Consider the following 72,089-nt stretch of genomic DNA (forward strand, 5'->3'; position numbering starts at 1 on the left):
ATTTCTGTTACTTTATAAATAAAAACTATTTTATAATCCCAAGGAAAGCAGCCGACTGGAGGGTGCTGTGGTGTAATTTGTGACATCCTTTAGTAAGCTGCAGCACACAGGCATTACACATTCTCTCCTGCTAATACACAAACAGACTGCTGTTCAAATGCTATTGTAAAGCAGACTAAGTCTTTCTGAGGACCCATGGAGATGGTCCCATCACATGGTGCCTTGAAAATGTTTAAATATTTACATAGCTGTTTGAGGGCAAACATCTGCAAATGATAGAGCACATATTTAGCAGTGTCATAAACAACTGGAGCCGCTTTTATAACCATTCCTCCAAAATCTCTTTCAAGTGCCTGCTTGAATATTCATCCGTGAACCTCACCACTTCAAGTTGCTCCAGAAATCCCCCTTCTTATGCAGCGCAGTGTGCTCATCTGATTATATAACTGCATACAAGTGTAATCAACTGCACTTTTGAAAGTTAATGCCAAAGATGGAAGAGGCTGCACACAGCTCTGATATGCATGACGGGATTCAGAGCTGCTCCTTTCAGACGTGGACACAAAGCGGCCGAGGAACTAAAACGAGAAAGCTTTTGTCATAATTTGTCTTTTAGCGTGGGCCACCAACTCAAAATATTTTGAAGGGCGATGATGACCAGTCCTGTCACTTGCAGCTCTCTTTTGTTGGCTTGTTTCTTAATATCTTCCTGAAGGTGTGGATCGTAGCCGATCTCAGAGTCTGTCAAACTGTCAGACATCAAAAGAAGCACATCAGCAGATAAGCACCACTATGACAGTTTAGAACAAAGCAGGGAAATGCGATCACAGAGCTGAACAATGAAAACTCAAACACACTTGAACTTAGTTTGCTGCCAACTTGCTATTTCATAATGTTTAGATTTATGATTATATGTAGTAATTAGGTTTTAATTATGTATATGTTTGTACATAATCACAATTAATTGAAACGCTTTACTTGATCAATTTTATATGACAATATGCAGCTTTTGAACAAAAACAGACGAGAAATGTTTTCATTTATAAAGTGTTAATTTAGATATCCCAGAAGTGCAACTTCTGTGCACAAAAACACATCAACAATAAGAAAAGCAGAACTCTTAAAACTTTAGGGTCTGCAGAATTACTCCAAGGAAACAAAGATGTAGGGGTCCGTTTCAAGAAACAGGTTAAAGAAATTCAGAGTTCAAATCTGCACTCAGAGTTGACCAACTCAGAGTTCACAAACTCAGAGTTATCAGTTTCAGAAAAGCTGTAAAAAGTTTGTTAAATCAACTCTGAGTAGTTGAACTCAGTCATGTGTGAACGTTGTGAGCATAAAAAGCCCTGAGCAATCGAGCAAAGACATTAGGATTCACCGTGGCAACAGGAGCAAACACCAATAGGGCTTCATACTTCATGGTGACAGAAAATGATGTGCTCCTACAAGCATATGCCAGAGTTGATGCGTACGTCTATAATTTAATCATTTCAACTCAGGATACGTACTAAATAATGTCAGTAATGTGATTTTGTCACTTGTTGAGTAAAGAATGGTCCGCACCACAAATCAAAAAGTCTGGTTTCTTTCAATTTTATTAGTTAAACTTACAAATTAAAACTCAATTTGCATTTAGTAAACTAAAATATTACTTTAAACTAGTCATTAAAACATTAACAAATACTATTAAAATGTATATCTCTCACTCTTGGTAGTCATTGCAACTACATGGATCTTTGCAGCAATGCGACAAAGCTGATGCTAAGTTCCCACCATCCAGGTGAAGCACGGTCAAGAACATGCCCAATGTGCATTCTTGAAGGAGTGTTTAGCTCATTGTGTTCACAATGGACTTTCGCTACACAATACTAACACATGAGCCCCACCTACAGTTGGTGGAAAATGTCAAAGCGGTGTAAATCTTGTACATTTTGCTCCAGGCTTTTTTCTTTCACACATCTATCTCAGTACACGAAAGACTTGGAGTCGTATAATTCCAGTATCTCTCCTTTGTGATCAGTTTTCATACGATTGTCACTTCCGTGAATTCTGACATGCATCACTACCTAATCTGAGTCCCTGATTGGTCAAACCTGTTTAGCTTTCAGCGTGCGCTCAATGGCCGCCCGTTTGGTACGTAGAGCCCAAAAATGGGCTTAAAAATGTGTGTAGCAACACGTGAACCAAAGAATCTTGAATGCAGAAGCTAGAAACGTGCATACACGCTTATATAGACTTTTCATTGAAATTGCCAACGGCGCGTGAACGCAGCTTTAGAGCCTGAGACCCCTCTTCGGTGCTGTGGAGCCACTTTTGCTGTGACAGAGACTTTCTCCTCCTTTGTGGTTTTAATTTTTCTCTAAATAAAGCATAATGATTACTATCCCTAATCAGCCTGACAGTTAGGGTAATACATGTGTGCTGATGTGGCACATCTTTGCTGTGTGAGGGCTTTTGTTCCTGAGGAGCAACGTTTTTCTATGCTGTCAGCTCACTTTCAGTTATAATTACTGACCAATCCACCTTTTACCTCTGAGCACACTCCTCCTTTATTTCTTTTCTTTTTCACTATTTTTAAGCCTGCAAAGCCTTCCTGACCCAGTTGGATTTGGTCCCGACCCTCTCAGAAACCATTATCTGCTCCATATGGTCTTTTCCTATAACTCATCTGCTGCCTGGTTTGAGCCTGTTCTGTTGTTCCTAAAGTCCAGATTCTTCAGAATTATTCTACTATATATTTGCAGATATTTTTAATTCAGATTTATCAGAAAAAGATCTATCCTTGCATTTGACGGGATCTCTGCTGTGGCTGTTAACATCTTGTTTCCTTGTTTTTGTAGCTCAGAAAACTTGAACATCAAAGTCTAGTGGCTTGTTAACTCAACAAACCCAATCAGTGTTTCTTTTCACAGAGAAGATCACCATTAAGCTTCAACATCTGTTGAATCAATTTTCAGTTTTATATGTAAGTATGTTTCTTTTTTCAATTTCTCCAAGCATTGGATGGTCTTAGTTTGTGGTTAAGTCGCCAGAGAAGTCCACTTCTGAGAAGATTGTCAATCTCTGTGACTGTAGAATGACACACTCCAAACTGTCTGGAGGCGGCTTTATTGCCTTCTCCAGACTGATGTCCAACAACAATTGCTTCTCTGAGATAAGTGCTGATGTCTTTGCTGCCTTGCTTTGGAATAATAAAAACACTCCACACCAGAAAGCTGTAGTACTTAGCTGTAGTTTTTTTTTTTTTTTTTTTTTTTAGAAAGAGCACAATAATAAATTGCTCTTATAAAAATGTCCTAAATGTTCCTCCACATGTCAATTAGCAAATAAGCCAATAACTTTGAGACTGTTCAGTAGGGCTGGGTCACGCTAATAACTTCCAGAATCTATTTTTTTAGATTCTTTTGATCCACTAAATTCAATTCCATTTTAAGTTTACACGGTTTACTCTACACATTTAGAAATTCACTATTAACCTCTATATGTTTTGATGATTTTTGTATTAATTTGACACAGGTACAGATACTCTAAAATGTATTAGTGAAATTATAATGAGATTGTTAATACCATACAGTTTTGCAAACAGTAAAAACTCCAACAATTGTTCTCCTGGAGGGCGTTTCAGTTTGGCCACTTAGTGGCGATCGCGCTATAGCATTAAACCTTATTCCTGAAAAAGAAGAAAGTATGAGCAAAAAACTGCGTTTTAGACCAAAAATGGTTTCTTTGAAAAATATTTCCTTAAAAGAGTTTGGAAAATTCACATCTGTGAGAATGTAAAGATGTTCAATGTTTTTTTAAGTCAACTAATATTAGCATTAGCTGTCCTATGGGAAATCCCATTATATGTTAGCATCTAGCTAACAGACTTTAGCATTATGCATAAGATCGATCACTACTTTACGGATCGATTATTGATCTACTAAGCTTAGATCGATTCAGATCGATTAATCGATTTTATCTACGCAGCCCTATTAGGATGTGGAAGTCTGTGTATTTATGTCAAGAATCAAATCAGTAAAGAGTATTTGGCTGTTTGATTCCTTTATCCTCTAAGTTTGCCAAAATAAAGAAATAAAAAGTTTTCAATCCCAAGTTGAAAACCAATGTCACTGACTGAAAAGTTGTCGTCATTTTTATTTATTTAAGGCCTTAATATGAAGAACAGTGGTGGTAGTAATATGCTGTTGCTGAGACTTGTGTGTATATATATATATATATATATGTAAAACACAACTCTGAGGACCCACTGCGATGAAAACTGTTTTAGATGGGTTTTTGACTCATTTTTCTGATGATGGAGCACATTTATAAAGAAAATTAATCTTAAAATTCAATTTATTTTTTATTTATGTATCATAGTGAAGCAAATAGTAAGCAAACAAAAAATTGCACTGAAAAAAGCCTTTCCGTGATTGTCTGTTTTCCTCTTCTGAGCTATTTGGCTCAAAACTGTGAGGCTGGATTGCTCCAATATTACCTCCCATTTATGTTGTAGCACTAACATTAGATTGAAGGTGTGAGGGGCAGTTATTGGGAAAGAGTCTAAACAAAGGGATGATGGGAAGTGGAGGCGGGCTTACTCTCTCCCAAAAGTCTCACCCAAAACCCAGAACCAAATTTCTGATGAACTCCTGCCGCACTGCAGAAACCGCAGAAGTTTCTTAATTGTGGCTGAAAATGTCATAATCATAATTTAAAAACTACTGGGTTTTTTTTTCAATAGATCAAAAAATGATCATATAGAAATTTTTGGAAAGATTAGTCAAAAAGAAAAACTTTCTAAACAGAAATTCTACTTCAAATCCTTCAAAGTACAGTACATTTCAGGACAGTACTGTGAAGTATACAAACTAAATTAAACAGCATTAAAGGTTTAAGAACCAAATGTAGGTGAACGTCTACTTTCGGGGAAAAATAATAGAAAATTGTCTAAAAGTCACTCATAATTCTTATGTTTTCAAAGAAATAGTCTTGAGGATTTCATCAAACTTAATCCAGAAAAACTAATCCTTTTACGTTGATGAAAGATTCTTTGTGTCTTTATCTAAGCCTTGTATTACATAAGTGTATGAGCCCATGCCTACAAGTTGATTTGTGGACCTAAATGTCATTTGTGCTTCCTAAAAGCCTAAAATTTTCAGATCCTACATTGTTTTGCTTTTAGCTCATCTATGCTTTCATTTTTCCTGTACAAACAAATACTCCTACTGGAGACCAAAACAGTCTTTTGTTGTGTCTTTCGTTTAAATCTTTCTTCCTTGCTTTGAATTTAAAGTGCATTTATTTTCCGGGCCTGTTAGGTTCTTGTTAGGTTTACCTCAAAAATTTCTTTCAAACTTACAATTACTACAGAACTCGGCGGCACGAGTTCTGACGAGGACCAGGGGGCGGGAACACATTACACCAGTTTTAAAATCGCTGCATTGGCTCCCTGTGCGTTTCAGGATTGATTTTAAGATTCTTTTAATGGTTTATAAATGTTTTTATGGTCTTGGGCCTTCTTATTTAAGTGATCTTCTTTTAAAGTATGAACCCTCGCGGACCCTGAGGTCCTCCGGTACCGGCCTGTTAGTTGTTCCTAAGGTGAGGACTAAAACACATGGTGAGGCTTCGTTCTCTCATTACGGTCCTCGCCTCTGGAACAGCCTGCCGGAGAGTCTCAGGGCCGCAGAGACCGTAGAGGTTTTTAAGAAGAGGCTCAAGACTCACCTTTTTAATGCTGCTTTTAGTTAATCTTATCTGCTCATTTATTAAAGTAGTTTTTAATCATTTGTTTATTTTATTTATTCATTCATTTATCTCTCTTCTTTATGGATTTTATTTAACATTTTATGCATTTAATTTCAATTTCAATGTTATTTATTTTACATACATTTTATGTATTTAATTTTATTATATTATTGTCATTTTTACCCCCAGTGTTTCCTGTGGGTTCTATCATATCAGGACTTGTCTTCTTGGTCTGGGGTCGTTGCCGTGGTTCTCGCCCTTGCTGGGGCGGCTGGAGTCCTGCACTGCAGCCTCACAGCTGTGGAGTGGACTCCGTGGCTGTCCCGGTCTGGGTGGGCGCCGTGGCGATGTTCCTTTGACCGAGCTGACTCCTGGTATGATAGAATCCTCCATACCATCTCCTCACAGCAGAGCCAAGCCTCAAGTTTGTTTTACAAGTTTGTTTTTTGTTTTCATTGTGTGTGGGGTCATGGGTGTATATGTTTTGGGGAGGGTGTGTGTGTGTGTGAAGGGTGGGTTGGGCTTTTACTGTGTATGTTTTGTTTTTAATTGTACAGCGCTTTGAGCTGCACCAAGTATGAAAGGCGCTTTTATAAATAAAGTTTGATTTGATTTGATTTGATTTGTGTGCCACACACAGCATCTGCATGATTAGATACATGCAGGTCTATTAATAAAGAGTGCTCGTGCATAAATATGTCCCTTTTTCTCAGAGCAGCTCATGCGTTTGCATCACTTGCTGAGACTTTAAGAAAAAAAAAATACAACTGTGAAGCTTCAGTGTCTTTTTTATTTAGTTTTCCTTCAGTGAGAAGTCTTCGGCGGCATGTGAGTCATCTCCTCAAACGCCTGTGTCACCAGTGAAAGGATGAGCGTTGACCCCGGTGTGTAATTAATTAGTGATCATTGTCCTATCTCCACTGCCCTCAGTGGGAGCTGAGCTTCTGCCCTTTGCGTTTGTTTTCACAGCAGGCTGTGCCACACAGTGCCGTTTGATGCGACTCGGAAACACGGGGACTTGTGTGTCACGGAGGCGTGGCAGAGGCTGACACATGATAGATTCTCCGATTACCTTTTCCTTCTCAGAATCAGGATGAGAGGAAAAAAGGAGCCTTAGCAATAAAATTGCTATTAGTCATGAGTGGAGAGCTTAAAAACAGATATTTAAAAAAATAAATGTTATACACAGGTGAGCTCTAAAAATGTCTGAAACTAAAAGAGTTTTAACCTCTTGATGTCTTACCATTTAATCTATGACTCCATTTAATTTAGAATCACCTTGAATTGGCAAAAACATTGAAGATTCTTTTTATATAATTGAAAATAAATTAAGGTTCAAAGAGGTTAAGGATTCTTGTCATTTTTCCAAAAAAATATTAATAGTTTTTATGCAAATCCTTGCTAATCAAATCATTTAGCTCAAGCAGACTTAAACAGACTGCACATCGTATAAATCTGCCCTAAAAGAAATGATGGCAAAATTAGCACTCAGTTTGTAGCTGCCTTGAATCGTTATCATGCTAATCCAACCATATGACACAATATAGAAAATAAAGACCAATAATGCATTGCTACTGATGTGCAAAACCTGAATTTTGAGTAAAAAGACTGTTGCTTCCAGAAAAAAATATTTATGATTTATTAAAATAAAAAAAAAAAGAAGTTATTTAATAGCAAATAAAGAGATTGTGTTTAAATCAATGTTTTTTTTTTTTTTTCTAAAAAAATCCTGGTAAGACAATTGTTCTTACCTCATTGGCAGAGTTTTGCTTATTTAAAGAACATATTTTCAAATTTGAAGATTTTTTTTTACTTATTTCTAGGGGGCTGTTTTTGCAGTTAATTTGTCCCACAAAAAACTAAAACATTTCCTGAAAAAGTTTATTAATTCATACAAAAATGTGTCTTTCCCCTTAAAATAGATTATTTGAGTGGATGAAAGAATTTCTAATGTGTCACTGTGACCACAAAACTCAAAGCAGATGCTGTGTGACCTGCCTACCATGAATAACTTTTTTTGCAATGACTAAAGAGGCTGTTTGACATTATGTTTTGGTTTTTTTTTTAGCCCATATTTAGCCAGTTTTTCAGCTTTGAGTTTTCTGTCGTCTTGACAGGACAACAGAATGTCAGCAAATCAAATTAACTGGACACTTAGGTTTAATCACAGCCAGAAAGGTTCTCTAATGATAACTTCTATTAATTATCTTATAAAACTCAATAGTTTCTTCTTAAATACAGAATACAATTTTCAATCAAAAGAATTACCAGATTTATAATGAAATAAATGAGGACTCACTTGGTTTTGTGACAAATCACCATAGGGCTACAAGAAGAACTGCCCTGGTTCCACTTTCCTCTGTTAACAAGAGATTCTCAGGCAGGAAATTAAAGTTCTATAAAAAATGTCTTTAGTTTGTTTAAAAAAAAAAAAAAAAAAAAAAATCAAACCGCTTGTGTACACATCACTTTTCCATACCCACATGTGCTGTAAGCTGGAAGATTGCAATGTATTGTAGGAATGCTTTCAGTCAGTTATAAGTAAATCTTTTTTTTTTTTTTAAATCATAATTGACAAGTTAGTCATTTTATCAATGCAGCTGGTGACTATTACAACCTCAAAAGGGAAAATAAAAGATGTGACATGCCTACAGAGTGAGGTGAAGCACACCCAGATGATCATAGAAACAGAAGCATGATACGAGACTTTATTTCTCCGTTGGGTGTCTGGTGAACTGAAACTGGAGTTCTGGGGCCAGAGGAAGAAGCGGTCTGGAACCTGAGCTCGTCTTGAGGTGAAGAGCGAGAGATGAACCCAGGAGCGGCAGAACGAAGATCCAGTTGGTGAATGAAGTTGATGGCGGCGTGGCAGAGTTCTGGGCGTGGAACCAGGCGATAGTAGTGGAGTGTAGGACCCAGGTCGGCACGTGTGAAGATGATCCTGAAGGCAAAGGAGTGTGAGCGAAGGCTTGAGACAAAACTTCATGAACAGAGGTACAAAACCAAAGTAGTTAACCAGAGAAGGTAACAAACTGAAAATGAAGGCTGGAGAAGGCCCGTCCTAAATAGTGGTCTGTAGTTGATGAGATGAATGCCGACAGCTGGGACCATTCGGAAGGAGCCGCAGGAGCGCAGGTACACCATGAGATAAATGACAGAAATAGAAAACAATTACGTTAGCTAATTTCTATAAGTCTCTGTCAGCATATGTGTTGAGTACATTTTTTGAGAGGAGTTGGGCGTTTGCTTTATATGTGTGAAAAATAAAACATATATATATATATATATATATATATATTTTAATAGTAAAATATTCTGACATGACAAAGTAAAAATATAAAAACTAAACAGGTAAATATTTTCTGTAATTTCACAGTGACATTGTAAATCACTAATGTCAAAATGTAGTATTACAATTAAAAGTACTTAATTCTGTATTTAAAAATATTTATCAGGTTAATTGGAACATATTTTATATGTTTAAATATTTACAGTAGAATAAGCTAACAAAAGTATGATTTACAGGTTATATAGTTTTTACAACATTTTGTAAGATTTTTTTTTTTTTTTACAACGATTAATAAAGTTTTTTTTTTCCAAGATGTGCCATATATTTTTAGGTATAGTTTGGCTGGGGATGCGACTTATACTCAGGTGATTTAAAAAAAAAAAAAATAGGCTCATCTGTTTATTATTTTTCCACTAACAACCACTAGAGAGCACTGTAAGTTTTTGCATCAGACTGAGCAACACAGATGAAGAAGTGCTGCTCAGTCTGAATTCCAAAAACAATCTAAGCTTCAAGATATTTTACTTCATTGAATCACGACAATATTATTCTTGATTTTATTTTTCCCTCCTCTGACTAATAAGTATAGCAGGTGGTCAAACTGGATCACAGAGACACGGAAGTACTGCTGAAAGCGCCATCATTCAGGTGCAGCTCCTGCAGTACATGGTGAATTTGAATGGTGTCATTGAGACATGGAGACCAGTTTACCAATGTTTCTGTAGAGCTCTTCAAAATGAAAAAAAACCTGATCTCTTAACTTTGTCTGTGTCTTCCATGCATGGTAAATTAGATAAACAGTCAATGCTTCTATGTAGGGATGAACCTAAACACTTTGGACAGAAGCTCCTCCCACAAACGTCGGGAGCGTCTGGTTTATGAACACATTTTTGGACCAACCTTGAGCAGCAAATTCGGCGTAAGGGGGAGACAAAATTGATGCAAAAATCACTTTAGGTGTGAAAGCAGCATTTTGTTAGCCTAATTGTTCAAAACCATCAGACTTTTCTCCCAAAAGTGCGACTTATATATTAATTTTTTTCTTTTCTGCGACTTTTACTATCGACCTATAGTCCAAAAAAATGAGTAAATATGTTGTTAATGTGCCCATTTTTTTCTGAGAAGTAAAAAAACACCACTGCTTATCAAATGTACAAGACGGGGATTTGCAAGTTGTACCGGCTGAATGTTGACAAGTGAAAAACTTGGACTTAGCACGTGGACTTTGCAGTTTCAGTGATGAAAGCGGCGGACTCGCCCTCCTTTTTGAGTGCTTTGAGTCTGAGGACGGATGTGCAATAACAGCAGCAGTAAGATGCGAGATCTGAGCCTTCTCTTAACACCTCTTCTAACAGACCACACACCTTGTGATTACCTTTCATCTGGGGTGCTGCAGCACTCAGACTCTCCAATTACACCTGCTAATGCACGGGCCCTTTTCTTTGACTTGGCCTCACATCAAGTTCAGCGTGAAGCAAGAGCGCAAGAGGAGCAGAAAACAAATTATCAGAGGAATTTTTTTTTTTTGCTGCTTTGAACTATTGCATCGCAAGAACGACAAGAAAATGACATAAATCTCCTCAAGTTCAGACATTTGAAAAAATATCATTGTCATCATTGGGAATAAAAGTGGTACTGGATTGAATGAAAACTGAGAAAACAGAGCAGCTAAGTCTAAAACATCAACAGAGCGATCGCTAGAAATCTTGCAGGCCTCAGAATTTCCGAGCACAGAGCGCTGTCCAACAAAACATCAAGGAGGATGAGCTGCAACGCCGTTCAATTCACGGCTTAAAGCGCCACAAGTGTCAAGCTCTGTTCTCTGAATCCAAAGTGAGGAGCATCCAAATCATTTTGGAATTGCAATACAGGAAACAACAGAATTTTTTTTAAATATATATAATTTTTAAGTTACACATTTCTTTTCTTAGTACAGTTTAATAATGTATCTTCACAATTTATATTTGAAGTACTGTATTTTCTGCACTATAAGGCGCACCAGATTATAAGGTGCACCATCAATGAATGGTCTATTTTCAAATGTGTATCATGTATAAGGTACATCAAACTATTAGCTGCATTAGGCGAGACAAAGAAATCTGAGAAGTCAGTCAGTCTTTATGAACTGCGGTCACATTAACTCCAGAACTTGTGACATGTTGTTTGCTAGCCAAAATAAATGAGTTAGATGGGTTAGGATATTTCTGTTTGGCACATGTAAAAAACAGACTAATAACTGCTAAACGAATGTTACTGTGACTACACTAACTCCCAACATTTTTTGTAACACAAAAAAAAAAAAAAAAAAAAACAGTCTGACACCGCTAAACGTTAGCCACATTAGAAGTAGTAGCGTATTTACAATACCTGTAACTTCCTAATTTCCTTGTTTGCTCGTAAAAAGCAAACATAATTTCTATTTTCTAATTTCTACTTCTCACCCTTGTTGATAACATGTAAAAAAACAGTCTCACACCGCTCCACATTGGCCACATTATAAGTGTTAGCGTATTCATGAAACCTGTAACTTCCGACTTCATTTGCTACCTGTAAAAAAATCAGACTGATACCGCTAAAAAGCAAACATTAATGTGACTATGCTAACTCCCAAATTTGTTACTAACACGTTAAAAAAGTCTTACACCGCTACATGTTAATCATGTTAGAAGTGTTAGATACGTGCAACTCCCATCCCTGTTTGCAACGAGTAAAACACAGTCCTACACCGCTATAAGTTAGCCACATTAGAATTGTTAGCATATTCACTATACCTGTAACTTCCGACCTTTGCTTACAACCCATAAAAAGGAGAATGATATGCTAAAACAAATGTTACTGTGACTACGCTAACTCCAAACCTTGTTAATAACATGTAAAAAAAAGTAACTAACACAGTCCAACATCGCTACACGTTAGCCACATTACAAGTGTTAGCATAATCACAATACCTGCAACTTCTGAGCTTGCTTGCAACCCATAAAAACAGACTGATACGACTAAAAACAAGTTATTGTGACTATGCTAAGTCCCAACCTTGTTAGTAACACATAAAAAACAAGTTTGACGCTGCCCCCAGTTAGCATTGTTAATGTATTCACAATACGACCCCACCAAGCAGTTTGACAGAGTACCTCTCAATATTGCTTCAACATCTAAGCACACAAATTAATCCATATATGAGGTGCTCCGGATATCAAGGCCCATTCTGTTAAAAAAAAAAAAAAAAAAATGCTTTTTAGAGCTCCTTATATTGCGAAAAATATTTACATCAGTTAACTTCCTGTCTGGGTTACATTTCTTGTTGGATCATCGTTTTTGTCATTGCTTTCCATCGTTTTCTTTGTTTCTACTGTGCATTACGGGATTTTCTAACGATGATAAGGCTGCAAACTATTCTTAAATTTGCTGTTAAAATTAAAAGTTACTGTTGTTCCATATCCTTGTAAAGCCTTGCCTTCAAAACATTTAACTGTAAACGTGTTTTCTTTGACTTCGCTTTTGCATCTCACTTGTAAGTCGCTGTGGATAAAAGCGTCTGTCAAGTTTAAACCTAAACATCCTCGTTTTAGGTTTTTATTTTCCGTGTCTGTTCTTGTAATGAAAGTTACACGTCACTCTTCTTTTTACCCTGCTTCTGGGTCTCCCCCAACTGCATCTTGTTGCTGGCAGTTAAAAATGATCAAACATGAGCACCATCAACATGTTCCCGCTGCATGGCAGCTCCTGCAGAGATCACCCAGGGAGATTAAAGTCGATCTGAACCTCAACATGCAGCGGAGGCAGAGACGAGACACTCAGATCGGATGGATGGTTCCCCCGACATGATGGTATTTTTATTTTATCCTATGGTAATTTTCCTTTTTTTTCCCTGAATATTAAATATAAACAGAATGAACTGCTACCACAAAAAAATATTAATTTTAAATTGTTGCATAATTGAAAAGGTAATCTCTCCTCTCATAAAATAATTGAGGTTTTTACTTGTTTTATTTCCTGCAGAGAGTGATGAAACACTAACTGCACTCATCTCTGAAGTGTCAGCAGCATCTTAATCCAATCATCAATTTTCAAGTACTTTATTACTCCTAGTTAAGCCCTCAGATTTTCTCATTTTAAGCGGCTGCAGCTCTTAGAGCCAAAGAAAGCTTTTCATGTCAACCATCTCAATGTAAACTAATCCCTGAGCATTAAAGTAATTATTTGAAGGTCAGGTACTCTATTTGCACAAATGTTGTGAATGTATTTGCATAAACACAACAACTGGGACCCAATTTGCATATCATGTGACCACTAAGTGATGGGGGAGGAGTGAGTTGAACTTTTAATAAAAAATGGCAAAATGGGGAAAAAACAACTGTTTATTCTGGCTGTTCTGACCTCATTTTGAAGCATCTTTTTCATTGTAAAGGTTTTGTTTTTGTAACAGAACAGCTTCTCAGCTGGATTACATATTTTTGATCTCACATTTGATATTTCCCACAGCTTTTTTATAACTGAGCTGAAACAACATAATCTAAGTTCATTTTCTAGTCTGTATTTGTCTCATTTTGGAAAAAAAAATCTGTGGAAGGCAAGGGCTGCAAGGACCATATTGTTCTTACAATTTTTTTTGTGCTTTTGAGCAAAAACCTTTCCCACGTCACATACTTTGGAGCATAGTGAACGACCCCGCCAAGTGAGACAAAGGTTACAAGTACTTCATTAAATGCTACTTGTTTTATTATGAAGGTATCTCAGATTTTCTTCTTCTAATTTATGCTAACGCTCGCTTTCCACAATAGAGAAGCAGAAGGTCTTTTCTGCCCAGTTAAAGTTACTTATATTTCCAAATTCACAAAATCACTGAAAACAGAGCAAAAGTCAGACAATTTCAGCATGTCTTACAAAAAGAAAATTCCTGATGTGTTATTTTTTGACGTAGCATTGCTTTTGCTCATAATCATGTCCGATCCCTGCAGGAAAATAAAGGTAAACAAGAATAAAAATAACATAATTTGAAAAATTTGAGAAAATAATGTGCATTTTGTTAAAAGAAGCAGATCTTTTTCTTGAGTTATAATTTTTGAAGTGAATTCATATGGTTTATTTTGCCACACAGTTCGTTCTTATATTACACTTCATCATTATCAGTGTATTAGTGCACCAGACTGGATCGATCGCACCAAAAGACTGCTTCATATTAAAGGGCATGCATGAGGAATGGTACAATAACTGTTTGTTAGGATCCATTTAGCCTTCTTTGTTGGAGGGGGGGCTGCTTTTGCCATTCAGACCCTCTGCTTATGCAATATGGCTTTTCAGGGTAATCCACTCCAGCTATGAAATCCTGAGCATCAGCAGGCAGCAGGATATCCTGCCGAGAAATGTGACAGGGATAGCAGCTGCCACTGATTTCTGCAGGCTCGCTCGATCGTGTCCGATGGTCGTGAAGCTTTTAGAGGATAGTTACAGAGGGGGGGGGTGGGTGGGTGGGGGCATTATACCCCCCTTCCACTGCTCCTTTCTAATGGAAAAAAAAGGGTTGGGACCATCAGAGTAGCTCTGAGAGCTACTGCACCGATGGATAAAGTGAATCTATTTGAGCTCCGCGCACCGTGGGAAGTCTTTGACATTCATTCAGTCGTGATCCTGGCGGTGGTGGAGATTTTTCCCATCATACTTATTGACTGGGAGCTGTCCTGCAATTTAAAAAAGAGACTTTGAGAATGACTCATTGATGGTTTTATGGAGGATTAACAAAGCTTCATCAGTATTTAATAGTTTAATCCTCAGATTTCTCCCATTAAAGTGTAAATATCACGGCACCTGCTGTTCATGACACAAAGCAAATATACTAGCATGTTTTTTTTTTCTTTAGTGCAAACCTTTATTCATTTAAGTCAGGCTCAGATGAGATGCATGCAATGTCCTTGTGCTGAACACTGCTGTGAAAGTCGCATTACATGCAGGTGAGCAAGCCTTTCTGGCATTAGCAGAGGAGAAAGGTCAGCGCTGGAAAGCCAGCATTATGTTTAGGAAACAAAACTTTTCCTGTGAGCAAACGGTTCCTGAATGCACCACAGTGCCTTTCAGGCTGAACACGCCTCGGCCTCTCTGGGACTTTTACAAAGCATTTTCCCCGGCGGGACACTTCATACTGAATATCAAACAGGGAGGGAGTCACCAAACAGGAAATTATATGTGCAGGAAATTGTAGTTGCTCCTGTTGAAGAGAAAAATGTTTACCTAAGTCAGTGATTCTTGGCCCCATCTTGGTTCCTCGAGCGCCCCCTAGTGGGCCGCGAAAAAAAATCTGTTCTGAACCTGAGGGCCACGGGACCTGAATGCAGCTTTCTACCACTTGGTGGCAGTGAGTGCTGAGTTCACAATGGACGCGGAAGCGCTGCGAATCGAAGTGCGAGTGGTGTCTCCGCGGTTTACATCAGACGCGCATTTTTCCGCAACGGTCGACAGGCGCTTCTGCAGGAGCTTTTTTTTTGTTTTTGCCATCATGGGTGATAAGTTAATAACCTAAAGATATTACCCCGATTTTCTGCTATGAGAAACTGATTTCTGCCTCTCAAAACCCAGCCCCCGCCCACCCGCTCTGGATTCAACCCACTACATTGATCTGTGTGTGCGCGCGTTTGCGTCTTTGTCTGTTTTGTGTGTGTCTGTGCTCACGCACACGCGTGCGTGTTGTAACTGTATGTTTATTTTCAGTCTGTTTAGATACAAAAACAAAATCACATTGATGTTATTCCCATGGATTTACATGCAACCAGCATAGAAAGTGATGGAAATTCAGATTGGCCACACATAATACGTGCAGCAAAGATCGCACTGCTGCATTGGCCGCACGTATTTTAAGTGTGTCCAAGGCTGGATTTCTTTTGTTGGCCGCACGTATTTAAAATTAAACTTCAAGGTAAAGTCCCATTAACAGTCACACTCCTAAATGTGTAAATGTCTTCTCCACATTTGACCCATCCCCTGGTGAGCAGTGAGCTGAGGGACAGCCACACTCAGGAACAATTTACTTGTTTAACCCTAACTGTAACCATAATCCTAATCTTAACCCTTACTACCTTTACCTATAAATATGGTGGGAGGGTGTTTGTTTTTATTTTAGAATTTTTAAAGGGAAATCAAATAGTGCAGTTGGAAAGTGCCTTACAGCGTTTCAAATTTGATCCACAGATTTTAACATAGTGTAACTGCATTACAAAAAAATAATTATCAACAAATGTCGTGTTAGTTTCATACAATAAATAGCCATTTAAAATGACAAACATTATTTTAGTTATTCTCACTATAATGTTTTGAAAATTGGTCAAATGTTTCCCGCTAATAGTGTCTGAGATTTCACGGAAGCAGCCATTTTGAAATTAACAGGAAAAGCTCTACTACTGCCCCTATAGTAGAAGGATGATGCACTATGGGAAAAAAATAAGGACCAAGTTCATTAACTGTATAAGAGAAATGGGTCGAGTGGGTGTGACGTTACTTATTGAAAATTACTAGGTACTAGTTCCAACGAAATGAAGTAAATTCAGTTGCCATGTTGGAACCAGGCGTCATCAGTAAGCACTGATTGGTCCAATTTAGTCTGAGTCTATATTTCTATCACAACCACTCTCTCCAATCAGGAGCGAGCACGCCCCTTCCACCGAAAGCGAGGTTGGGAAAATCTGTCAATCAAACACTTTGAATGTTCGACTTGAGACCTATTAAGGCATCTGATTGGCCTGTTTTTAACTTGAATAACTTGCGCTATAGAAAAATATCCTTAAAAAATTAGGACTACATTTAAAAAAAAAAGGTATCAGAGCATTAATGTTTATTCTTTCAGTTACAATGACTGAGTAATAACTGTTTATTTCTCAATAGAAGTCTATAGGATTTTAGCTTTTTGGGACCAGTAGGTACTTCCTGTTTGGAACATGAGGGAGGAGGGGTCACTCAGACGAGATCACATATACAGTCAATGACAAAGGCCAAATCTGAGTTCCCTTTTGACTTCTCCCTATCCCTTACACTACCTCTATAGCCCTCAAAATGGAAAGATATAAAAAAAATAGTGTCTTCCAATTTGGATGTTACTATCACTCGATGATGTCATCAATAGTCGCTGGTCATCTACGTTAGCGAGGAAAAAACGTATAACTTTAAAAAGTCATGCTAGTTCTAAATAACTGATTTTCAAGGAAAGGTTGGATCATACTAATGAAATGTGAGTCTCAGAAATGATTGTAAATATGATGGGGATTGTTATATAGGGTTAAATAATCGTTAGTTTGAATACAAATATTATTAAAGAATTTTTAAAAAATGTCAAAAGGGGACAAATTTCTTACAATTTCTTAAAATGAAATGTTGACCCTTACAGACTTTTTGTGACCGCTAATTAGCATCACAGGTGTCTTCAATCTGGTAATCAGCCTGTCTCTTTAGGCGGTGACAATAACCACTTTGAACAGAACCACAGAAAAAATAATGAGACTTCCTGTGGGGGGTAAAAGGAAAAAATGTTTACATAAAAGCATCTAAAATCAGCTTTATGTTTCTGTCAAAATCTTTAGCATCAATTTAAACTATCAAGCCAAAATGAGCAAAAGGAATAGTGAGGACACCACTATATAAAAAAAACACATTTATGAAGTGAGTTTAGAGTTTTTTTCACAATCCTTTTAGTTTTAGAAAGAATATAATTTCAACAGAGACAAAACTAGATTTTATTATAGCAACACTGGCTCGATGTTCTGTCTCAAAAAGAGGAGTGTTCCTACTGTGAAACATGGAGGAAGCTGGCTTTTGATCTTGCATGACGTGCTTCTGAAAGAGCGCAGGTACAATGTAACCTCAGGACTGTTATTATAAAAGAAAGAAACTTCCCTGGATCTAAGTTATTCATGGATTTTCGTAGGTTGAGCTTTATTTAGTATAATTTCAACTAAAGTCATTTCAGTTTTTATTGTGATTTTTTTCTTTTTTACAATCAGAATTATAGTTTTTTTTCTTCATTTTATTTTTTGAAAAGTTTTATTTAAAAATGCTTAATGTTCATTTTCTGTCCGTTTTTCATTTTGTCTGGTAAAATTGTATTAATGGATAGTGATATATAACGTATATCATTGTCATTTGATGCATTCTGCTGCAGAAATTAAAAGTTTTTTGCACAAGAAATAACAATTATTATTCAGAATGTGCTAAACATGTGATTGTGTCTAAAAAATATACATTGCAAATTAAATAAATTTTTGGCAGCAGACATTAAAGAAGGTCTAAACTCTTAAAGCATTACATTTATGTTGTTTTGGCACCTTCAGGTGTAACAGGAGAGCAGCAGGAGGTGAGTCAGACCTGACAGGAACACATTCAGGAGCAGAAACCTTATCAAGACCCCGTGTATGTTTGGAATGAGCTTTAGAAAACTCCATAGTCAGCAGGAAAATAAAACCCAACAAACATAAAAATGACAGTGTATACATATAGTGTATAGAGCGGTGCAGCCTTTAGCTTCTCTCGAGAAACATCTTTCCTAATCCAGAGATTTTGCTGCAAACAACCGTCACAAACTCCCAGACTTTCACTGTGTTTTCCCACTATTTCATCATGGATACGAAAACAGAATGTTCTTGTTTGTCTGAGGATATTTATGCCACATACGTTTGTGGACAATGCCACATTCTAACATGAAAGGGCAAAAAAATAAAATAAAAAAAACATTCAGCAGGTTTCTAAAGTTCAGTATAATAGAAGGAGAGATTTCAACAATGAAGAGAGCAGACTTGATATGAACAACAACCAGGACAGGCACGTGTTGGACTATTATCACAATAAATCTGGTGTACTTTCACAAGAAAGAATGAAAAATCCTTTATCAGCTGACAGATTTGACACTGAATAGATAATACAATATTCAAAAAATTTCAAATTTAGAGTGAAGAGAACTTCCTGTATTGGCGTGTAGCCGTTATTAATGAATTTGATGTTTTTTTTCCTTTTTCTTTTATATTTTCTGCAGGAGTGAGAGGTCGTTTTTTTCTGCTATCTTTGTTTGTAGATTTGTGTCTAATTATCCGGAGGTCCTGATTGGACGAGGATCTTCAGGGCAACATTTAAAAACTGGATATCTCATGAACAAATCCTCCCCAGCTAAAGGAAAGAGAGCTAAAATTTGTTCTGTTTAAACAGACTTTGTAATTTGGCTATTTTTGTGTATTTATTCTGTAAATAAACCCAAGATTACATTAACTTTTGGGGTATTTATTAGAGTTTTTGAGTTGTTAGTGCATTTCATTTATTTTTCTTTATTTTACATCCTTTTACTGGACTGGGGTGAACAGATCAATCCAGTAAACGAAACGAGCATTGAAAGATCTGCTAAGGGAACAAGGGAGGGAACCGGCTGTAATTGACTTAGTACAAATTGAGACTTCCGATTGGATAGCGAAAGGTCTACAAACTAAAAATAAATGAAAACAGCTCAATAAACATTTAGAAGTAATTACTGATATAATAACGAGTGCTGATCTAGTTGTGTAACAGATGTAATGATATTAGGTAATGCAATCAGCACAATGATTAGGAGTCAGCTCATATAACACGCGTGGCAGATGTTAGGCCTCATGGATCCTTCCTGAGTCAGTTTTTTTTACTCATCATGTTCAGGATGGGTGGCTGAAGGTATCCTGTTTTTTCTTTTTACTTTGTTATTAATTAAACACAACTGCTGTTTGTGTTAAACACACTACATCTCCATCTCTGCTTATTTTGGAGTAACTTCCTTCTAAAAAGTAACAAAAAATTAGATTGATTGAAATTGCTGTTTCTGATTTCCACACATGATTTGATTTTGTAATTTGGAGCCTAGTAATTATAGCAGCTCAGCAAAAGATAAGTCTTAATGTTGTCCTGTTCCTGGCTTCTCTCCTGGGCGTGGCTCTTTATCTCCATGGCAACCGTGTGACATAACCGCATCCACAAGTTCATCACCAGCTCACAGAGCTTTTATATTAGAGTACTTTTGAATTTAATTCATAAAAAAGTTAAAACTACGCTGTAAAAAGTGAAACATCGAATCAATAAACAAAGTTCTGTAATTTGTTACATTTAAAAATATTAGTTTTTATCTAATTAAAATTTTTAGTTAAGTAAACCATCAACTCCAAATTTTAATTTGACAATAACTAATAAATTTAAATGTAACAAATTAAAGAACTTTTGTTAATTGATCCAACGTTTTACCTTTTTCTGTGTATCTTAGACTTGTATTTGAATTAAAACTGAATTTATTTTAAATTAGGAAAAAACTTTACTGTAGTTCATTCCAAAAAATGACACTACAAACTACTGCTGTAAAAAGTGAAATATTAGTAAATGTAACAAGATTTCTGTTGTTACATTTAAAAATATTAGTTTTTCATCAATTTATAAGTTGAGTAAACCATCAACTCAAAACTGTAATTTAATGAAAACTAATCATTTTAAATTACAGAAATGTTGTTAATTGATCTAATGTTTCACTTTTTTCAGTGTGACTTCATATCTGCTGTAGATTATTCCCAACTAAATCGTCATGCCGTCATTGTAAATGAGAAATTGTTCTTAATCGACCAACTTGTATAAATAATGGTTATAAATAACTAAATGGCAAGAATGTGAGCCCTATTTTTTAGATTACCTGTAATATTTCCCCTTTTTCTTTAACTTTATTATTCTATCAATAATTCTACATTTATTAAAGTCCATAAAGCTTATAAAAAGACATTAAAATGGACAGAAAGATTTAAATCTCTCCAGAAATTATTTATAGTTTTCTTTCAGAGGTTAAATAAAAGACACATGTCTTAATTTGTTTTAATAAATACAATCTCACATTCATCACATTTTTGACAGCAATACCAGAACCGCTGCTTTCTATAATCCAATGACAGCATGAAGCTGATGAAGGTTCCTATGATGATACTGATGCAGGAAAGCAGGACCACGCATGTTTGGAAGCAGCGCTGGTTGACATGGTAACGGTTTGACCTTCAAACTGTCACCTGAGGTGGTCTAATGAAGACTTACATGAGTTTGAACACCACAGGATAAACCAATAAAGAGAACACATCCACATTAAAGAGCTTTTTTCTTACCATAATGCCTTAAAAAAAGAAAAAAAACACCAGAAGCTCCTAATAGGAGCATTTTGTAACATCTGCTTCAGCTAACAAGAGCAGTGAAGCTACAGCGCCACCAAGTGGTCAAACGGAGGCTTCTTTGGAATTGATAACATATTTATGTCATCTAATTTGTCTTTTCAAAAGAAATATTTTTACATAAATGCTCCGTGGGAGTGAAAATAAAACAATTGAAGCACACATTTGAACCAAGGATGCTACCAGTTAAACAGAAACTCTAGAAAATAAAAAATACTCATGACATGAAGTGTTACAAAAAAAATGTGCAAATACTGGATCATCTATAAGAAAACTAAAATCCAAAACAAACAAAAGGAAAGATCTTAACTTTAAAGAATCACTTGAAATACTTATAAAAACTGACTATTTTATGGCATTTCTTGTTGCATTTTCAACAGTAGTTTATGGCTATGTCTGAATTCCGACTCTACTTCCTAGCTACTAACAAACTATGTAATGAGGGACGATATTTTGGATTTTCAAAGCAATTCGAACACCATGCTCACTACTTTACTTTTGTCTTGCTAAATGCCGGATATGACGTCACCGATTTCACAAATTCAAAATCTTATCAATATGAACATTTTATGACGTCTGTTCATGACTCCGCTGTGTTCTGATGATGAAAATCTGGAGGATTTGTTAAAAATTACATTTAAACACACTTTCCCAAAAATGTTTCAACCGCAATGCATTGTGGTCTATATTCGCTAATGTACTGAGCATCGATGCACGCTAGTATTTTGCAAAGACTTCTGGGAAATTTCTACTGGAATCGATTTTGGCATTGTAGATTTGAACACTAGAAAATGGCAAACGCATGTTATAGTGCACTGTGTAGTGAGCAGGGAAGGAGTTCAGACATAGCCTTTGAGTGTTTACGGCACAACAAACCATAGACTGTTTATATGAACTGGACAAAGCAAGGTGTTGATGTGACCCACAGGAAATACCTCTGCCCTTCGCGAAATCAAGCCAGGGAATTCACCGTCACTTCCTGATACGTCTACCGCCATATTGGAACCCATAAACAGCGATTAGTGCAAGTTTGTCTGAGTCACGTTTTTACTGTCACCAATCATGAGAGAGCTTGTTTTGACTTGTTCCAAGTCCACACCGCTTTTACTGAGGAAGCTGTCAATCAAATGTTGGAGGCGGGGCCAGCGGGCACAACATGTATTTAATAAAGCATCTAATTGGTCAGTTTATAACTTGTATAACTTGTGATTAAATATATATATATATATAAGAAAAAAAATAGGATGGGAAAGAAGGTGTTAAGAAGAATGTATCAGAGCAAGAATGGTTATTCTGATAAATAAAACTGTCTATTTCTCAATGGAAGTCTATGGGATTTTGGCCTTCCTGTTTGGAATACGAGGGGCGAAGGGTTGCAAGGTCCATTAATATATAGTCTATGCAACACACCTTCAACTTTTTCTGATGCAAAAAAACAGGTGGATTTGATGAGTTCCTGCTGAAAAAAAAAAAAGTATTGAGGCTGATGACGAAAAAATGGTAAATAATTAAAACCAGAGCAGCCCTCCAGCTATAAACACTGACAGTCTCTTTAAAACTGTGTTCCCATAAACACAAGCTACCCTGAAAACAGCCATGCAAAAATGTAATTTTTATATTTTTGAGCCATGTAGCCGCCTGCTGGTATTTGCACTTGTTTTTAAATAAAAGTCTCTGCTGGATGAAATGGAACAGACCCAGTTTTCTCAGAGCGTTCAGTCCAGAGGAACCTCCGATGGGCTGCCTAGCATGGTGGATGTGGCCCGTTTGGACTCCTTCATCTTATCCAGGCCGAAGAGGAGGTCCAGCTGGGTGACTGGTCGCAGCTGCTCTTTGTCCACGGGGCTGGAAACAATGAGGTCACAGACGTGAGCCACACTGACCGCTATTATAAGGAAGTAGGTTAGTTACAACCTAAACGTTCTACATGTTTATGCACATTTTTCCAATATTTGACTTTTGATTTTTTAATGCAAGTTTTTAGAACATTCTCTAAGCTTGAATCTCTATTAAGGTACAATTTCATTTAATTGACTGTGAAAGAAAGCAGCTTTTGCTATCTCACTGGGAAACCGAATAAAGGCCGCACATCTGCGGAGACCATTAGCTTCCGTCTAAATGCTCATTCTGACGCCACTTGCTACTGATTCCTGCCATTATGGAACTTTTTTTCCCTGCGTGGAGTTCTGAAAAGAAAATGCTAAAAAGTCTTTATTTTCTTCTGGCAGTAATGGTTTGCCCCAACAGGGGCTTCAGCAGTTGCTTAGCAACAGCACAGGAACGGGTTAGAGAGATCAGATCTTTGTAGGAAAGCTTTTTATAGCTTTCTGAAAGGCTTACTGTACGCCTTTCATAAACTGTCAGTGCTTTAAAGTCAAAACCAGATCCGTCTGTTTTGATGGCGCACAGAGCTGCGTGGTGACAGCTGCGTTTGCTTTATTACTTTCATTCATACCGTTTAGGGGTTTTTATTGCTGCTCCTGGCTAGCAGAAATTGAAAAAAAACTATTGCCAATTATACAAAATCATAAAAACTTTCAGTGTCTGTGTACATCTAAGGAGAGTTGAGCTTCACCAAACACTTTTTGCATTATGTAACAAAACGAATAACTTCAAGATTAAAAAAAACAACAAAGAAGGAAATGCTTTTTTCTTTTAAGAATTATAGTGAAAATCTGTCAAACGAATGGATGTCAGGAACCAGAAGTGACAAAAGACTTCCCTCTGTTTCGACTCCTTTAAACTCCTTTGACAGAAACTTTCCATCTTTCGTCCTCCTCCTAATGTGTAGACATTTTCACACATCACACAGAGATCTACAGTTTTAAAGTTTCACTCTGATCATCCTTTGAAAAGTGTTCCCAGTGGTCTCTTAGTTATAATTATGCCACTTTTTAGTAAAAATAAAAGAAACCTGTGTCGTTTTCTAAGATGCTGGTGAGTGGCAATAGCTCGTTAGAACTTAGCCTCTGAGTTGTGGGCGGGGCCACTGGCACGGAGCAACCCCGCACCCCCTTCCCGTTGCTGAGAGCCTGGAGCAGAGAGCCTATGGCCCACACAGTGTACTTTCTAGCTCACAAATACTTTTTTTTTGTTTTTCAAATTTAATTTTTTTATCTGATCCCAATTTGCAACAATTTGAATATAGAAATATTAATTTTTCATTTTCTTTACATGGCTTCTAAGATTATAAGAAAGCCACACCACAATTTTCATCAGAGTGAGTGTTTAAAGTGTGTGATGTGAGTTAAGGGGAGGGATATTTTGTGTTGCATAGCTAGTTTTTGGAAATATTTTATTCCTTGAAAATCAAGTTTTGCTTTGCTGAGTTTCTCTCTAAAACCTGAACTAAAAACTTCAATTTGACAAAAAAACTCCCAAGTGTCCAAACATTTCTTATTTCAAACAGATTTGTTGTTTTTGTTGTTTGCTTCTCTTTCTTTATTCTCTTATTTGTTGCTTATAAAATACTTCCAAGTATTTTCTATGGAACCTGCTCAAATTACATTACGTTCAAATATCATATTCCTATGATATTTTATGATCAGCTAAGTGAATATAAGCATAAATTAAAATTGTTTAAAAAAGTTTTGTAATTCTTTTAAAGACAGCATTTTTTATATGCTGTTTTCTATATATCAAATCTTAAATTATTTTTTCTTCTGACCTGTTTTTGCAAGTTACTATCAAAAATGAAGAATCATGAAGAATAGTTTAACAATAAATTTTTTTCTAATTTATAGTCGGCCTTTTTATTCCCTTTAAGCGGAGTCTGCACAGATATTTACTGACCCAGCCTGCCTGATGCATTAAAGTCCCCCTCTGCTGAAAATCATGTTTTTTAACTTTTTAACATGTATTTGTGGCTTTTTTCTTATGAAAGAGAACAAATGTAGCAAGAAATTATTTCGTTTTTGCATTTCCGAGTATTTCTGGAAAAATCCTCCACTAGACTCCACGGAGCTTCCTGATGTGACCACGGAAACGCGAACGGCGGCTCAGTCGACAGCAGCTGCAAAGGATCGGTGAAAGTTCGTCCCGTGAAGCTCACAACTTCCTCGTCTGAGCTGACATCCAGCTCTAGCGGTGATGATTTATGCTAGCGAGACACAGAGTCACCTCAATCAGACAGGGGGGGTCCGGGACAGATTAGCGCTGCTCAGCTCCAAAAGCCACGCCCTCCAGAGAATATTTTTTCGACTGAAGCTTCAGATCAACATGAAAAATAGCTTTTTATGACATTTAGGTTGTGGGATTTTGGTTAAAAACTTAATAATAATTATAATTAAAACACTACTGAGAAAGTTTTTTTTTAAATAAAAAAAAAAATCATCATAGGGAGACTTTAAGATTTGGCCGACACGCCCTGAGAAATCAGATCTGACCGCTCTAATTATTCTGACCTGAAATGAAAAGTGGGAATTCTTAAACCGCTCAAAGCAGCTCGTCCATCAACAGCATTAATGGTATGTAAATGAGACCTACAGCTCCTCCTCCTCACTGTCCTGCAGCAGCCGCCCGATCTGCCTCATCTCCTCCTTGCGTACGTAGTCCCTGACGCGGTACAGAGCCGCGTCCCGGCACAGCTCCCTCAGGTCGCTGCCGGAGTAGCCCTGAGTCCTTTCGGCAATCTGCTTCAGATTAATGGCGTTACTGAGCTGCAGAGGAAGAGATGAAACGGCGACATGAGACAACCGGAGAGAACTTGTTCATCCGCAGGTGAGGACCAAACAGCCTCCAGGAGATCCGTTTGTTAGGATTTGACAGAGAACATATAGAGTGACTGTGCAGCATGAAAAGGAACAGCCGCTCACATTTTCTCCTGCCAGAATCAGCCTCAGGATGTCCTCTCTCTGCCTCACGTCCTGAAAGAAGAACAAAATGAGAATTATTTTGTTTCTTGCAATTTTTTAAAAAAGTTTTGAGGTTCATTTGGAATGTGTACCACAGATGTTACTTTTGTTGCCCTCAAAACACTTTCAGTTTTTTCAAAATAAGATTCTCCTGCTGTGTTCTTACCGGCAGGCCAACGTGAAAGGCAGCAGGCATCCTGCGCCGAATCGCTGGATCCACATCCTGCGGTCGGTTTGTGGCTCCCATCACCATCACCTAAGTCCCCCACAAACAAAAAGAAAAGATGTTTGACCAACTGTTTTTTTTTCCTTTTTGACAAAAGAATTGAAAACCTGTGTGGTTGGAGAGGTGTCGAGTCCGTCCCACAGGCTCATGAACTGGGCCTTCATCATGGCTGTGGCCTCGTGGTCCAGGCTGGAGCGATTCCTTAGAAAGGACTCTAAAATATGAGACATAAAAACANAAAAAAAAAAAAAAAAAAAAAAAAAAAAGAGTCTCGGCTAATACTCTATTATTCTGACTTTGATTAAAACCTCTGAGGATTTCTTGAAACGCAAACCGCCTGTCTCCTTTTTCTGTCATGTTTTCAAAAGAATTAAGACGAGCCCTGTGGAGTAATTAACTGAAATCAAACAGGAAGTCCCCTGAACCACATCCTGCTGGGGACACTCACCGATCTCATCAATGAAGATGATGCACGGCTGGATTTTGACGGCTAGAGAGAAGACGGCAGCAGTCAGCTTCTGGGACTCCCCGTACCACATGTCTGTCAGAGTGGACGCCTGCAGGTTGATGAACTTGCATCCTGAGGCTTTGGCGGTTGCCTTGGCGATCATTGTCTTCCCACAACCAGGAGGACCAAATAATAAGACTCCTGTAGGAAAAAAAAGGATGTTTTTTTTTTTTTTTAGTAAAGTCTGAACAAAAAGTAGAAAAGTTGATTTCTTTTATTGAATGGGACAACTTTAACTGATTAAAATTGTGTTTTTAATATATTAAGGTTATTAAAGCTTAAAATTGAATTTCTGAGTATTTTTTGCTCAAATGGTTGTAAATCAGGAGCAGAAGAGTAGAACACTTTTTAAAAAGATCATATTTGTTACATAGAAAGTATGCTGGGCGGGGCCACAAGCTCCCAGCTCCACCCCTTTTTGATAGACCCACATATGGCTTTGTTTGCAATATTGCAAACTGACACGGCAAACACTTGAATTCTAAACTTATAATGCAGTTGGGTAATATGGAATAAGTTTTTTAAAATAAGTTTCAAGATAGTTGATGATCCTTAAGAAGTTGTGTTTAATCTTTTAGTTGGAAAAGATTTACAATGGTTTTTCCTTATTTTTTCCTTAAATGTAAAAACCCACAAAATGTATCCGACAAATCTATCATGTACTGGTCATGATCAAAGTTTAGGGGTAAAAAATTTCAAAAAGTCAACAACAAAAAAAGATTGGAACATTTAAACTCATTGATTAATATCTCAAGAAAATACTGGGTCATTGTTTTTTGTTATTTTTTCTTATTTCTGTCATTTACCTTTTTTAAGTTTCTTATTTTGCTTTTGTCCCTAAATTTGTACTATTTTTTAAAAATATTTTGTAAATGGCATTTTATCTTTATTTTACCATGAAAATCCTATTGAGATCCGATCTCTTTTTCAAGGGATTAATATCTGTTCTTTTCTTTATTCAGCAAAAATAATGATCTTGATTGTTATTTTTTCACCAGAAAATGCCAACAAATAAATAAATAAAAAGAACTTTGCAGGCCACTTTACATTTCCATAACATGGAGAAAGTCACTTCAAGTAGCCAAATTGTGACTCCAATCATTTTCTGCTCTGGATTCTAGTACATTACACACTTCACACCTTTAGGAGGCTGAAAGAGTTTGGATCCAGGTAAAAGGTGTCTCTTCTGAAAAGGTAGGATAACCGTGTCTTGTAGTTCGTTGATAATATCTTCAAGACCAGCAATATCATTCCAGGAAACCTGCAAGATGGGAGTCAGGTGTTAAAGAAAAAATGTAATTAAATAAAATGAAAGGTCTCAGAGTTTAACCTTAAAGTTACCTTTATCGTTTGTGGATCAACTAAATGCGTTGCTATGTTCAGTTCATAATCTGTTAGTTTTATTCCCTCGACGCCGATCCTCTTCATAAGCTGCTCTGCCTGAAAACAGATTGAGGACATTTTTAGAGAAAATCATTTCAGCTTAAACAAAACTCAAATTCGGCTGTGAGCTCACCCTTTTCTTGGACTGGCTTTTCTGTTTGGAGGTGGGGTCCATAGCGTCAACTACCCACTTGATGCTGTAGTATGTGGCTGCACCGAAGACGGTCAACCTGATCAACATGCCCAGCACCTCATTCCTGGACAGGGGCCGCATCAGGGCCTCAGCGGGGTGCAGCATGTCGGCCTGAGGGGGTTAATCCATCAGCTGGATGAAACAAAACAAAAGCAGCTTAAAAAAAATCACATTTGGTTTTTAGAGTCTCTACTAAATGTGGTGTCATGCACACAATATAACAATCAAGAATGTTATTTTAATTGTCAATCACAGTCAAAATATTTTATATTATCATAATGTGCATATTGTAAGATAATATCAATGTTAATTTAGAAAATTAAGGAATAATTAAAAAAACACGATTGTATTTATTTTCTGATATTAATAAAGCTGTGGAACAAACAGTTAACACGTCATAAATATGACTATTCTCCTCATATATATTACAAAAATTAAATAGGTTAAAGAAACAGTTGTTTCATCATAGTCTATTTTATTTGTTGTCAGTCAGGAAGGACGTTAGCATTTGTTTCTGAGCTAAAGCTCCGCCAAACCACAGCGATTTAAGCGGCATTTTAACATAAAATATTATTTTTGAATTTTATCTAAAGAGTCGGGCACGTCGGTACGTTTATACGAGCAATTTTAAACAAGATAAAATAGATAACTGTACTTACTAGAATGAGAAATGTCTTGAAATCAACGCAGCGGAACTACATTTGAGGTGTAACATGTTTTGTAGTTCGGGTGGAAACAAACTCTGTGGTTACCAAACTACGGACGGCCACTGGATGGCAGCGCGTCCTTACAACAACAGCACAGCAACACCGGAGAAAACAGAAAACGGATAAAATAATAATAATAATAATAATAATAATAATAATAATAATAATAATAATAATAATAATAATAATAATAATAATAATAATAATAATTCATAAAAACCTAAACACTAAGTAGCAGTTGCACTATAAAAACTTTTTTTTTCTACATGTTTCATTATAAACACTTCACATTTTTTAAACATGATTTATGTTTCCCTGTAGCTTTCATTGACAAACTTATTCAGAAAAAGATCCATTAGTGGAGTTACTGTGGAACTCAAAGTCATTTCAATATCATTCTGGTCATTTTACTTTTGTAATGTTTTTTTTTTTCTTTCTATTACGATTGGAGAAAATAATCTTCCTTTATCCATATTTTGAGCAAATAAACATCAGAGCTTTGGAACTTCTTTTAAATCTAATATGGTTTCTATTATTGATGTGCATCATGGAGTTTTGTGCTGTGTGCAGACTGACATGCAGCGAGGTTTGTGGCACACTCTTTTAGAGTCAGATTTACAAAAACATGCTCCCAATATATTTACCAAATATTTACTGTGTTTCACATCTGACTGCAGTGTCCACCAACACATGGATAACCCCACTTAATACGGTGCCACTCCATCTTGGAATTTAACTGTTCAAAATAATTTATGTAATCCCAGAGGGTATCGTACCAGTATAAATCTGTTTAAACCTTTTCTTACAATGAAAACATTTGTCTTTGCTAGTTTACTCAAATTTTAGAGGGAAAAAAACAACAAACAAACAACTCTTACATAGAACTATGTAGAACTACATTTCTAAAAAAGCAGATTCACTGTCCCTACTGTAGGGACAGTGAATCTGCCTTTTTAGAAATGTATTTCTTTATATTTATCTAAAACTACTTGACACAAACGTCGACTACAGAAAATGTTCCCAATCTGGTATAAAAACTTCTATAAAAAAGTGCTACAGCTTTCATTGGTATACAAGTGATTCATTTATAGATAGATGCATATTTGATAACTACTAATAGACATTTCAGCTTATCTCTGCTCTAGGTTGCTTGAATGAAAAATACTGCCTCCTTTGTTAGATGTCACCTTGATATGGGATGTAGTACTTTATATATATATATATATATATATATATATATATATATATATATATAGCTTCTGAGGACCTTCTACCACTCAGCCATCGAGCCCATAATGTCCTACTGCATCCCAGTGAGGTTCCCCCTCTGCATGGAAGCAGAGAGAACCATCGGGCACCCCCTCCCCTCCCTGACAGACATGTACCGGTCATGCAGCCTCAGCAGTGCGACCAGCATCACCAAAGACTGCACCCATCCAGTCCACGCTTTGTTCAACTTGCTGCACTCCGGCAGACGCCACCGGTCCATCAGGACAAGAACCACCACATGAGGAAAAGCAGTCACCTTACTTAACGCCCATTAATATAAGCACACCACACTCAATGATTCTGTATCCTTGTGGGAAATTAGAATTAACTTGTTACTTCTCCTTAATCTTTTCATTTTTATACATCACCTTGATCCCTTTCTATCTATAAACTGCACGTTTGCACCATTGCATTCTTGTAAAACTGCATTTTACTGACTACCTCTCATTTTTTTTCCGAGTATCTAATTTTTGAGCTGCTCAAATTTCTTTACAATTTGCAATTATAATGACTATAAATGACTGAATTTTGCAGACGTGAACATACAGTGTGGTAGAAGGTTCTAATAATGTTTTGTTTGTATTTTTTCTATGAAACGGAAATGTGAATGGATTTGACATTAATTCTTGTTTACTTGTTTGTTTGCACACATGTTTAATTTACACTTGGTATTTATTCTTGAGTCACACTGGTTGAAATTTTGGTTAAAGATGTCCTGGATCCATTTTAGGTCAGTTAATCAAATCGGATCATTCAAAATCAATTAGTGTTTGGTTCGTTTAAATATTTTAATTTAAGATGCACAAACATTTAGGACGCCAATCATTTTGCTTCTATAGTGAAATGATGTGTGGCATTTTTTTTTTTTTTTGGTGTTTTGTAGTACTTAACATCATTGTTTATTTTGCACAATGACTTTGTTTTTTGATTTTTATATGTTCAAATTTGTTGAGTGAATGTGTATAAAATACACTTTTAGCACTGTGCTTATTTTTGCTCATTTGTTTTATAAAATCTTTTGGGGACCACAGATTCAAATTGTAGCCTCAGGATGTACTCTGATGATTTTTTTTTCACTTGTCTCTGTGGGATGTTCAGTAAAAGTAAAAAAAAAAACTAATAAAATATAAATACACACACACAAAAAAGAAATTGCAGAAAACTTTTTTTATTAACTCCTAAAATGTTCTCGTTTTATCAAAAATGCCAAACTTTTGGAATATGCCTCAATTCTGTTGGATTAAACCACCTTATCTTTGGGCCCAGAATAGTTTCTCGATAATTTATGTGGCTCTGGTCAATAGAGTGAGATAGCACATCTGAATCCATAATCTTTGTTTGCTTTCCACTCTATTCCAGCGCTGTCTGATAATGAATTATTCACCCTTTTTAACAGCAGCCTCAAAGATAAGGTTGTAACAAATGACTCTCTTCTGCAGGCAATTTATCACACATAAGCTGGGACTGTTAATTGTCACAGATAGCGAGCTAAATTGGAAGATCCGTGAGTGTGAGGACGCATCTGAAGCACAACCTTTTTCTTTTTTTTTTTTTGTCAGTGTGGCGGTGGAGTAAAAATGCAAACCATTGAAAAAGAAAACTGGAAAAATGTTGAAGTAAACAGAACAGTTTCTGTTGAAGTATTTCCCTACTTCTTTTCACAAGCTTCAGGCCATACTAAGCAATGACAGTGTTTTGAGGTTCATGTCACAGGCTACCAACTTACGCCCATTAGGAGTTCAAGATCCTCAGAATTTCCACTCACATTGTCGCATTCCAGAACAAGGAGCTCAGATAAGCACTATAAAAGCACACCTCGTCAAAATTACGTAAGCTTGTTGAGTTTTATTTACCTTGAAAAAAAAAAAAAAAAGTACAAATTCCATTTTGACAGTGATGTGTGATTCCTCACATGACAAAGGTGAACGAAGGTGGACATGATTTTATGTCAGCCATGGACACCAGTGAAGATAAAAAATCCTTGGAAAAAAAAGTTTCAGCGTGCTGTCTTGTGGGGTCCAGATGACCCCACTTTTAATGTAAACATGCCCAGGATAACCCAACCACCGGGCCGCAGAAGAACCAATAAATTATACCCATTTTTTTTTTTTTTTATGAGAAGGAAAACTTTTATTTTGAAAATCAACTGGATTAGCTTGAGCGCTAAAAGCAGTCTGTTGGCGTGTAACACAAGAAAAGTTGCATGTAGAACCTTTCACTGCAAATGGAAAAGAACAGATGGAAGAACAGGTGATTCCCACACACCGTGCCTGTTTGGATAGAGATGTGTTTTTCATGAACGAATCGAATCTTTTGAACGGTCATAGAAATGCTCAAACAAGATCATCCATTCAGATCAACATTTCAGAGAAGTTGTGAACGGGATTCATGAAAATACTTCCATAAAAAAGGAGAGTCTCTTTCCAACTAGCTTAGCCTCTCCCAACCCCAAGCTAATATTAGCATAGCAACCAAAATGGCCAGCAATATTGGAGCTATCCCGCTGTACCGTTTTGAGCCATATCCCAGCTCAGTAGAGAAAAACAAAGATGTACATCAAACTATTTTTTACTAATAGATGAAGGAAGCTTGTGGCCTGCCCTATGCATGTTCTGTATGTCAAATAAGCGACAGAGAGTGCCCTTTTTTTTGTTTATCTCTGATTTGAGACAATTTGAGTGAATAAATACTCAGAAATTCTATTTTAATCTTAATGTTTAAATACGTCCTAAATTATGAGAAAAATGCTACAAAAACAGGTTAAAAACAATTTTCTTTGGAGTACATCTTTGATAAATAGTGAGGTCACAATGTTGGACCCTGTCTTATAAGTAAAAGGGTGAAAGCAGTGTACACCATCAACATAAACTCTATTTTTTTTTTTTTTTTTTCATCTTTTCGTTCTTTCAGTAGACACCCCAAATCCAGTATTCAAAATTAAAGGCATTAGATCAACATTTAATTGTTCATTTTCATTCATTTTTTCTCTTAATTGTGATTCTTTTTTATTGTCAGTGAGTTTGAATTTTGGGTTTTTATCCAATCATAAGCTAGTGTTGCTCATCACAAATCTTATAATATGAAAAATGCAGATAACAAATTTGACACACCTAGTTACAACTAATGGGACTAAAAAAAGCAGTTGTGACTAAGCTGTTACTCGCAAGATCCTCTGTCTTCTCTTTCCTTTTGCATGTTTTGATGTTATGCGTTTGTTTATTCAAGTTTCATTTTGTCACCTTCAATTTCAGCGAGATTCTTTTTTTTCTGTCATGTCAGCCTCAGGTGTTCTGCTGCTGTGACCTCCATGCCCACATTTCCTGACAGAAAGTACTACACAGGTTTCAATATTTAATTCACATACACAAAACACAAACACCGGAGAAAAATACTTCAGTATTCAAGGTTTTAGCAATGGAACAAGAAATGCACAGAAAAAAACTGAAAATAAACATCCAAAAGTAAGTTATATTAAGTTACATTTCTTTCAAAACAATTTCAGTTCTTTTATTTAAATTACTTCAAATGATTCTGTTAAATATGCCAACATCTGATCTCATATTGTACGTTTAAGTCACCAACACAGGTTTTTGTTACTGGTTGCAAAATAAATTAATACTAATTAATTCTAAGAGTTCAGGGCATATGGTTGCACACATGTCATGACTACACCTTGTCATTTACATAAAATACATCAAATACTTTGATAATATTGACTTTTTTTATTTCTTTGGGTTTATTTAAATGTGATAATATTACAGAAAAATGTGCACACTACAGTTGTGTTTTTGTATTCCCAAAGCACAACCTTTCTCTAAAGGTTTGAAAATGTAATAAGAGAAATATCACACTATTACTGTAATTACTGTTGTGGAAATGTACGAATTGAATTTGATCTGAAGTATTTTTCACACACGCTACTTCCTCTTCTCGCTGTCAAGTGGGATGTGACAGCTGGATGATAATGCTGTCGGCTGCAGAGGGGTTGTGTTAGCAGCGTCACCATCTGTGGGGTTTGACGCAGAGAAGTGGGATTCAAGTCTTCACTGAAAGATTCAGCAACAGTTAGGAAGGAAACACTGATCAGTACTATAAAGAGAAACAAATTATCACAGAGCAACATTATGCTACATTAAATCTTCAAATTGCAGTACATTGTTTTTTCTAATTTTTAGAATCAATAGTTACATATTTTTCCCAAAAAACTGATCAAAGCTTAAAGGATGAAACTCGAACACATTCAGACACCTCTAAAAATATACATTTCCTTCCAATAATGTCAAACGCTGGACCCGGTCCCATGATTTCCTTTGGCATTGAAGCTTTCTGAGGTGCCTAAATGAAATTCAAGTGAACAGCTCCAATTTCTTGGGTTTCTAATTAGAAAAGCTCTGGGGAAATCAGGTGGTTACAAGTCAATGAGAATGACAAAAACCTTCAGTCAGGCTTCTGAAGAGCGCGGGAACGCCACCGCTCCTCTGACAGGAGGGATCTCCAGGTTGAGAGCTGCTGAAAACTGCCCTGACGAGGGAAAACAATTGGGAAGTCCCAGCACCAATTCATCACAGTGACAGTGCTTGGCCACATGGAAATGAACACATGAAAGGAAACACATTAAGGGCTTAGAAAAAGAGAAGGCTGCTGGTCAGAAAAAAAAAAAAAAATAGAAACCCTCGGCATGTGTTCTATTCAGTGTGCTGACAAAATTACATTCAAAGACCGGAACACTTGAAAAGAACATATTCGGTCCTTTTTTTTCTTTTGACAATGCCCTCTTCCACCTCCCATCCACAGTGCTGCAGCTGCTGATGAAAATAGAAGAAAAACCTTCAAAACCTTTTGGCATTTGCATATGCCAAAACAATTTGACGACTGTTCAAAATTCAAATGTGGCGATGAGTAGCACTAATAATATGACTTGGGAAGGATTATTGATTTTAAGAGCTTGATGAGGTCATGAAATCACAAGCAGTAATCCTTTTAAGATGGAACAAGAATTAAATGAACTTTTTAAATGATTTTTTTTTGTTAAATAGTAACAACTTCAAGCTGAAGATAAATATTTAACAAAACAAAATAAAATGAATATGAGAAGCATTAAGCATGATGGTGTTTTAAATGTTCTGATGGTCATTTGACTGAATGGATAGTAAGCTGCAAGTGGATACCATATCAACACAAAACAGTAAATGTGTGTGCTGCTCATGGGATGCTCTCATTTAACAGCAAGAAGGTCCTTGTTTGAATCCCAGCTTAGACCTTTCTGTGGATGTTCTCCACATGGGTTCCTCCGGGCTCTCCGGTTTCCTCACACAGTCCAAAACATGTCTCATGGGTTATTTAGTTACTTTAAAGTACCCCTCATGTGTATTTGTGAGTGTGTGTGGGAGTGATTTTGTGTCCTAAGACAGACTAGCAACCTGTCCAGGGTGAGCCGCGCTTTCACCCAACAGTAGTCCAGACAGACTGTGGTAGACCTGTGACCCCAAAGAGACATAGGGGGTTAAGAAAAGTAACTAAAAGTAAATTGATGGATGTATTGATGGATGGATGATAGATGGATGGGTGGATGGATGGATGGTTGGAAAGATGGATGGATGGATGGTTGGATGGATGGTTGGATGGATGAATGGATGGTTGGATGGATGGGTGGATGGTTGGATGGATGAATGGTTGGATGGATGGATGAATGAATGGATGGTTGGATGGATGGGTGGATGGTTGGATGGATGGGTGGATGGTTGGATGGATGGGTGGATGGTTGGATGGATGGATGGATGGATGAAAGGATGAATGGATGGCTGGATGATGGATGAAAGGGTAGATGGGTGGATGGATGGATGAAAGGATGGATGGATGGATGGATGGATGAATGGATGGTTGGATGGATGGATGGATGGATGAATGGATGGTCGGATGGATGGGTGGATGGTTGGATGGTTGGATGGATGGGTGGATGGATGGATGAAAGGATGAATGGATGGCTGGATGATGGATGAAAGGGTAGATGGATGGATGGGTGGATGGATGGATTAAAGGATGAATAGATGGCTGGATGATGGATGAAAGGGTAGATGGATGGATGGGTGGATGGATGGATTAAAGCAGGGGTCTCAAACTCAAATCAGCCGGGGGCCACTACAGGCGGCGTCTAGTTGAGGCCGGGCCGCATCAGGATTTTCACAAGAAAATCGCTGAGAAAACATTCCAATGTTCTTAAATATCTTTATTTTTAACACAAAATAATGAATAAATAATGAACGACGTGTATAGATCTTTGTCCGTGTTGATTTATAAATATAAAAAAATAAGGGTAGTTAATGTCTGTTTCTGAAATAGTTTATATTGAAGATTAAATTTAAGATATATTGCTAGGGGCTAGGATTAAAAAAGTTTTTTTAAACTTTTTCCTTCTCCATTTCAAACTACATAATTGAGGTGTAATGTTTTTATAAAGAATTTTCTGTTGTTGTTTTCTTGTTTTTTACCATGTACATTAAAAGATGAATAAAAAAAACACAAATAAATTAGTACTAAATAAATAAAATAATAATAATGACCAAACAACAGATACAGACAACTGAAGAAACCACATATTGACTGAGTAGAGAAAACTCATTATTTTTGTTCAGTTTCAAATGTCTGTATTAACAGATCCTCCTTCAGAGTTAGAGAAGCCCCGGTAACGAGAAAATCTTTGAAGGATTTCATTTTATGTAGATTTTTGTAGAACTCTCCTCACAATAAATAAATCTGACCTACAGTGGTGGACAAAAGTGTTGGTACCCCTCAGTTAAAGAAGGACAAACCCACAATTCTCACTGAAATCACTTGAAACTTACAAAAGTAACAATAAATAAAAAAAAATTGAAAATTAAACAACCAAAATCAGCCATCACTTTTGAATTGTTGATTAACATAATTATTTAAAAATGAAACAGGCCTGGACAAAAATGATGGTACCTCAATGAAAGATTGAAAACTATTTGACCAGAGTGACATGATTAACTCAGGTGTGTCCTTTAATTGACATCACAGGTGTTTTATTTATTGTTACTTTTGGAAGTTTTGAGTGATTTCAGTGAGAATTGTGGGTTTTTCCTTCTATAACTGAGGGGTATGAACGCTTTTGTCCACGTCTGTATGTGTCTTCCATTCATTGGAGGTGTGGGGTGCTCGTGCACGCGGCGGCTGCATCAGCGCGCATGTGGGAGGGGGGGGGCTGCTTTCACGGGGGTTCTATTCAAACGCGCGTAGCAGAATATCGGACTTCTATCGCGTTTGCATGGACTGGAATGCGCGCCGACACAGCCGGTGTGTGAACCTTGAAAGTCACAGACACGCGCGCGCACGTGCGAGCCAAGCTCAGGATCACATGTCTGACAGCCGGGCTACAGGTCTGTGGCTCTGAGCTTGTGGAGTTCTGGTTAGGAACAGTCAGCACATCAAAAACGTATTCCTCGACATCATATCTGTCTCTCATTCATTCTGAGAGAGACATCCACAGACGGAGATGGTAGCCCCTTCGACACGCGGCGACAGAAACACATTTTTTGACGAGCCGCGAGCAGCAAATTCCCCGCGCGGGGTCCTGCAAATCGCGCTTGGTGCTTCATGGCTCCTCCTCCGCCCAGCTGATTGGAGGAAGGAATGAATGATAGACAGAGGCACTGGACAGACTGCCGATGTCCCGCCTCCAGAGTCTTATACCTCACTGTGATTGGTTCATTCAGCTCCGCACACAGCAACTGTCATTCATATCAGCCTTGCGGGCCGCACTAACAGTAATCTTTCATATGAAGACGGGGGCCGCAAATCATCATCCTGCGGGCCGCAGATGGCCCGCGGGCCGCGAGTTTGAGACCCCTGGATTAAAGGATGGATGGATAGATGCATATACATGCAATTATGGATGATAGATTGATGAATGGATGGATGGATGGAGGGATGGATGCATGTGCATTGATGGATGATGGATGGGTGGATGGATGAAAGGATGGCTGGCTGGATGGATGGATGGATGCATATGCATGAATGGATGGATGGGTGGATAGATGAAAGGATGGATGGGTGGATGGCTGGATGGATGGATGCATATGCATGGATGGATGGATAGATGGATGCATGGATGCATATACATGAATGGATGCATGGATGGATGGATAGATGGATGGATGGATGCATATACATGAATGGCTGCATTAATGGATGGATGATGGATGGATGGATGATAGATGGATGGATGGATAAGCCACTCACTGTATAAATATACCAACAATATATGAACGTTTGCGGTAATCAATAAGGTTCTTGTGCTACAACTAACAGTGACTAGGCCACAAGATGAATAAGATGGTCACATCAGTGTTTAGACTAAAACACAAACACAGCTTCCAAGGCAAGATTATAACAGATAATGGAATTTAATAAATGTATTGAGAACTCTAAAGATAACCCATATTGATTAACTTATCCAGAATGAAGATTATGTTCTACCAAAGGAGGCAAAGTTATCTTAGACTATCTAACCAGTTTTATTTGGATATACAAAATGTTGCTTAGTTACTGGGTATAGACTAGTTAGTTGGTAGTAAATAAAAGGAGAATGTGGTCTATAGATATTTTAGTGCCTGGCTAACACTCGACCCTTTGGGTTTATGACTTGAAACAAACATTGGATCCTTTGAAGAAAGCTGCTGGCATCAATTGAATGGAGAAGTTAGTACTGCTTTGGTGCCTTTCCTGCTGGAAGTATCCATCAGAGGACGGGACACTGTGGTCATAAAGGGATGAATATGGTCAGCAACAATCCTCAGGTAGGCTGTGGCGTTGAACCTATGATCAATTGATACTATGGGGCCCAAACTGTGCCAAGAAAATATCCCCCACACCATCACACCTCCACCACCAGCCTGAACCGTTGATACAAAGCATGTAAGTGTGTCTCAGCCATGACTACAGGCCTAAATGCACTGAGTTGCTGCCACATGATTGGCTGATTAGAACTTTGCATTAACAAACAGTTGGATAGGTGTTTCCCAATAACATGGCCAGTGTGAGTCCATATTTTTAATTTGATATTTCAAAATATCCTTTTCACATTCTGAGGCATGAATGTCATTGGAAACCCAGAAGCAAATAAGAATATGATCTCTGCAGCAAAGGAGATAAGGTCCTGTGACAGCTGATCAGAGTTTTGGACTCTGACACACAAAGTGAGCACTGCGGTGCCTTTGGGAGCCCGCTCTGCCCTTCAACAGACCTGAATAAACAACCTTTTTTTTTCTTTTTTTGCTCTTGGCAAAGGGCACAGATCCCCTGGGAATACTGAACAATGCCCGTCTTTCTAAGCGATTGTTACAGTTAACCGCCGTGTCATCTCAGGAGCCTGCTTCGGCCAAACAAAACAAGATTGGCACCTCTGTACTTCTGCTTTTAAAACTGACTCCTGAGCCGATGCTGAACCAGATAGCTATTTAGACGTCTACCAGTCCTCATCTAACTGCTGGCAAGTAAAAGCATTTAGTATAAAACTTTCAAGATTTTCCTTCTTAAAGAAATAAATTATTTGGTAATTAACCTCCAAAAGCCTTCGACTGCACACCATGAGGAAACCTTGGATGAATCTATTACTTCATGATAGAAGTAAAGTGGATATTAGCAGCTCTTCCTCTGTGTAGAAAAGGCTCTTATTTTCCTCGTGAGCTGGGCTCCCTCAGCCATATAACTCTAAGAATGACACCTTCATCATAAATTACAAGCAGCCTGATGGCACCCAAATGTAACCTGAGCTTTGGCAGTGGGTGGCTTGAGGAGCCTTACATCAGTTGGCTGCACAGGGAAGCATATTGATTACCGCTCGTGTTGCTTTTGAATCAATCTCCATCACCTATTGCCCGTTTTTCCCTGTAGATTTTATTTGAGAAGATGGATGAGTGAGACGGCTGGCTGCGTGTCAGGAGCTTATCTGTGGCACTGCAGAGACTCCTTTAGGAAATTTAGTGATGACTGCATCTCCACCAGGAACTGCCAAAAAAAAAAAAAAAAGAAGAGACTCATCACTGTCAGTGGCTGCAACACCCCCATCCGAACCCATTTTCCTTGGGGATCCAGAGACAACATTTACTTTGGCTGATTAAAGTGCCTGCCAAACACTTGGGGTCCAGAATGCTGACAGGTGAAAGTATTTCTTTTTCTATGTACTTGTTAATCAAACACCTGCACTGTGCATGTATCTCAAGCAGAAAGTAAAGTTTAAGATCTGGAACGCTGCAGTGGACTTTTGAGGTTAATGTAGTCCAAAACCAATAAAAACGTCTTTGAATAATTCTTTGTAAAGGGATCCACCTTCAGGCGGCTCCCACAACACAAAATCTCAAGTGTGGTCTAATGTTTGATTTTTGGGTTGTTTAGCCAGGATATGCAGGTTGGAGGCTCTCGGTGGAGTACATCTCGCTTGGCTGGAGTCACCGGGTTTATTTTTCCTTACATGGCTGGAGCCTGTTCAGCAGTGCTCAGTTGAAATCTCAGAGCACCCAAACCAAGAAGTTGATCAGCTTTTCATGTAGCCTGGAGGATACTGGCTGACAGCCCAGATCAGCTTCCCAACTTCCAGCCCCCTTTCTCCAACTACAGCAGAAGACTGAACTCCCTGTGCAACAAGTTCACGGCTACCGTACAATAACTTTAAAAAACAGTATGACATACAATAACAAATGAGAAGACTGAAAAATCAAACATCTGCCTTTGGCTCAGAGAAAACTTATTTTTGTCCGAACTTTCTTCTCTCCACCTTGAAAGTCTTGAGTTCTTTTGGATCATGACTTAACTGGACTTTACTTCAAGTGTATTCATCCAAATGTGTGTACATGTGTGTAAGGGGACAGCTATATTTAGGATTTCATTTATCGGGAATGTGACTCATGTTCAAGAATGCCTTTTCAGCATGAGGTGTTCACATTGAACAAGCAGGGACGGGCTTCTCTTCTCTTTAACCTGTTTAATTTTCAATGTGTGTTCTATTGTCGTGTGTTTAGTATGTAGAACCCGAAAATGGTCTCAGAAAGTTGTGTAGCTAAACGTAAGAGTTTTGAACGCGGAAGCATAAAATGCACAAATTTGCACATTTACGTTGACGATTTATTGCTGCAATCCCTACATAGCATCAGAACAAGACTTCACTAAGGGTGTATTTAGGCTGCCGTCGAGGGAGAGGAAAAGCAACAAGAGGTGGAAATAATGGAAGTCCTGCGCTTTGGAATCGTTTCACTAATTGAAACTTTATATTTTGCTGACCAAGTTTGAACGCCAGCGTCAGGTTTAACACTTTTTACTGCTACTTTAGTACGGTTGAAGCATGCTGCAAGGCGGTTACTTGCAATATTACGGCTATGTAAGTAGTATGATCAGTGTTAATGACAGATTGTTGAGAAAACAGTGTGAGAAGCAATGTGAATCACGTTAAAAGTTGTTTTAATGAGCCTGCATTCATCTGACCACATTTCCATGATCTGCTGGGGCTCATCGTTGTGGTGCTATGGCATTAATTTAAGAGAATTCTGGTAAAAAGCTTTAGGATGACGTCACTGCACTGTCACAGCAGCGCGTACCACATAATGAGACACAGAAAAGCGAGTAATAAGCATTGTCAGTGGTGTTAAAATAAACGTTCTAACTATTCAGCTGTATACTTTCCCCTCTTTGATAACATGACAATCGTCACTTTAAATTTGTCTTGTTGCTACGTTGTTAATATCAAATGACCACTGGCTCTTGTGGCCGTTTTGGTTCAGTTATTTCACTCCGAGAGTGGATTGTATTCAGACTGAGGAATTTCAGAGTGACAACGCAGGGACACAAACACATACCCATAAACACTCACACAACCTTTACCTTTCATTTTATTGAAATTGCTGTGATTTACCTGCAGCAGCATGAACCTTTAGCCTTATATCCGAAATGTGTTTGGAAAAACCACACAAAACGACAAGTCCCTTTCACACATCCTTACATGTTGCTGCAATTCCTTTCTTTTAGTGTCAGCTCTTCCCAGTCACAATCTTGTAGCACTTCCCCCAAAAACCCTCATGAATCTGCATTTCTGAAATAGTGATTGCATCTTCACAAGAACCCTGTTTTCTTTTCAAAAGATTCCCCACTGTGGTAGATTAAAAAAAAAAAAAGCAGCTTCACTTTTCCCCTCTCTACGGATTCTCTACTGAAGACCTTATTTTCACAGATTGGAGGTTTTTCTTACAGGTACTCCAGATTTCTAAAATGAGCTGCTGCCTCGCGTACAGTTCACAAAACGCCTGTTGCTGTAGTGATGGATCTTTGAAAAAAGGAGAAAGTTGTGTTCTTCAAATTATTACAAAAACAGTATTAAAATGTAAAATTAGGTAAGGTTGTTTTAGAATGTATGAATTACATTAGTGTTGTGTTGAGCTGGTTCTGGAAATGTCATGTCAAGAACTGGACTAGTAGAGAAGATCCCCTGTTATCGCTCAGCTGGAAGAAGAATGTGCCTTAAACCGATGTATAGCTTCCCATTTTATTTCTGACTGTTATGCGACCATCTATTCATAAATTTCATTCTTGTCGATGTTGGCCTGTGCTTTAGTCTGGCACAAGTTTCAGTCTGCCTCCTTCTTATGAGGTTTTATGACTTAATAAGTGCATAGGAGGGACAGAGCTACTGACCCCCCTCAATTTTTGGAGTCAACATTGGTATCATTTCAAAAAAAGATTCATAAATCATCAATAGACGCTTATTTAAGCTTTGCAATAACAAAAGCAACATTCTTAAACAAATTTTGCCCAATTTTCTACATGTATTTTTGACTCATTTAGCATTTTTTCCGTCCTGCTGTTTGGTTTTGATACGTTACCCGGTCCGAGCCCCTGCTGTGGCAATCTCAAACTCTACAATGGGGTCAAACTCTTTTTTTCACCTGTACAATGCAGCCCAGGGCAGTGTCTGTGTATATGACACAACAAAACAATGCTTTGAATGGGCTAGAATGTGTTTCATGTGTGGTTTATTCATGATAAAACTCTGCTTTTGATGTCCGTCTTGAGACAAAACAAGACTATAATTGTACAGACAATACAGATTTTTTCTGACCATAATTATCCAAGTTTCCAAGTCAGTGAATGCACCAGGACTGAGGCCACCACCCTCATCGATTTTGATTAGGCCTTTGTGTTAGCCCCGCCCCCACACGTCAGAACAGGGCCAAAAGTTTGAAGCCTGAAAGTTTGACATTCAAAACTGTAAGAAAGAGAGTTGAAAGTTATAAAAAATGAGTTTTGAAAACTGAAAAAAGAAAACTGGAAGCTGAAAATAAGTTTCTTTTAGAATTGCAGAAAGTTTCCTACACTTTGTTTTTTTTGGCCAAACACCAATACCTTGTTTTATTTGGGTTTCAAACATGAATGGAACAAATTTGGCTCCATGAGTCCAGTGTGTTGTTTCCTCAGTCTGCTAAGAAGTCTTTAACAGGATGCTCCACGTGTTCTTCAAGTTTGTATACTTGAGTTTTTTTTTTTTTGGCAATATCCCTTTTCAAATTCCAGCTGGGTTCTTTCTTTGAGGACTTTGCATGTTCTCCTCATGCATGCATGGGTTTTCTCTAGGGACTCCATCTTTCTCCCTATAGCTCCAAAAACACACTTCATGGGCTGATTGGTCTCTAAATTGTCCCTAGGTGTGAATGTGGTTGTCCTGGCTTCCCCAAACAATAGCAGGGTTGGCCCCATGACCCAAAAAGGAGACATTAAGTTTTGAAGATGGTTGGATGTTTTCTATAGAAACAAACAGGATACTGTTCTGTAAAAGGAGGACAGCCAGCATGTGTTGTGCAGGGAGTGCATGCATTTAATGTTGATCAGCCATCTGAGATACAAAAGCTGTTTGCATAACAGCAATGCAATGAGGCTAGAACTCCAGCTGAAAAATATCTACAACTCTGGGGTAAATACATTTTCTGAAATGGCTGGAGACTGTCAATAGACTTCAGCCATGATGGAAGTATCTGATCACTACAATCACAGCAATATTTGTATCACCACTAAGTCATTTTACCACAAAATAAAAGCTCTACTGCTGTCTAGAAGGAAAACGGAAAGCTGTTATTAGGTAGAATTTTCCCAATTATGGTTTTTGAATTGTCTTAATTTTGAGGAGAATAGGATGACTAAACTAAATATGAAAAGATAGAACTTCCAAATAGGTTTTTTTTAAACCTCACACAAAAAAACAACTTTTAGACCGCATCTTCTATTATTTCTGCCTTTTTTCATCAAAGGATCAAACACAACACATCAGGTCACACTCACTCGGAACAGCATGGAATCTCTAAAGGACACGTTTTTGGACTTCAAGAGGAAGTGAGTGTGTGCAGGTGAAATGGAGACCAAAAAAAGGTCTGCAAGCAAAGCTCCACAGAGAAGTGTCCATCTAGGAATTGAACCAGCGCATGAAGGAGACTGTGGTACAGAGTAACAAGCAAAATATGGGGTTATTTCTATAATCTATTCTATAATAATGAATAAGGTGCCAGTGTACTCTTGAAAAGTAGCTTTTTTAGGTTTGGTTAAAAATTTGTAGAAGGTTGATTAGGTAATACTGTCGCTTTCTATCATATTATTGTGATTTTATTTTGAAATCCGTGAATCTGTGAATACAGAGAACTCCCTGTCACCTGTCAATAGTGTCCAATAAATATTCATCAAAAACACACCTGATCATGCTTTGTAAACATTTATTAAAAAACATTAGAGTATTGCTTAGCATTGAGTTTATTTGTTGTATTCCGAACAAAATACTATAGAGCAGTGACATTGTAGGTTACATTATGAAACAGATGAGGAGCGTCACTCTGTGCCTTCAAACATAAAGCGAATACGAGAAACCACAAATAAAAAAATAAAAAAACTACACAGGGGACAACTGTATACAAGTATACTAACACAAACACACGAGCACAAAGTTGTGGAAGCACAAAGCCTTTTCTCTGGTAAAGTTCTATCCAGGTTATTTCAGCCAACCGGATGAATTTTATTACCTCTGCATGTCAGTCAGAGAGAAAGAAAACTTTTTCTTTTTCTAGTTTCTTCCTCTAAAGATGCTTTTTTCAAGCCAGCTGTATTTAACCTCCATCTTAGAAGGAGGTCAAACTGTAGAGAGCACTTTCCTGACTGCCCTTCTTTCAACAGAAAGTCTTTCTTTTGTAATCCTCCTTTCATCGTCAGTCAAAGGCCTCCGTTTGCTTTGACTTTCAAATGCTGAAGCTTATTGGCTCATTACTGGCCTGGCCACTGTTCACCAGCAGGATTTCTTCTTCAATACAAGCATTCTGTTTGCTAGTTTGATTAGCAGGCTTTTATGTAACAGGACTATGTTGAACTGTTTTGACAAGAACACATTACAGTCACATTTATTGTCATTTAAATCCAAGGAGACAGTTTTGAATTCTTTAACATCATGGTGCAACATCTGCAAAACATGGAGCATATAATGTAAAACTTTGTATTTTTATAACAAAAATTAGTTTCCTATTCTAATGTAAAATGGAAATTAAAGCAGAACTAGAACAATTTTCAATCTTCATTTAATATTCATATAAGCTCTATTGTGAAGAATTTTTATTTAGTGATTTTATTATTTCTTTTTGACGTATTCAAATGTGTACATTCTTAAATATCTGGCAGTCTTTCATGCTTGTTTGTCTAGTCGGTTCAGACAGAACACAGTTCTAGCTGTTAATTCAATAATTGATCAATAAAATGAAACATCAATTTACTCCAATGTGAAATAGAATTCAACTGAGTTTTGACTGCATGTGACGGTCACAACCATATTACCGGCACTAGTTGGGTTTGGAAATCTGAAGTCTTTTTTTGCCCTATATATTTTTTATTTTCTGGAAAGTCTGATTTCTGCAAATGTCATGTGACATTTTGAGCCAGGATAATGTGAAGCCGAAACACGGACCCCAAATTAACCACGAAGAAAGATGATCACACAAAGTGTTTTTGGTGTTTTCACATAAAACACCAAATGCTCTTGTGGTATTTTTCTGATGATGGAGGACATATTTGAAGAGAGAAATTGTTGTAAATCAGGAGCAGATGAAAAAATGATTATGGAGAAGGCTTGTAGTTGTGACATAGAAAATATCAGAGCTCCCTGCTCTGCTCATGCATCCACTTATAGATGACTAGATCCATGTACTTCCTCATTTCCCTCATCGGAGCTGGAATGCCCACAACTGAAAGGGGAATTTTTAGTAAGGTACAGTTGATCTGCAGAAACTATGTCCCGAAAACAACACAGGTTTTTAGATTTTGGCATAAATGGATAATTAAAAGGCCATTGGGAATGCTTTCAGAATAGATCAAAAGATGATCAGAGTGGGACTTTAAGTTGTCGGTTTAGTTACATTGAAATATATTTGTTATAACTGAAAAACGCAGAAAAGATAAAAACCCGAAAGCTTTTATCAACCTATTTGTGATTTATTCATAATCTCAAGACATTTTCCCTTCAAAATTTTGTGTATTATTTAGTTTAGAAGATTTTGCCTCATTTATGAGAATTCTATTTGTCTATAATAATCTGGTTGTGTGTCTTTGTCAAAGTACAGTGCACCAACAAACCTGATGCATCTTCAATTTAAAATTTTGCTGTGTGTGGTATTAAAGCTTAGCAATAATATGTTGCAACCTTAAAAAAAAATCCTTAGACTCTGGATTTGAATGTTTTAAAAAAGAACTGCATAAAAACTGTAGTTTAGAGGGTCAAAGAATGTTGGGGGAAAAAAAAGAAATGGTATCGGAGCAGCAACTCTTGGTGCTTCTTATCCTGGAGCGCTGAAGCTCAAATCCTTTCCAAGCCTTAAAAAAGGCTCTCCTCCTGGAGGGAAAAGTAGGAGTGCGGTCTAAAAACGACCTGGCTCTAACTTTTCTTTCTAATCTCTTAAGTCAGCAGTTCTGTGTGTCTTCCTGGTGCCTCTGCATGTACATAAAAGTGTCCTACTTACCAGCCCACATGTGAGGAGCATTGAGAGCTTTGGGAGACCTCTTGTATGAAGTGCCGTTCATTTGCTGCATGCTTCCAGCAGTCGGGGGAGAGTGTCCTGGATTTGCTTTCTTGATATCAAAGAGGGGGGAGACGTGAAGAGACAATGCATGAAAACAACATATCAAAACATGAAAAAGCAGTGACCTCAGGCTTTAAGCGACATCGCTAAAAGATTAATGAGGGCTTCTGATGATCCTAAATGAAAATAGCACATCTTTTTATATCAACAGGGAAAGAAATAATGAATTACTTGTACATGAAATTGGTTTCTAGAATCAGCTTTACTGGAAGTAGAGACAAAATACTGAATATTTTTTATGACGTACAGCCACTGGGTCAGGAATTTGGTTTCCACAGAAGTGCTGGCTCACTTCTCAAATGGAACATGCAAACTAGGACATCTGAATCAGTAAAAAACAGGAACAAATCCACTAAAGATGGAAACAAGGACATTAGCTCAGCTGTTTAAAGCACAGGAACGTCCAGACGAGCACAGATTCTGCAGAGCACCTTGAATGAATTATGGAGTGTCTCAGTCCAGACGTAGGGCTGAGCGCACTTGTTTCACCTTGTCATCATCGGAGCACGGAACGCCATCTAAAGGCTGTCGATTCCGGATGGCGGATGGCAGCGGGGGTCTTCCGCGGTGAGGGTGGGTGGGAAAGGAGCCAAGATTCAGGCAGACACTTCAAGGCAGATTGCAGCTGCTGGACGTCATCCTATATCTTGCCTCACTGCTTGGCAAGATTTCCTGAAAATATATAGTTGTTGTGCCCTCCAAATGAGGAAGTAGGGCTTCATATGCTTTCATTTGAGAGACCGGGATTTGATCTATTTGCCAAAATAAAAATTAATGTGTTGCAGTTAAATACCCGGGGAAAAGCTGATGAAAAACTTTATAGTGTGAACCATGTCATAAGCAGCAAACTTTCAGACAGAGAAAATGAACTTTCTCTTTTTCCTTAAAGAAAACTTCTCAAATTGTACAGCTCTCATTAGTAAAAATGTAATTATTAGAATTGTTGCAGCTTTAAAAAATAAAGCAAGTTCATTGGAGCTAATACTGATGTGTATTTATTTTGTTTTACTTCATGGAAGGTACTGACAGAGATATTAGAAATCAGAATTGCTGTTTATGAAAAGATGCTTGTTTTTGTTGTTAAACAGCAGAACATTCACAGGTTGCTATAGAAACCCATGGATGTTGGCTCTCTAGCATGGCGTTTTGTTTGATCTTTATATCCATTATTCTATTACACATGCTCATTGTGTTTATATGGTTTTATAAGTGCAATTTTTGGTTATTTGTTATTCACAAATGCAATTCTACATCACAATGTGGTCACTAGCATAATCTGTCGACACTAAATTCACATATTTTAGATTTTATATATTTTAGATATTTTTATGTTTGGTACTTTATCTTTCAAACACCCTGGGAGCATCATAATTTTGCTGTGCATACGATGAAAATAAAGAAAAACTCAACACTTCACTACTTTGACCATCCAGATAACATCCATCTTCATAATTACTTGTATGTTTTTAAAACAACTTATAATTTTCAAATACTACTTTTTATACAGTCCTTTTAACAACTAAATTGTTTGTAAAATTTTTATTTCAATGATTAAAGAATTCCACACTCTAATTCCAGTAAACACAAAACCTCTTTGCCTTAATATAGTCTGTGCAAAAGGTAAATAAAAGTCCCCTTTCCTTCTATTATTACGGTAATCAAATGAAATTTCACACAAATATGCTCTGGAACCAATCTGTTTTTAATCTTCCACATGGTCACAACTGTATTTAACTGAACAAGATCTGGAAATTGGAGGCTGTTGGATTTAACTAAATATCATGGATATAGTCTCTTTGTCCTGTATATTTTATTATTCTCTTAACTTTCTTTTGTAGTGGGTTTAATCTATTAGTGTAAGATTTGCAAGGATTCTCCCACACCTCATTCCAATAGAGAAGGTATGGGACTATTAAGGAATTGTATAGTAAGTCATCTTTATCTAGAATATGTTTTACTTATTTTGTACTTAGTCAGTATGAAATTTCCAACTAAGTTTATTATCAAGTACTATTCCTAAAAATGTTATTTCAGAAACATTATTGATAACAGCTTCCTCAATTTTAATATTTCTATTCTCACCATAAGTTCCGGTTCCACAAATCCGACATTTTGTTGCTTTTCCAATTTAAGACTAATTTGTTTGCATCAAACCACCTTTGTAATATAACCAGTTCATTTTCCATGTTTGTAATGACTGACTGTAAATTATTCCCTGAACTGTAGACAGTCGTATTCTCAGCAAATAACAGAACTCTCTTCTTTTTTGAGATTTCATGAATGTCATTGATAAATAACATAAATAGTTTAGACCCAATTACAGAATCTTGTGGAATTCCAGACAATACTGTTTTACATTTTGATTTTGAATGATTAATCTGAACATATTGTTACCTATTATTAAGGTAACTTTACAGCCATTTGGATAGAATACCTCTTATACTATAATTCCCCACATTTGCTAACAAAATGCTATGTATGGTTTACGGTATCAAAAGTATCAGTTGCAGCAAGAATCTCGTCTGTTAAGTGAATGAGTGCAGTAAAGGTAGATCTATCAGATCGAAACCCAATGGGTTGAGTTCAACCTTTTTCTCACAAAGATCTGGAAGTGGTGTAAAATGCTGGATCAAAGTATCTGAACCAAAGATATAGTTTGTACCTCACTGTGATTGAAAAGGGTTAAAGGGAGGCCGTGCAATGTCTTCTTCTGTTCTGGTAGTTTTTCTATTTCTTCACAGTATGTTTAAATATTTAGCTCCTCCCAACCTTCAAACTTTTGCATTTATGAGCTGTAAGGTTATAAAAGTGTTTTGGTTGTTGGATGTGTTGCTATTTGCAACTTCAAATTACCTCAACGGTTTCCTCAAAAGGATGCTGAGCAATAAATTATGTCTGATAAAAGGCACCACTCTGTCCTAACCCCGCTTTAAGTAATTGTTTTTTTTTCTTAGTTTGTATGTATTTTCCATTGTTCTGGATGCCTTTGTGTTTTCCTTTTGTCCAAAGATTGTGGAGCTGATAGACAAATGATCTCTAAGGTTGTGTGAATGCATTTTCCAAAGCAGATACAGAAGAGAATCAATTTCAGGCAGAGGCACCAGGCGCCACAGTAGTTTGTGGCCATCAAAAGCTGCCCTCTTCTGTCGCTTCAAACAAACAAACCATAAATCACTGCCGAACGGGCCCAGAGGCTGATACAAACTTTAGCACAGTCCAGACAACCAGATGAGAGGATGTATTAGTGAGGTAAACATGGAACCAAATGAAGCTTGGAATGAAAAAGCCAAGAGTCAAGCAGGTGTTGATATTCATTGATTACCTGATTATTTGAAAGATTAAAAGGTGAAGTGTTGAACAGGCACAATACTTGGTGCATACTGTAGAGCCTCTATCCTGCACTACACAGACATAATCTGTTTTAGGTTTGGCAGAGTGTTTTTAATACTAGATACCCTTCCTGACAATGTATTATATCCTGGGTGGAGATCGGCACATAGACCCCTTTGTGGCTACATAGGTAGGAAGTAGAGCAAAAGGTTTTGTCGAAGGACCCACTTGAGCTTATTGTGCATCCTGGGAAGCAAGCTCTGGGTTCCCATGCGCCAGTCCTAAAGGAAGCCAACTTTATTTTTTCATTTTGATTATTTTAACCCAGTTTATTTTACAGTATCTTGTACTAAGCAAGCAAAGAGCAAAGGTAGAATGACATCTAGGTGGGAGATTAGGAAGACTGGACTTTTGAGCGTTTCCATAAAAAATGGACCTGTTAAGCAGGATCAACTGGTACCATTTCTGGTCCCTCGTTGGTTGTAGGCCCAAAGAAAAACGAATGGACCTGTTAGGGCGGAGCTTCTGTCGTCACATGATGTAACCCATTGATTGGTGGAAAGGTTTTACAACAGCAGCAAGCATCTAACTAGCACTTTTCCCAATTCAAGTTCCAAACAGAAAGGTTTGTCCTCTTTTTGCGGGGGTTGGGGACTGGAAAAACGCAGAAAATGGAGACCCCTCCACATCAACCAAACCCCTCAGCAGAAGAATGTCCATTACCATTCCATACTCATCAAAAACACTTCTGATCTTGCTTTGTAAAACATTTATTGAAGAACATTTGAGTATTGCTTAACGCTAAGAGTTTTTTTATTTATTTTTTATTTAGAATAATAGACTGTTCCGCTGCGTAGAGGCCGGCTTCGCTGTAGTTTCTCTGTTTTGAGTATTACCTCACCAATCTACACCCAGCAAGCACTTTGATGGTCCGTACCGCTCAGAGCTCAACAATTGAAATTCACACATTTTTCCAGTAGAGATTTTTTCAGAATGCAAAAAAACAAAACTGTGGAGTGAAATTTGCTGATGAAGTTTTCCATTGAAAAGGTGCTCCCCCACTTAATGTCTGCATAAAAGAAAATCATCAGAGAGCCATCTGACTCTGACAGCTCTTTGAACTGCTGATATTTGCTAAATGTTATGAAGCTGCTAAAATTCACATCACTATATCCCCAGATGTCCACATCAGCACACTAAAGAAGTCATAAAAAATGTTGCAAAATGAGCAGAAATACATGTAGAGGATGTGTTTTAATCGGCTAAATCCTTAATTTATCTGTCCTTTGAAACACAACTAGTTTAATAGGATTGTAAAGAATAAAAAAAGGGTAAAATGAAAAAAAATATTTGGTTGGTATCTGAGTTTTGATGATGGTGAGGAAATATAACAAATTAGTAATTAATTGTGCGTAAATAGTTACTTAATGTCGTTTAATGTCAATAATGGGCAAGATTAAAAATGACATACACTAACCTATCCTGGTGATGAGATGGGAGACCAGAATAGTGAGGTTGTGGGTTCAACCGTCAGATCACATCAGTCTAAAAATGTATTTCTACTCAGCACTGATCTGCCAACGCCAGTTTGAAGTGAACAAGACCTGAAAACAACCTCTGGTTCCATATACGACAGTCCCTTATGCCTCACTTCCACTGAGCGGTACGGACCAGACCAGTCCCCTCTTGCCCGGTTTAGAATGGTCCAGGAAATTCAAGTGAGTGTTTCCACAAGCTGCTAGAAGACTTCAGTCAAAGTCCAGACCCAAAACAGCAGGAAAAGTTCCACGGTCAACCATCAATAAGCATCAGTGGGACAAAGAATTACACTGAACGGGAGTTGGCTGATGTTTAAACACAAGACTGACAAATTCAAACAAAACGATTAGGTCTTGTTGTTGAAGCAAATAAATCTTGTGTTTGATATTTAAAGAACAAATCTGCTGAATATCAGTTTGTCAACACATCTGAGGTTATACTTATCTAAGGCTTTTAAAACTTTTTATTTTAATCTTTGAAGAGAAAATTCAATTATTAACCCAAAATAGGTGTATGCTACAATTACTAAATTAGTGCTTGGATGGCAGGCTTCAATTAATTTAGCCCACATGCTGCTAATTTTTGCAAAAAGCCTTTTTGATTTAGAGGACCAGTCGATGCTTTTAAACCATTATAAAGCCTTTCTTTCTTTTTGCTCTCATGGCCTATTTTAGACCGCGGAGTGGTCTGATTATCCTGGTACATTATGTACTTGAAAAGCATTTCTAAATAAATCTCTGGAGAAAAAAGTGGAACAATCTTTAGCAATATTCATCTCTTTGATGATGAGCAAATTCTATCCTACTTTCTACAATCACAGGGTCTCCCAGACTGATTGCTTAGCTGGAAAAAAAAAGAAATAGGATTCAAACTTTCTTTTATGGGAACCTTGGAACTAGATCAACTTTCATAGGATTATAGACTCAAAGTCTTTCATTGTGAAGGAAAATACTTTTTTAGACATTTGTAAATAAAAACATGAATGCACATTTGAATAATGTATAATAATAATATACACTCATAGGCCACTTTAATAGACACACCTTGCCAGAACCAGGTTGGAACCCCTTAAGCCTTCAGAACTGTAATAATCCCTGGTGGCATAGATTCAAGAAGGTACTGGAAACATTCCTCAGAGAGTTTGGTGGCTGTGGAGGTCATTTGAGTCCAGTGAACTCATTTTCTTTTTCAAGAAATCAGTCTGAGATTATTCTAGCTTTATGACATGGAGCCTGATCCTGGTGGAAGTAGCATCAGGAGATGGTACACTGTGGTCATAAAGGGACAGACATGGTCAGTAACAATACTCAGGTGTGCTGTAGTGTTTTATCCATGATCAGTTGGTACTAAATGGGCCTAAAGTGTGCCAAGAAAATATCCCCCATACCATTACACCACCACCACCAGCCTTAACCATTGATACAATGCTGCTTTAGTCCATCTGCCTCAAGGCTGGACGTGTTGTGCGTTCAGAGATTTTGAGCTCCTGTTGTCTTTCTATTCACTGGAACCAGTCTGGCCATTCTCCTCTGACCTCTGGCATCAACGAGTAATTTACGTGCACAGAACTGCTACTCGCCCCTTTTCTGACCATTCTCTGTAGACCCTAGAGATGGTTGTGGATGAAAATCCCAGTAGATCAGCAGATTCTGAAACACTCAGACCAGCCAGTCTGGCATCAACAACCACGCCACGTTCAAAGTCACTTCAATCACCTTTCTCCCTAATTCTGATGCTCAGTTTGAACTGTAGCAGATCGTCTTGATCATGTCTAAATGCATTAGGTTGATTAGAAATTTGCATTAATGAGCAGTTGGACAGGTGTGCCTAATAAAGTGACCGTCGAGTGTGCAAAAATCCCTGATGTCCAGGTACCTGCAAATAAAGCAACTAAAGGTGCAGAGTAACACTCTGTGATGATAAACTAAGAACATTTCTTCTCTCAATCACATTTACCACTCCCCTAACAAATGTTCAATGGAAGCTGGAGAACTTCATGCACCTGTACGATTTACTGCTTCGGTTAACTGCGTTTCATCAAGATAAAAGCAGGATAACAAAGGGAAGTCTGTCAGCATACATATTTGAATAGACATACTGAATTTGTTTCAGAAATGAGTCCCATCTGGTGAGAATTGCTTCCTGAGATTTCATTTTCATTTTCATCACTGCTAATCTCTGACTGGCATTTAAACAAAGCTTCAGTTATCCTGCAGAGGACTGACATTTGCATTGCCTTTCTTTGCCTCTTTGCATATTTTGATGATTATAATCCCTAGACATTAAACATATTGGATTTATGCAGTCCTGTGCTGCCATTCTTAAATTAAACATTTTTCAAGTTTTGTTGCTCAGACTTTAGGATACAAAGGATTGTTTCATACCTCGGATATGCTTAAAATAACTTACACTCCTATTTATAGTATTATGTTAATTATGTCTCATTTCTTCTAACACATTTGACTTGTTTACATTTTATTTCACCATATATTAAGAAAGTATTGAAGTGAATTATCTTAATAGATAAACTGCACTTTAATTTTCCACAGTTTTAATATTCCACAGTAGCTGACATTAAATCTGTGTTTTGCAAGAGTGGTTTTGCATTTGTTTATACCTTATTTTGTGATTTACTGACCTGCCTGCCTCACAAACATTACTAAAATAGACTCCAGTGATTATCATAGACCTGAGTCACACCTAATTCCTACATTTGAAGGTTTGAACTCCAAACTTGTGGTTTATGAAAAACACCCACTTATCTTGCTTTCATCGTCACTTTAGACATCTCTGGTAACATCTGTATAGCAGAATAAAGTAAAGTCAAATGTCATGAGGATTTGTGGCTGGTTTATGACTTCTTTAGTGTAAGATTTACTACAGTAGAGAAAAAAATAGGAGAATACTTTAAACTGTAGTCTTTAGATCCTTGATACTTGTACTTGGTGCAATATTTTTATTTAATAAATATTTTGGTAACACTTTATAATAAGATTCCTTAACAAGCTTTGTTAACACATTAATAAGCATTATTAACATTCTTATAAGGTGTTAGTAAGACATTTATTGGTGTAATAAGCCTAATAAGGCTTATTAAATTCCCAAGTTAACACATTTACAAGCATTATTAATGTGTTAATAGGATGCTTATTGTTACATTTATTACCATTGTACACGTGGAACAAATAAGTGTTAACAAGCTTAATAAGAATCATTAACAAAACTTGTTAACAGATTAATAAGCCTTATTAATGTGTACAGTTCTGGTAGGACATTTAGTAGCATTATAGATGTCTCACACTGACTTATGTGTTAATAAGCTTAATAAGAACCTTTAATAAAATAAAGGATTAATTTACTGTATTAATAATGTGTTAAATGCAAGTAAAATATTTATTAGCATTATAGGTGTCTTGCAAATACCTGATAGTGTTAATGAAAATATTGACTACTCAGTCAGACCATTGTTTACAAAGATCATACTAGTATACTGGTAGTAAGCTTAATAAATGTGTTAATAAACCTTGTTAACCATTTATTGACTGTTTTGCAGCACCTTATCTAAAGTGTGATCAAATCCATATTAATAAACTGGTAATAAGCTTAATAAATGTATTAATAAACTCTGTTAGCCAGATAGTTTTTTTTTTTGAAGCAGCCTTCCAAGGACACCATGAGGGTGTTTAATCCACGCGATTGTTTTGTGTGTGTCTGTGCTCGCTTGCCCGGGTGTGTGTGTGTGTGTGTGTGTGTGTAGATTATTTTCGTCTCTACAGTCTGTTTAGACACGAAAACATGATCGCAATTGTCAATCGCGGCGTTTTATTGTGAAATATTGGTTATATTTTGAAAATAAACCGGATTTTCTCATGTATGTTGATGTAACTTCCTGCCAAAAATTGACCCGGATCACTCGCGGCTCGCGCACAAAATAGACCAGACGAAACGATCCGCTTCACGGCCCGGGCCTCCGCGGAGGACCGGGCCGCTCCACGCCTGGAGTGGACCACGCCGTAGGTTAACATGGACGCCGAATGAAAGCTTCCTCCGCTCCGTGTCGAGTGTGAACCCGCCGTCAGAATAGCTGTGTTTGAGATCATGCAGGCGGACGCGGCGCTGCGCAGAAGATCGCCTGGATTGCGGTGCATGTTGGGTATTTTGGAGTCTTACGTTACTTGTCAATCATCATGAAAATATCGCGGGAAAGCGCCCACCCAGGCGGTGCTGCTGCAAATCTGGCGCCGCACTGACTTCAACCCGTCTATATGACTACAAAACAATGCATTGTGGGTAACGGTGTTCTGACAGTTCTTGTACTTCGACTTGATTCTGATCAGAAATAACTGGCGCTAAATAAAGGAAATCTGCGCATTTTGTAACTCTTACTGGAAAATAGTGAATCACTGATGTAAAAATGAGCAATATTTTTGTGGTTTTATGTGTTATTGTTGCCTTTAAAAGTTTGTTTTTTGAAAAGTTGTTTGTAAACATCTGTTTAGAGTCTCAGAGTTCAGAAAGTTTTTCTCACTTGTTGAAAATGTTATTTAAAACTTGAAAGTGATTTTACAAAATCTTTAAACATTTGTAGATGTTTTTATTGTTACAGAATGTTTATAAATATTTCTGTATCAATTGTATATAAAAAAGTATCATTTTACAAGTTTTATGTTTTGTGCATGTTTATGGTAAATGTTCAATAAATGGTTAATAAAGTTTATTAACACATTTATTAAGCTTATTACCAGTTTACTAATATGGATTTGATCACACTTTAGATAAGGTGCTGCAAAACAGTCAATAAATGGTTAACAAGGTTTATTAACACATTTATAACGCTTACTACCAGTATACTAGTATGATCTTTGTAAACAATGGTCTGAGTGAGTAGTCAATATTCTCATTAACACTATCAGGTATTTGCAAGACACCCATAATGCTAATAACTATTTTACTATCATTTAACACATTATTAATGCAGTAAATTAATCTTTTAGTTTATTAAAGGTTCTTATTAAGCTTATTAACACATAAGTCAGTGTGAGACATCTACCTATTAAATGTCTTACCAGAACTGTACACATTAATAAGGCTTATTAATCTGTTAACAAGTTTTGTTAATGATTCTTATTAAGCTTAACACTTATTTGTTCCACGTGTACAATGGTAATAAATGTAACAATAAGCATCCTATTAACACATTAATAATGCTTGTAAATGTGTTAACTTGGGAATTTAATAAGCCTTATTAGGCCTATTACACCAATAAATGTCTTACAAACACTTTATAAGAATGTTAATAATGCTTATTAATGTGTTAACAAAGCTTGTTAAGGAATCTTATTATAAAGTGTTACCAATATTTTTTTGTCACACCATAATTGCAAATATTACAACCATCCATCCATTTTCAGAGTCTATGAGCAGGTTTCTGGTTTGTTGCACATGCTCACTTACATGCCCACCTAGGGACAATTTAGAGATATCCACCTGTGAAGCATGTTTTTAGGATGTAGGAGGAAGAAAGTGCTCCGAGGAAACCCATGTATGCACGAGGAGAACCTGCTAACTTCACACAGAAGGGTTCCAATGGGATTTGAACCAAGGGCTTCTTGCTGTGAGGCGAAAGCACTTAACACCACACCACTGTGCAGTCCAATAGGTATTACTTTGTTTTGAATTTAAATAAAGAACCTCTTTTCTTTCAATTACAAAGTCTCTAACCCCTTGACACCTGCATTTATTTCAAATTATGAAAAATATAAATGTTTTCAGTTATGTTTTGGTGGCACAAATGGGGAGACAGCTGGTTCTACGTGCAGCAGGTTTATTTGTTCAGACAGGATTCCATGGAATGAAGCTACGTTCATTTTCAATAGATATAAATCCCATTTATATCCCACCACAATATTTCTGAAATTACAAAAAATATTCAGTAGAATAGCAGTTTCTAAAAACAATATGGTGTTGAGCACCATATAGATATGACGCCATAGCTTTGTGGTGGTGTTACAAGTAATCAATAAGGATGTATACTTTTTTTTATCTTTTCACAACTTACCCTTGTGATATTGGTGTATGAAAATGGCAATCCAACAGCGCAAGGTGATCTGTACTGGATGGTGTTACGTCTCTGGGCCTTCCTACTAGAAACTAATGCTTGAGAAAGGTTCCTAGGTACAGCATGTATTGGAAGTGAATCAACCAAAAGTGGAGGAATACAGACGGTATTTTGGGTACATTTTTAGTTGAATCAGTTGGAGACAAAAACGTCTCAATTGGTATTAAGGGGTTAAGTCTCATGGGAAATAGCAAGTCAAAGAGGAAAGTTGTCCTGGATCCGTCCCATTCCGATTGTATGCTTACAGACTACTTTGTGTCATTTGTTGCAAACTGTTTCAGCCATCCACTGGTAGGACAGACAGTTCTACTTCTACCAGTGAATGTTAATACTTCTTACCGTCTCTGAGGCAAATGTAGTGACAAAAAGCACAACATTTGTACACACAGAGTCAAAAGGGAAATTAAAAATTAATTCAAATTAGAAAACAGTTTGAGAGACATGCTAATCAAACTTAAAGAATGGGACATTCTGTACCACTGATTATCATGAAAAAGGAAGAGTTTTGGACTTCCATAAAAGCTGTTTACACAATGCAAATTAGATTATTTTGGCTTCTTCCACAACTTTTTTACCTACATGTCCTCTGACCATAAATTAGATCATTTAATTGTGTATGTGCACACAAATCTAAAAAAAAAAAAAAAAAAAAAAAAAAACATTTGACTTAATTTTAGAAAACAAAACCTGTTAAATGTTTTTTTTTGAGTAACCCAAGAAATTCAAAGACATTCTCCTACAATAATACTGAGTTTTGCTTAAAAGCCTTCTTACCTCCTTCATCGCTTGGTAGAATCTGGAGTGTCACATCACATCATAGACAAACCCTCCAAATAAACAGCAACAAGAACAAAAAAGTCTCCTCAGACCCCTTCCCCCCTTCAGAACCATTATTTTTTTAGTTTATGCCCCGAGGGCGCCATTACAGGTCCTAACTCTCTAAACGCCAAAGCTCAAGAAAAGCTTCTTTCTATTTGAGATCAGGGCTAAAAAGTGAGTCATGAATCCCTGACAGATGCTATCTCTATTGTTTATGACATCTGCATGTATATTACTCTAATTGTTGTGTTTATTGTATCTGACACAAAAGATATGAGCTGCACATGAAGAATATTCCACCAAAATATATGTGGCCATTATTGGTTGATTTTGATTCTTTAGGTTTTTCTATTAAAAAAAAAAAAAAAACACAATGGACTGAAATCTCTGACCCCCCCAAAGGATTCAAAAAGTTCCACTCTGATCATCTTTTGTTTTGTTTTTTTTAAATATTACCTGTGGTTTTAAAATTATTATGTTGTTTTTAGCCAAGAAAAAAGCTAGTTTTCTAGGACATAGTTTCTGAAAGGCAGCAGTGGTTCATTAGAGATTTGTCTGTGCAGCTAGCAGAGCTGCTAGCTCTAAGTTAAAATACTAGCTGGGTAGCATTTTAGCTTACAGCTAGCATTTTATAGCATGCTGGTTGTATGCTAGCAGCCCTATAAGATGCTAGCTTACAGCCCCTCACAACCCCAACTTAACATTACAGGTGGATCAAAATTAGTGAGCAATTTTTGAGTAATCCAGCTGTACAATTGTGAGTCAGAAGCCAGCTTAGATGAGGAAAACAGAGACGTACATGGATCTATTTGTCTGGAAGTGGATGCATCAGAATGAAGCGGAGCAGGGAGCTTGTTGCCTGAGTTGTACGTCACAAATACACTCTTTTCCAAACTGCACTTTTTGTGTGCTCCTGTTTCACAATATATATATAAATACATACTTAAAAATTCAATTTCAAGCTTAATTTTCTTTATATTTGTCGGCCATGAGTGGACAATGTTGCATGAATATGTTAAAAACCTAATTTTTATCTGAGTGGGTCTTAGATGTGTAGCCATGTGGGGTATTGACTTTTATTACTCCAACTACCTCAAGAAAGAAAAAGTTAAATAATGTGTATATACAGTCCTGACAGTGGAGGTTCAAACTCACAATATTGTAAAAGTTTGAATTCTGATGAAATTTAAGAACTGAACATAAATTTAGCATAATTTTTTTTTTAAGTTAAAATAAAGCAAAAAATATTAATAAGATACGAGAAGTTACTTTCTCCTCCAGCCTCCAGAGGTCATTTAAAGAAATACAACAATTGACACAATGGAGGAGTGGGCTTGTTTTCCAAGAACAACACTGCATTTTAGAACACTCCAATTTCAGAAACTGAGTGTGTAACATTTAACAACACTGTCTGGGCAGAACACCAAAATTCCTTCTGCATAAGCTTTTTTAAAAATAAAATATTTAAACCCCCTGAAAACCTCACATAAATGTTGACACAGTGCCTTATGTTGGAGGAGCTTGAGGTGAAGGCGGCAGCCTTCCAGAAAGATGAGTCTTTAAATCATTAACAACCAGTTGAAGTCAGGAGACAGGATTTTCACCATGTTTGCTCAAGTCCCTGGATCTGAGAACACCCTCATCCTCTTCACTTCTGTGAACTGATATGTTTTGTTGATGAGAGGAGGCCCTTAGCAGAGATCTACATAGAAACTGCTTTTTTGGATGGGAACCGCTTCAAGGAAAAAAAATAGAAAACTTGCGCCTTGCTTGTTTGAAGAGGAAATACATGGTTGGTCAAATCCCTCGATCGGAGGCGTTCACTCCGCTGGGCTGTCTTTCAACACCTCTCAACCCAAATCGCACTCTTCTGTGTGAATCTCTGAATGTCCCATTACGACTTCACTGTATGGCGAGATTGATTTCATTCATCCGTGTTATTAGACGCCTGGAGGGCAGCCAATGAACACGCAGCACGGCCTTGCGCGGCACGGCACCAGTGACAATTCAATTAGCTGCCTCCGTCTTCGCGCCACCTCCACATGACCTGCATCAGTGGGTTTTGCTGACGATCAACCTGTGTGAAGTGATGCCATCCGTTTCTTGTGCTTTTTGTGCTGCAGCAGACATGCTGATTGGGTAACAGGATTACGGGGTAATGGAACGGGTGCGGGGTGGCTTCTTCTGTTATTTTCAGGGCTGAGATTGATTTTGGCAACAAGGCTGCAGGAAATCAGTCACGGTTCCATTTTAGAAAACAGAAAAGCAGTCTCAAAAAGTGACAGCTTTCTCCTATGTTCTATCAGACTGTGACAGAGTGAGCCATCACTGAACATGTTTATTAAATCTTGCCAGCTGCACCTCTTTATTTATAACATGTCGTTTTATTTCGGTTTGTGTTGCATGGTTGGCCAAAAGCTCATTTTCTGCAGTTCACTGCAGAGCTAATTGTGTGTATTTCATGAACTTGATGATTGACTTCAGTTCATAATGAGGAAACACATTATGGCTTTGGTTCACTCTTCACGAAAAAAAAAGAAAAAAATAGTCCTCCAATCTTAAAAAATTACAGTTCTTTAGTAATTTTGGATAAAATGTGATGATTCATAGATAACTACAATTTAAAAAAACTTCCTGGAGCCTGATTAAAATTTAATATAAAAAAGGAGTATTCAGAGCAAATCCAAAATGTGGAGAAGCATTTTTAAATTATTCTTTTCCGACTCAAATATAACTCTTCATCAATGTATGCACAAAATACATTGGGGGAAGGAATAAAAACAAATTTTCTCTACCCACTCTTTTTTGACCCCTGCAACAGTTTATGCTTTTTATTTATTTTTTTATTATTTTATTTTCAAAAGTAAAATAATAAAAAAAAAACACCAACCAACCAGCTAGCCAGCTAGCTAACTCAAACTTTATTTATATAGCGCCTTTCATTCGGCCAAAACAAAAAGCGCTTAACATAAAAGCAAATAAAATACATATTAGAAACACAAAAAAACACAGTGTTTAAAAACAAATTCACACAAAGACACACAAAGTTAGCATCCCTCTCTCCCCAGTTCCTCCCCCCAAGTTCCCCCAACAGGACCCTTTTCAACAAAACTGAACAAAGAGTAAAACCTGAAGATCTAAGGAAACAATCTGGCTTGGTACTACTGTGTAGAAACAAAGTTACAAGGATCCATTTATTCAAGGCCTAGCCTGACCACCAACCAATCAACCAACCAGCCAGCCAGCCAACCAACTAAGCAACCGACCAGACAGCCAGCCAGCAAACCAACCAACAAATCAACAAACCAACCATTCAAGAAACCAGTCAGCTGGCTAACCAGTCAACTAAGCAATCAACCAATCAACCAACCAACTAACGAGCTAGTCAGCCAGCTAGCCAGCCAACTAACCAACCAATCAACTAACCAGCCAACCAGATAGCCAGTCCACCAACCAACCAATCAACTAACCATTCAACCAGCTAGCCAGTCAACTAACCAACCATCCAACTAAGCAACCAGAAGCAAACAGTCAGCCGGCTAACCAGTCAACTAAGCAACCAACCAATCAACCAACTAACTAACTAACAGTCAGCAAGCTAGCCAGTCAACTAACCAACCAGTCAGCTAGTTAGCCAGCCAGCCAATTAACTGACCACCCACCCAGCTTGCCAGTCAACCAACCAACTCAGTCCAATCTTTTTTTGAACAATTTAAAAGCGTTCCTAGTGGTAACCCCCCACCCCAAAAAAAAAACTGTCATTTTCTATGGCAGTTTCTGCAGAGTTTCGGGTGGGACTGTTGGTATGGAGCAACCCCGCCCCCACTTTCCCTTTGCTGAAAGCTTGGGGGTAGGAGCAATTTTGAGCTACCTTTTCTAAAAATATGTCCTCCAGCATCAGAAAAATGTCCCAAGAACATGTTAAAAACACCCAAAACACGGTTTCATCAGAGTGGGTCTTTAAGAGGACGATATTGTTCTGGCACCACACAGACTGCTGCATCCGTACAGATGTGCAGGATTCCTCACCTCACCACTGTAACACAAATGTAGCAGGAGATGGACAGTAGTGCAGCAATGTATGTGGAAGCACAGGGGTTAGAAGACTGTCCTTCAAAGAGTCTGGGATAAGGGGCTTCAGTGGGTGAAGTGTGGCTGTTCCTACCTGCTGCTGTTCTTGTCTGGATCAATGATTCTTCTCCTGTGCTTCAGCTTTGCCTCTTTGCAGAATGCTGAAGCTGCAGAAAATCATGCTGCTTTATTTAGAAACCAATGAATCTCTAGTGTAATCCAATGCTTCTGCATGTGACAGACCCTAATGTATGGATTCACTGTTACAGTGCTTATGTTAAGCTTGATAATCAAGAGAGTTTGTTAGTTTTATTGTAAAGTTATCTCAGTTATTCATAACTGTACTGGCATTGATGTAAACAGGCCATGCTTGAAATCTTCCCGTTAACAGTAAAACCAGTTGAACTTTGGCCAATCATGGACTCAGATATGGTAGCGACACATTGGTACCTTCTTTTTCAAAACATGGATCGTTTGAAAATTAATCAAGAGCTTGTGCCCGGCTGGAATTATTTCTTGTGCTATCCTAGGCATGTTTACATTAAAAGTGGGGTCATCTGGACCCCACAAGACAGCACACTGAACTTTTTTTTCAATGATTTTTTATCTTCACTGGTGTCCGTAGCAGACATAAAATCCTGTCTTTGTCCACCTTTGTCATGGGAGGAATCATATATCAATATAAGGGTGGGGTCATCTGGACCCCATACAAGAGTACGAGGGTTAAATGAAACTAATTCTTCCTTATATTTGAATATAACCGTGAAAGGAAAAGCCAAGAGCAAGATTTGTGAGATTTGTATCACTTCTTCGCACAAAATCTCTTCCAACTGTGAGCATACATGCTAGTATCAGGTAGTGACAGACCTATGTGAACACCAAATGCCAACAGCTCATTCAAATACCCAAGACTGGCTATGGATACCAACTCAGTAATGGGGTCACCATCAGTCACCTCCTCTACATGGATGACATCAAGCTATACCCGAAGAGCGAGCGGGACATTGACTCCCTGATCCACACAACCAGGATCTACAGTACTGACATTGGGATGTAATTTGGGCTAGAGAAATGCAGTCGGATGGTGACAAAGAGAGGCAAGGTAGTCCACACAGAAGTGGTCTCACTCCCAGAAGGAACAATAGCAGGCATTGAGGACAGTTATAAGTACCTTGGAATCCCAGAGGCAAATGGGAACCTGGAACAGGCAGCAAGGAAAGCTGCAACGGCCAAATACCTCCAACGAGTAAGGCAAGTCCTGAGAAGCCTGCTCAATGGCAAGAATAAGGCCCACAACCAAGTAGCTGGAATAATATACAGAAACGTGTACAGAATATGGATTGGAAACCCCAAAGTCAAAATGGTAAAACACCTCAGAAAGTGGTAGAGAATGGGAGAGCAAAGGTCCTGTGGGACTTCCAGATACAGACGGACAGGATGGTAATAGCGAACCAACCAGACATTGTAGTGGTGGATAAAGAACAGAGGAAAGCCATTGTGGTGGATGTGGCAGTACCAAGCGATGGTAACACCAAGAAGAAGGAACATGAGAAACTGCAGAAATATCAGGGACTCAGAGAGGAACTGGAGAAGGTTTGGAAGGTGAAGTTGACAGTGGTGCCCGTGGTAATTGGAGCACTCGGGGTTGTAACCTCCAAACTGGTGGAGTGGCTACAGCAGATCCCTGGAAAGACCTCAGACATTCCAGTCCAGAAAAGTACTAGAAAAAGCTAAGATACTGCAGGACCCTCAGGCCTCTGGTAGAGGACCCAGGGTAAGAGGAGAAACCATCCACGGAGGGTGAGAGGGGTGTTTTTTAAAAATATTTGGCCCATGCATTTTGACGCATTAACGCACGTGATTAACAAATTATGATTAACGCATTAATATTTATTAACACAAATTAATTGCCCCACTCGAAGCAGTTCATTGGGTTCTTTTTCTACTTATACCATGATTATTTAAAAAATAAATAAATATTCAATTGGTTTTTAGTACTTTAATCTTTATATTTTTTTGGTTTAGATCGCTTTTTCACAAAAAATTGACTATTTGATCCATGGTCCGGCGCATTGTTGAGTCATGTAAATTTCATTTTGTGATTATTTGCAGATAATAAGTGCTCGACAAATACTGTCAGTAAAAAAAAATATACTTGCAATTAATCACGATTAATTATTCCCCAGGTTTGCGATCAATTAGTTAATTTTTCTTAATCGGTTCCTGGCCCTAATATATATATACTGTAGTTTTGTCTTACGGGCCGAACAGCAGTTCGAATTACCTGGCCTTCTTGATGTCTCTTGAAGGGGTACTGGAAAGTGCCCCAACGGGGGACTCTGTCATCCTTCTGGGGGACTTCAATGCCCACGTGGGCAATGACAGTGGCACCTGGAGGGGCGTGATTGGTAGGAATGGCCTCCCTGACCTGAACCCGAGCGGTGTTTTGTTGTTGGACTTCTGTGCACGCCATAGTTCGTCCATAAAATAATACCATGTTCGAACACAAAAGTGTCCATCAATACACCTGGCATCAGGACACCCTGGGCAGGAGATCGATGATCAACTTTGTAGTTGTTTCAGGCGATCTCCGGCCGTGTGTTTTGGACACTCGGGTAAAGAGAGGGGCAGAGCTGTCCACTGAACACCACCTGGTGGTGAGTTGGAGGCCGGAAAGACTTGGCAGACCTAAACGCACTGTAAGGGTCTGCTGGGAACATCTGGCTGAGCCCTCCATCAGGGAGGTCTTTAACTCCCACATCCGGGAAAACTTCAAGCAGGTACCAAGGGAGGTTGGTGACATTGAGTCCGAGTGGACCATGTTCTCCACCTCTATTGTCTCTGCAGCTTTCCGGAGCTGCGGTCACAGGGTCTTTGGTGCCTGTCGTGACGTCAATCCCCAAACCCGGTGGTGGACACCAGAAGTAAGGGATGCCGTCAAGCTGAAGGAGTCCTATCAGGCCTGGTTGGCTTGTGGGACTCCAGAGGCAGCTGACGGGTACCGGCAGTCTAAGCGAGCTGCAGCCAGGGCTGTTTTGGAGGCAAAAACTCGGTCCTGGGAGGAGTTTGGTGAGGCCATGGAGAAGGACTATTGGTTGGCCTCAAAGAGATTCTGTCAAACCATCCGGCGCCTCAGGAGGGGAAAGCAGTTTTCTGCAGGCACCGTTTTCAGTGCAGGTGGGGATCTGCTGACCTCAACTAGGGACATTGTTGGGCGGTGGAAGGAATACTTTGAGGATCTATTCAACCCTGCCGACACGCCTTCCGTTGAGGAAGCAGAGGCTAAGGACACTGGGGTGGAACTGTCCATTACCCAAGCTGAGGTCACTGAGGTGGTAAAGAGCTCCTCGGTGGCAAGGCTCCAGGGGTGGATGAGGTTCACCCTGAGTACCTCAAGTCTCTGGATGCTGTAGGAGTGTCTTGACTGACACGTCTCTGCTGCATTGGGTAGCAGACAGGAGCCGTACCTCTGGACTGGAAGACTGGGGTGGTGGTTCCCCTTTTCAAGAAGGGGGACCGGAGGGTGTGTTCCAACTAACGGGGAATCACACTCCATAGCCTTCCTGGGAAAGTCTATGCCAGGGTACTGGAGAGGAGAGTCCGTCCGATAGTCGAACCTCAGATTCAAGAACAACAGTGCGGTTTCCGTCCTGGTCGTGGAACAGTGGACCAGCTCTACACCCTCTTTCTAAATCAGCTAGGGGCCGGAGGGGATCTGGTTTGGGGACCACAGGATTTCCTCTCTGCTCTTTGCAGATGATGTTGTTCTGTTGGCTCCATCGAGCCAGGACCTCCAGCATGCATTGGAGCGGTTTGCAGCCAAGTGTGAAGCGGCTGGGATGAGGGTCAACACAGCTAAATCTGAGGCCATGGTTCTCGACCGGAGAGAGGTCCTCTTTCGGTGGGTGGAGTGCTCCTGTCTCAGGTGGAGGAGTTTAAATATCTTGGGGTCTTGTTCACAAGTGATGGAAAATTGAAGTGTGAGATCGACAAGCGGATTGGATCGGCCCACTGGGCGAAGGCCCCGGGGAAGACCCAGGACACGCTGGACAAACTATGTTTCTCGGCTGGCCTGGGAATGCCTCTGGGTCCCCCCAGAGGAGCTGGAGGAAGTGGCCGGGGAGAGAGAAGTCTGGGCATCTTTGCTTAGACTGCTGCCCCCATGACCCGGTCCCGGATGAAGCAGAAGAAGATGGATGGATGAATATATATATATTAGAGCTGTCAGGCGATTAAAATCTTTAATCGCGATTAATCGCATTTTGTCCTGAGTTAACACGCGATTAATCACATATTAATATGTGGCCTTTTTTTTTAGGAAAAAAATGTGTGCTTCGTGGAATTTAGCAGTTCTACATTAATTATGAAAACAAGAATGGTAAAATTAATAGTTTTAATCAGAAATACTTTATTTTGTAACATTGTATTGAGATAAACTTTCTTAATAATAAAAGGCTGTAACATAAAATACCTAACAAAAGCCCAAGTGCAAATGAAGGGCATTTTAAATTCAAAACTTCAATCAACGTTCAGTAAAATAAAAATAAAAAAATATCAAAAATAAAATTTCCATAACACTTTCATGTTCATTTTTTGTCAGGACCAAATCTTTTCCTCCTCTGCTGAACTACAGTTATAAATGAAATAGAGATTTATCATTTCCAATGAACTTTTGTTTTTTAAAACATTAAAGACTGAGAAAAGCGGGATACTCTGTGGATAGTTTGTTACTGCCGCCGCGTTCTCTGGCTGCAGCTCAGCGGAGTTCATGTGATGTATATGCCGGCAGACAGACCGCTATGCTGGGGCTGGATCTCGCTCAAACCTCCAGAACATTTAAAACGTCCCCCGGTGCGCTTGCTGTTCGGAACGTCGGGGGTCCGCAGCTCTCGGGACGCGGCGCCGGACGCGAGCCGGTACCACCAGACGTGGTACTGGACGCGAACCGGAGTCGGGTTAGGGTGCAGTAGCTCTGCAGGTCCTAGCTAGCAGCTCGGAGGTTGGAGACCCGCCCGTGATCTCGTGAGAGCAGCCGGTGAGTTAAAGGGCGTGACGCCCGCGCGCGCGGTATGGAAAGGCACGTATGAGAAAATCCCATTGACTGTAAAAATAATGGACTTATCGAACTATGAGGTCCCCCCATTATATACAGTCTATGGAAAATCCACGATTAATGCGTCAAAAAAATTGTCGGCGTCAAGCACGTGTCAGATTAATGCGTTTTTAACGCGCTAAATCTGACAACCCTAATATATATACACACACACACACACACACACACCCACACACACGCATGCATTAGTGTCAATTAGCTGCAAAAGATGAATCACATTTATTGTGGTGCACAGGGATTTATAACTCCTTGTGCACTTCATACCTGACTACACTCTGTATTTTATTTTTCAATTGCTCTTCATTACAAAGACATTACCTAACATGCTCCAGTAAAACTTTATTTCCAGATCCATTCTTGGAGTCCTGCCATTTGTTTGTCCTCCTATATGTCATGTTAACATCAGAGTCATAGCCTGCATTCCTAGGACTGCATGGCTCTTGTGTTCCACCACAACATGGTGAAGATGATGAAAAGATCTGCTTTCACTCTGCTCCATCACCTTGAAAAAATCCTGCTAGATGTGAAGCTGTCTGGCTTGATCTGTTTGAAGAATTATAAACATGTTCTTGGAATTTGTAAAAAATGTCCTTGGTTTGTTGTTTTTAATTTCTTTTTAAAGATTTGGACAAGACACTGTCTCTCTTTAAAACAAACAAAAAAAACCCCCTACAAATCCATGTTTTTGAGTGAGTCGACTGCATTTGTCAAATAATGAAGATATATGAAGGCTATATGTTTAATAGGAGAAATCCAGTGCAGACTTTACACAAACCATGAAACAAGATGAGATGCAGTAGCCAAAAATAGAAGGTGGGGATTGTTAGGAGAAGCGTTAAAAAGCAGCAGTGAACAGCAGGGGTTCATCCACCAGTGGGACTCATATATCTGGTGAGGTTTCAGGCTGCCTACACAGCTTCCAATACGATTGTGCTGTGGATTATAGAAATTCATAACACCATGAAAGACACGTCAACACTCACTGAGAGGATCATACCAAAGTCAAAGTAGCTGACGGAAACTGCGAGTAGCTGTCCTTAAGCCTTTAAAGTCTTTGGAATTACCAGAACTCACCACAGACAACAATATTTGTGCCTTTAAAAGAGGGCAAAAAATTCTCCTGGTAATCTCTTTTTTTGATTGTGGTCTTCTTCATTAAGCATCCTTATCGTTGGGCTCGTCCTAAACAAATAGTATTTTATAAAATTAACAAAAGTATGTCACAGGAGCAAAAAAGGGCTTCAAATTGTTTTATTTGTGCATATTTAAAAATCACTACATTTTGCAACAAAATTGTGAGTAATATTGGAGCTGACCCAACACATTCTCATTTCCAGTTCTTCGCATTTTGACGCATGGTTATGGTCCCTTCCACATCAAAAATGGACGTTTTGGTGTCCCCAACTTTACTTGACATGATGTCTTTTCCAATTATATCAAAGCTCTCCGACCTCTGGCCCGTAAACCGATAGTGGTCCGGTACAGGGACGTGGACCGCGTTGGTATCCTAACCCTAAACCTTAATCCAGTACTGAATGTGGATCAGTATTGGTTCCGAATGCAGTGCCGGTTCCAGAAACCGTAGCGTACCAAGCTGGAGTTAGGGTACTGGTACTGGCCGCATTCTGAGGTTCGGTACTCGGCTGGTACCAGATCCGACAAAAGGACCCCTGATTTAATTAGAACAGCCAGCGCGTCAAAAAAACGACGAGTTGGGAACACCTAAAATGTAAAAAAGTATCTTGGAGAAATCTTTAACCAGGATTTAATGACTTGGGACTAAGAGTGTGTTGGTTGTCCAGCCGTACAGTTTTGAACCAGATGCTGCTCAAATGAGGAAAGCGAGACCTTTTGGCCTGCCGATTGTAGCTTCTATGTCACAGCTGCAAGCTTTTTCCAGCAGCATTTTTGTGTCTGCTCCTAAATCACAACTATTTGGATAAAGAAATACTCAGAAATGCAATTTTAAGCTTAATTTTCTTGATGACACAAGAAGATGTTAAAAACTAAAAACGCAGTTTTCACTGGATTGGGTGCCTAATTTTTTTTTAAGGATTTTTCAATTACAAAAAAAGAATAAATATTATTTGTATTGTTAACATATTAAGAGAAGTCCAATCATCCTAGGGAGATATACTTTTTTGTCTATAACTCTGGAATGTTTAAAAGTTCATTCCCAGTAATCTATTGTTTTATGTCTCATACTGTAATTTAACTGTTGCCATGGTGTTCCTTTCACATCATTATGATTCATTTCTGTCGTTGGCTGCTGTATATTATTGGCTTGCAAAATCCATCCTCTTGACTCTCACCAACACCCATGTTCTCCTTCATTACATCCATAAACTTCTGCTTTAGTCTTCCTCTTTACCTCCTGTCTGTCAGCTCTGAGGTAGCATGATTTTAGCAACACCATTTCTTTTCCTCTTGTCAACATGTCCAAAGCATCTCGATCTGGCCTCCCTAAAATTATCATCAAAACATCTACCCTGAGCTGTACTTCCGATGAACTCATTCCATCCTATCCATCCTCATCACTCAGAAAGAGAACCTAAACGTCTTTAGCTCTGCTTCCTCCATCTCTACCCTCTGTCTCTTTTTCAGTTTATAAACCAACAACATGGCCGCTCTCACCACAGTTTTATACACCTTTTTTTTTATTCTTGCTGACAATCCTTTGTCACACATCACACCTGAAACCTTCCTTCACTCGTTCCAACCTGCTTGCACACACCTCCTCACCTCTTTCCCACACTCTCTGTGACCCTAAGCATTTACAGTCCTCTACTTTCTTCACCTCTGCTCTCTGTAACCTCCTCATTCCACTTGAGTCCCTCTCATTTACACACATTTCATTCTATATAAATATGCAATTTTCAAAAAAGTCACAGACTGTGACATTTTCTAAGAGTCTAACTTGAGAGTGTTCCATCTAAATGACAACTTTCATCCCTTTGGAGCGAAGCAACCCACAGAATTAGGAGTGCTTCAACTTACTTTTCTGGTTTGAACTCAATGACTTTTACAATCCACTATTTTTAAATCCAATTGACTGAAAAGCACAGAGGCACCAAATGATTAGTTAGTATGTCGTGGTTGTCAGAAACATTAGATATCCTGGAGTTAATCTGGATTGAAAACTGCTGTTGTGTAATACATAGCCCCCTCTCTTCCTTAAAGCAAAAGTCACTATATGGTTTTGAAAAAGAATAGCTTCATCATCATCCGCTGCATGGACAGATTATGGGCATGTGGAAGCAGTGAATAAAACACTGACCTTGATGGACATATTAGCATAAAGCAGCCCTGTGGGCATCACATAGTAAGGAGAGTTGATGTGCGTGAAAATGGGGACAGTTCTGTATCCGAGTAACCTTGTATAGCATAAACATATAGAGTAAAAAGATTAGGATCTTATTTGTGCTTCTACTAGTTTTTAAAATATTTTATTAAAACAGAATTTTGTAATCTCCAAAAAAAATGTATATAAGCTGTGGATGCTACCATGATAATTTACATTTGACCTTCCTATGTTTGAGAAAAAAAAGCTTTTTAAAGCCCCATTGTCAAAACAGGTTCTCTCCAAGTGAT

General features: G+C 38.1%; 1 protein-coding gene across 3 annotated transcripts; it reads right to left on the bottom strand.

The window, feature by feature from the left end:
* Positions 1-8,189: 8,189 nt before the first annotated feature.
* Positions 8,190-29,164, bottom strand: atad1a (ATPase family AAA domain containing 1a). Of its 3 annotated transcripts, XR_002919647.2 has the most exons (12): positions 29,030-29,164; positions 28,311-28,502; positions 28,136-28,234; positions 27,935-28,055; positions 26,735-26,935; positions 26,394-26,500; positions 26,227-26,316; positions 26,022-26,072; positions 25,693-25,865; positions 22,905-23,052; positions 8,767-8,834; positions 8,190-8,674 (listed from the first exon to the last, which is right to left on the bottom strand). XR_002919647.2 is itself a non-coding variant. In XM_024275853.2 (11 exons), exons 2-10 carry the CDS (start codon positions 28,473-28,475, stop codon positions 22,923-22,925), a joined length of 1,137 nt encoding a protein of 378 aa, XP_024131621.1. In that variant the 5' UTR covers positions 28,476-28,502; positions 29,030-29,164; the 3' UTR covers positions 8,190-8,674; positions 22,905-22,922. The 3 variants fall into 3 exon arrangements, 2 of the variants coding, with proteins under 2 accessions (XP_024131621.1, XP_036069555.1); XM_024275853.2 differs by lacking the exon at positions 8,767-8,834; XM_036213662.1 differs by lacking the exons at positions 8,190-8,674; positions 8,767-8,834 and having other exon boundaries at positions 22,805-23,052.
* Between the last annotated feature and the right edge of the window lie 42,925 nt (positions 29,165-72,089).

This window comes from Oryzias melastigma, linkage group LG9 (genome assembly GCF_002922805.2).
Source record: "Oryzias melastigma strain HK-1 linkage group LG9, ASM292280v2, whole genome shotgun sequence".
In the NCBI taxonomy this organism is placed as follows: Eukaryota; Metazoa; Chordata; class Actinopteri; order Beloniformes; family Adrianichthyidae; genus Oryzias; species Oryzias melastigma.

Bases quoted from the DNA above. Each gene is read 5' to 3' on its own strand.
- atad1a (XM_024275853.2), bottom strand. From the start codon at position 28,475: ATGCTGCACCCCGCTGAGGCCCTGATGCGGCCCCTGTCCAGGAATGAG. The intron at 28,235-28,310 runs GTGAGCTCACAG...ATCTGTTTTCAG, and splicing joins AAAGCCAGTCCAAGAAAAGG to GCAGAGCAGCTTATGAAGAG. The intron at 26,317-26,393 runs GTTTTCAATTCT...TGGGGGACTTAG, and splicing joins ACACCTCTCCAACCACACAG to GTGATGGTGATGGGAGCCAC.